The sequence below is a fragment of the Artemia franciscana genome, chromosome 12 (assembly GCF_032884065.1).
Source record: "Artemia franciscana chromosome 12, ASM3288406v1, whole genome shotgun sequence".
Taxonomy (NCBI): domain Eukaryota; kingdom Metazoa; phylum Arthropoda; class Branchiopoda; order Anostraca; family Artemiidae; genus Artemia; species Artemia franciscana.
Genome location: NC_088874.1, coordinates 42,367,693 through 42,439,781, shown reverse-complemented (window position 1 = coordinate 42,439,781; position 72,089 = coordinate 42,367,693). Strand labels below are relative to the sequence as shown.

Genomic DNA, 72,089 nt, shown 5'->3' with positions numbered 1-72,089 from the left:
TAATGTCACTCCTTACTTTCAGTCATTTTTTTTATTTCATTTATAAGAAACCTTTGGTTTTCTAAGAATTCTCGAAGAAAGCTTTCAACTAATTTGGTACGAATTAATCAACTGAGGTATTTTAAATAGCCTATCCCTAGGAAAAAAAGTGGAAAAAACAATAAATTTTAAAATGCACTCCGTCAATGTTGCATATACATGGGCATTTTGTACTTAAGAATGATAGTGGTCTTTTGCTCGTTTTCTCTTCTCCCTTGGTCGGTAACCAAGCTTTGCTAGACGCAGCCAAATATGTTACTATTTGTCAGCTGAAGCATCTCACCAAAGGAAGCTGTCAATCAAAACTTTTGACAAGACTTGATAATTGGTGCTATTTTAAGTTTTGACAACCGACGGTCTCTAGAGAATTAAAAGACAGAAGGCTAACCTAACTTCAATTTTGAAGCTCGATGTTTTCAAGTTTACTTAATCACGGCCTTAAAAAAATGTTTGTGAAAGTAGGCGATCAAGAATAATTGATATTTTTCTCATCACTCGTTGACAGTGTCTAGGCATTATTGTTTTTCTGCGTTAGCTTTTCTTCTAAACGAATTTATAGGGTTTCATCAATTTTGCCTGATCAGTATATTGACCTCCAGTGCTTAATCCAGTTCCCAATGATCAGTTCTGAAGATTCCTGTCGTTAAAACCAGTTATGTAATTTTTTTTTCTTTGTAAAATTCCCCGTTAAGCAGGAAAAAATGAGACAAATATTCTCAAAAATGAACCCTAAGTAGAGATAGAGCGTTTTCTTATGATGATATTGTTCATTTCTGAAATGGATGGTCTTGGATGTTTCTCCTTATCTCAATTTAGGGCGTTTTGCCGAAATGCGGTCAAAATGCTGTTTTTACACGTGCTTTAATAATTTTTAACTTAACCCATTAGCGCCCAACGTTCCCATCTGGGAAAACCTTGCTTTAAATTTTTTATGACTAACACGGTAGCAGCTAGAGCATATTTTTAGCGTTCCTTAAACTAACATAAGAATAAGAGAAGTTCTCAATTTTTTTCGGACCGGGATTTGGTTTAGTTTGGTTCTCCGGATTTTTTTTTTTTTAATATGGGAAAAAGTAAGTTTTTGAAAGCTTTCTTTCTAATGGAATACCAGGGAGCGCAAGTGGTTGCAACCTCTTGTTGTAGCATTTTGTTGTTCCTTAATCACCACTCTTTGAATCTATGAAACAACTGTACAAAACTGTATAAAACTAAATTTAACACCACTATTTGTGTCCGGATTTTTAAAAGGGTGCATGCTGTTAAAAATCGTTGAAAAAGTTTCTCCAGCATACAAATAGCAGGCCAAGCTATAAATTTTTAAAGAAAATCCGAATAGATTTAAACTATTACTTTCTTTTTCCCTGAAAAAGACTATCTAACAGCTTGTGGTAACAAATTGTAAGAAAGGAGCAGTTTGGCTCAATAGTAACCAAAACCCTAAAAACGGAATTTTGATACTAATAGATATGATAGGATCTTCTATGCTAATTTAAAATATATGAGTTTCATCAAAAGTTACGAGCCTGAGAAAATGGGCCATAAAAGGGAACACCCATTAAAAGTCATTGAATCTTAATGAAAATAACACAATCACTTCACAGAAATGAGTAGATTTATTCTACTGATTATCGATTACTGCCTCATCAGTAGTAATTCTACTGATTACGATCGCTGTATATATGATAGAAATATCTGGACTTTTGTGCCTGTTTTTTTGGTCTTTGTTTTTCACTGTCTAAATAAATGGATATATCCCCCCTTGAAAATTTATTTGTTCATCATAGAACGGCAGTGTGGTGTGAGAGGAGAACACCTAATCTAAGTCAAAAATAGTCCAAGAAGCTTTTGAATGTAAGACTAAAAAACTTTTCATATAATCTCAGTTAAAATATTTAAACAAAAAAAAGAAACTTGAATAATTAACCGTTATTTTTGTTTGTGACCCGTTTGAGACCATGCTTCTATTTGTGACTCATATACAAATACACACCAGAAAATATCTCCATTTATTTTACCTTGATCCTCATTTTCAGGGAAGTTTTCCAAATACATTTAGATTCAAAAAGCTGATTTCATCTCCATCTCTATCTTTATTTCCAGTCGATTAACGTCCTTTTTCTTTTCTAGGTCTAAAATTGAGAGCTGAGCAGTAAGTTTTTGTGAAACTAAATTTGTGAGGTCTGTACACTGTTGCCGTCTTTTTGTGTGATAGCATTTATTTTCACAGAAAAAGGCGTTGCAGCAGACGTGGCCCCTTATAATTATAAAGCGTAAATAAAAACCAAGGGTTCTCAACCTTAAGTAAAGTTAATTTTCAGTAAAACTATTGCTTATTCTCTTTTTTCTCCCCTTGTCATGTTTTAAAAGAAATGGAACCCTTAACATTTTCAAATCTATTATATTTTTTGCTCATCCCTTGCTAAACGAAATTACGGCTCATCTAAGCTCCTCTACCCCATTGTGTGGTCTCTCCTTCTAAGCCAAGGAACCGCTTCCTGAGTCAAGAAACAAAAAAGAGAATCACAGATATTTTATTTTTCTTAATCTTAATAAAAATTGTTAGCTTGTTGAAGTGAAACTTTCTTATTTTGTTTGTATGCTTACAGATTATCGAGTACTTGCCACTTGCGCCATCCGGCTAGCAAAACATCCTACCATAGTTTACCTTTTTATTTGTGCGCGGAAGTTGGTTTTTCATGGTGAGAATGATATTGACTTATGCAGTTTTTTTCGCTCTATTTTTGAGTACCAGAATCACTCCTGTTGAAGCCGTCGCTGTGCCAAAAAATGACTTAATAAAGTTGCGTTTCCATTCTACCTTTTTGGCGCCATCTATCTTGACTACGCTAACTGCATTGCACTTACTGCGAGGAGTCACAGGTGGCGCATCATCCACCAATGGAAACAATCCGACAGGAAAGGAAAAATGAAAGGAGAAGGCGTACGGGGTGTGCTATTTCGGTACTAGTGACAAGCCGTGACTATTTTTCTTCGCCAAAACAAGTGTTTGAGCGAAACCTGGTGAAAATCAAGATATCCAGAGCACCTAAAATACCGAGTCTGAAGAGATTTGACGAAACTCCCGTGTGCCCCATCCAGGATAGCCTGCCCGTTCTTAAGCCCGAACGTCCTTTAGCTAAAAGTAAGTTGCCAAATATACTTGTGTGTAACGCTAGATCTTTGAACAACAAAACTGATGCACTTGAAGTTATTGCCAGGCAGAACAACGCCTCAATAATAATAATAAGCGAATGTTGGGACACTTCTGACGAATCGGCGCGCATCAAAGGTTACGCAATCTACTTTAATACGCGTCACGATCGTGGCTTGAATCGTCGAGGGAGGAGGCGTTGGACTTTATATTCGTAATGACCTATCCTCAAGGCTGTTAAGTGAGCCTTTTGACTCCGACCACGAAATACTATGGACCGAATGCAAACCTGCACGTTTGTCAAAAAGATTTTCATGTTTAATTGTTGCTTCGGTCTATTATCCTGAAAGTGCTAAAAGACAGGAAAAACAGGATTGAACACATTCAGTTTTTCGTAGACAAAATGCGCCGCAAGCATGTCTCTCCTGGCCTTGTTATTGCCGGAGACTTCAATCAAACTAATAGGCAATGGGTTTCAAATATTTTAGATTTGCGACAAGCCGTTACAATACCTACCCATCAAAGTGGCAGCATACTTGACTTGATTTTTACAAACTTGACAGACTTTTATTACGCACCGAGATCCCTAGGACCCCTTCTGAATTCTGATCACTTTATCATCTTCTGGGAAGCCAGTTCGGCAATTCCGAAGCCAAAACGAGTCAAATATACGGTGCGACCACTTACTGAGGACTCGATATCTACATTTGGTCGCTGGATCGGTAATTATCAGTTTGAGGACATTTGCTCTGAACAGGATATTAATATTAAAGTCAATAAGCTGAATACTCTGCTTCAGGAGCAATTTCAGACTTGTTTTCCCGTAAAAGTCATAACTGTGAGTGACACTGATAAACCGTGGATAACCAATGATCTAAAGAATTTAATAAAAACCCGTTGTCGCCTTCATATCGCTGGTGATACCGTAGCTTCAGCCAAGTTGCGTAATCATATTGTTAAGCTGAACAAGCGTGCCAAGAGGCAGTATGTGAGGGATAAAATTACTCCCTTACTCACAATAGACCCCCACAAATGGCATTCCTCAGTAAAAAGACTTACCGGTAAGACAACACTCAGAGATCTAAGGCTCCTCAAAGAGGACGGTACCTTAACCTCAGCTAATGAAGTCAATTCTTTTTTTGCTGACATTTGTGCCTCATTTCCATCAATCACCAAATCAGAAATTGAAACTATCATTGCTGGTGCAGAAATTGAGGACGTATGTGAGGTCTCTGAATTCACTGTTTATAAGGAACTCCTAAGACTGAAAGCGAACTGTGCGTCCTACCCAGGTGAGCTTCCAGTAAAGCTGTTACGTGAATTCGCCATTTTTCTTGCTAAGCCACTCTCTTCTTTAATCAACCAATGTTTCCTTCAGCAAGTATTCCCTAGTGCTTGGAAAAGAGCATATGTCCGTGTTATTCCAAAAGTAAGGTGTCCAAAATCTTGTGATCAACTCCGGCCTATATCAATAACTCCGAACCTTTCTAAAGTTGCAGAAACGTTTATTTACCGCAAACCTATGTCACAGGTCTCTGCACATCTAGACCCGTATCAGTATGGATGCTTAAGAGGCAGCAGCACAACTGTTTATTTAGTACGGATGTACCATCTCATTGTCGAGTGGCTCGACCGAGGAAGTGCTATAGTCGACCTTCTCCTCGTAGACTACCGAAAGGCTTTTGATCTTATTCGCCATTCCGTTGCTATCACAAATCTACGCACCATGGGTGCGCAAAAACATATTCTCCTTTTAGTGATCAATTTTTCACAAGCCCGCTAGCAGTGCCTTTACAGGCTTTTCCCAGGAGATACCGACTCCGAATGAGTCGAGCCTACATGCGGAGCCCCACAAGGTACTAAGCTCGCTAGTCTACTGTTTTTGGCAGTGATAAATTTCATCGTTTCCGGCTATGAAGAAAGATTTAAGTATGTAGACGACTTGTCAGTCCTACTGAAGTACATTGTTGAGAAGTCTGAGGCCGTCCCCCAATTCTGTAACGAAATAATCAACAACTTCAAAGATGAATGTACTGCGAACAGCCTCCAAATCAACGAAGGAAAGACTAAAATCCTTCGCTTTAATCCCCTGAACAGAGATTTTGTGTGCCCTACTCCTCCTTATCCTTGTGAATCTTTGGCAGTAGTGCTTGGTGTCAAGTTTAGCATCGACTGGTCTTTCAGCCTCCATGTCGATACAATTATCAAAAAGACAAATAGTGCGATGCGGACACTTATACTAATGCGTCGATTTGGTTTTTCAGTGACACAACTAAGGATAACCTATCTTACTTACATTCGACCAATTTTAGAGTATGCATGTCCCGTATGGGGCCCACAAGTCAATAACGCTATTTACCTAAGTGACCAGCTTGAGTCAATACAAAAAAGAGCAGTCAAAGTAATATTGTGCGATGCTTTTACCGAATATAAGTTAGCATTATCCACTTTACAAATTCCCTCTCTTCAAGAGCGTCGTCTCAGTTTGATCCTTGAATTTGGCCAATATCTTCTCAGAAGTGATAAATACAGATCGATACTACCACCAGTTTAGTGAAACATCGAAGTACTAGGTTGAAGAAATTTGACAGATTAGCAGCACCTCCTTCACGCACAAATCGTTTTTCCAACTCATTCATCCCTTTCTTTGTATCAAAGTATAACAATTGTTGATTTTAAACTATTTGTCTTCTGATTTTTTTTTGTCGTTTGATTTAATCCTTTTTTCTTTTTTGTAAGCACAAGCGCCATTTAGTTTTATGACTACGAGAGATTGTGCAAATAAAACCTATTCTATTCTATTAAAGAAAGGAATTATTTAAAGAACCCTGATAAAATGGTTAAGTCAATTGGAAAGGTGATCTTGCTCAAAATCATAGTCCTGGAATGTTTTTTTTTTTTTTATAGAAAAAGAAATTCCGTATCTTTGCGCTAAATTATACAATCAATCAGTGATTTTATTAATACTAATTACGAAATGATAAAATAGAACAATACTTCAAACATAATTATTGAAGCAATCAATTGGTGAAGTGGATTTATGCTCCGGAAGTGAGTTCAAAGCTGGAAAACCGGTCACTTCTAATTGGAATATTTGTGGAAATCTAAGAATATTCTAAAGCGTACTCTTGGATATTGCTAAAAAGAGACCATTAAAACAGGGTGTTGTTAAAAGTTTGGCATCAAAGAGTAAGGCCATTTAATGACTAAAAATAGGGTCAAACAAATATGTATTATAACATTAGTTAGGCATACCAAATTGTAAAAAAGATGTAAAAATCATTTTTTGGAATTTGAAGTAAGTCGGTAACTTGGTTGTAAGCCATCAGTCAGCAATGACGCATGTTCAAAGTTGACTGACGAAGCTGAAAACTTAGACTGTGAGAGAGGGGAGAGGGGTGTAATTATTACAGTATTAATTTTAGCATTATCAATGGCTGTAAAATTTTCTTTGTAATTTATATGAATTTTTTATTAATTTCTATAAGCCTTTTTTTATTAACATTTGTAAAAATTAGTTTCGGAATGGGTGATAGTAACACAGAAGAGGACCCAATAAATTATATATAAGCGATTTAGAGCAATAGTTATAAGAGTGTCCTTGGGAGGGGGTATATTTTCATATTTAATCTGTATTTTTATTTGTAGTAGGCAACAAAAAAGAATTTTTAACATCTTGGAACTTCAACATTTCATGGTCCCAAAGACCCTCTCTCCCTGCATGCATACATACCTTATTTAAAACACATCACCTTGAGACAATCAATTACACCACATCGAGTATACTAAAAGATTAGGTACACTTTAAATTAGCAAGGTCATCAAAACAGAAATACTTTTTTGCCCGTTCAACCCATCTTAGCTGGCTAACAACAAGGATTTTCTTGTATTTTCTTTTGGTCGTTTCATGTTGTGAAGTTTTTAGTACAATAAATTTTTGTCTTATGTACCCACATTTAGCCAAATAAATGAATAAGCGAAGCTAATTAGTCAAATTTTACAAAACTCCCCAAAGATGACAACCAACAATTATAAAATTGTCAGGCAAGGCCGTATCCAAGGTGGAGGGGCTACGGTTTTTGTGCACTGTACTCGTAGTTCACAAAAGATTTTTTTTTTCACAAGGGGAAACCCTTTCTTTCCCTTGGAAAGCTGAAAATCACCAATGCCGTCTAAACTGTGGTGATTGACCATTTGTCTTATTTTGGATACATTAAATGTTAAAGAGAGTTAAGGAAGTGGTACAATGTCAGGAATGATATTGCCTAATCAAATTTGAAAAGCCTACTTTGACCTGCCTAGATTTTTCACGCCTTCTTAGCGAAGATTTGATTTTGACATGAAATACTACTACTGCTAACATGTCACTGCAGCACCAAACCGCTTGAGGCCAACCCAGACACGAAATTTATTCAAAACTTCCCTTTTTACACCCTCCCAGGTATTAATCTATACTTACACCCCCATTTCCTTTAAATCTTTACTTACGATATCCTCCCATCCCAATCGGGTACGACCTGTTTTTCGTTTGGCACTAGACGGTTCGCCGACAAGTACTTAAAACTTGTTGACTTGAAATAATTTTAAAAAACAATGTCGATTAGAAATTACTTCAAGAGAAATTTCAGCTTTTATCCTCTAACACTACTAATAAGGTCTGCCAATTATCCAGCTGGTTTTGATGGGTTTTTTTATTCTTTTAACGATGTCGAAAGACGCTACAATGTTAGTGACGCTAGGGAATTTTCACCATGTTAAATTACCTAAGATCTAACTAATGAGTTTCCCAGCTCTTTGGTATGTGTTACGCCCCGCATTTTTTTTAAACTTAAAGGAATCTATGCAATTTGTTTTAGTCAGGTTTCGGAAGTTAGAGACTTCAAAATTAATGTCATTGTTCCCCTTGAAAGGCAGCCATTTTCATTAGTAATCCAAGACTTAAATTTGAAAAGGCCATCATTGTAAATTGGGTGGCAAGAGAACTCGGAAGTGTGACATTCATTTGTGACCAGGATATCATCCCAAACCTTTTCCAGATAGATTGTTCCTCAAGAACGTAATAGTACCCCCCTGAAGCTCAACCTGTCAATAACAGGGTAAAGAACAATGTTTTCCCCAACTATGTGGTTGGCCCAATAAGCTGAGCTCTCATCATCAGAAACCAGTATCTACAAGATTCATCCTTTTTGCTTGCAAGAGTGATTTAAGGCAATCAAGTTAGTATGTAATATGACAAATTAGTTATTTACCCTCAGGGGAAGAGTTAATATGTAGCTCGTCAAGCTACCCTTTTCCCCCAAAGTTTTCTGATCAAAATTTTGAGATCGTTGTTTTATTCAACATAGTTGAAAGATCCAATAACTATGCCTGGTATATATGCATTGTAGCAACCCCACTCAAGTTCTTGATCTGAGTAGAACTGATTTCTCTGACCATAAACGAAATTTATTAAGTTTACCATATGTAGTGATATAGAATAATGGCTGACCATGGAAGTTAAAATGAAGATTTGGGATTTGCCAAGGACTGAAGAAGAGGGAATTAAACTTTTTCAGGATAAACGGATGTTGCCCAAACAAAACAGTGTTGTCAATGGAAACAACATGACTTTAAGCTTTTTTAACAAAAAGCCTTTTTGGAAGTGAACAACTAGGCCATGGGGAATTTTTCAGGAAGAGTGAGCCAGATTTAATGGCCTTATTTGAAAAACGATCACTAAATAGATACAAAAGATCAAGTTTTTTTAATAGGAAGGAAGGAGCAACATTAAAACTCAGATCAAACAGAAATTGCTCCGAATATGAATGGACTGCCTTCCTTCTCAATACTTTGCTGTGTACGCTAAAGTTTGACTGTTCTTCCACTTTTTTTTAGGAACTGATACTGAAACACAAGGGCTGTTTAATTAGAATAGGAAGTTTTTTTAATTTGCTAAAACTTTAGCGTAAAGAGCAATGTATTGAGGAAGGGGGCAACCTCTTATAATGCGGAATAATTTCTGTTCGTTTTGAGTTTTAATGTTGCTCCTTACTTTCCGTGATCTTTTTTTTTTATTCAGTTTCTTATGACGAATATCTAAGGCAAACCCAAGAAAAACATACTTTCAAATTTAATTGCCAACGACAACATTTCTTTGAAGCGTTATTAACCGAAATGGTGGAGGGATATCACGTACTATGGCAATTAGTGAGCCATTTCTAGGAAAGCCGAAGGGTAAATAAAACTGCATGCTTTGCTTAAAAGAAAATCTACTCCAGCATGAGTTTTTATATACAAAAACAAAAACTCGTGAATTTGTACTTGTATATGTTTTTATTGTGTATTGTGTTGATGTACCTTGCGGTCCTTATCATCAACTTTCTATTTAAGCTAGGTTAAAACCCTGGTAACGTTTACTTCAAAATTACCGACAAATTCCTTTTTAATTTAGTTGTTTATATATCCATAGTATCCAGCGACCCCCTTGGTGCCCCCTTATCCGGCTTGTTAATCAGAAGTTTTAGTGTTCTTTTCAAGACAGAGTGATCGAAGGGTGGATATGCCCCAAACCTCGTATTTTCACGAAATGCATCTGATAAAAACTATGAGAATGGCCATTTGTTGTCGTACAAATTCGATTGGAAATTGAAAGGGCTAGTGCTCTTTTTATTGGTCAAAGGGATAGGAGGGCAACAACAAACCCCCCCTCCCTGTACGCCCATCAATTCCCAAAACGTATCACATCAAAATTTTGATATAGCTATTTTGTTCAACGTATCTGAAAGGTCAGGAAACTATGTCTTTGACAACCCCCATACCTTCTCAAGACTAGAGCATAATTTGCACTTTGCTGAAAAAAAATGAATGTGGATTGTCAGTTTAGTATACATATACTGATATATATTCCTTAAAGTTTTACTAATTTTTGTTTATTAAAGTTGAAAAAGTAAAAACATTTTAAACATTTTTTGTCGTACAATTTTGTAGGATGGCTGTTGAGTCTTCAAAGGGAAACTGAACGCAAAACAGATATTTTTGTTTAAAAAAAGATAAGACAAATTTGCTCTAAAATAAGATTAATGACTGATCATTATATTACTAGTAATATCAATACTACTACTCTGATTACTATTACAACTATACCTAAGGGTATGAAGGTTAAATTTTCAAGAAATTTTGAGAGGGAAAGCTAAATTGAATCAGAACTGGCCCTCTGTATATAGGTTGTCAAAAGGGTGTAACTGATATATCTTAAGAACAGTTAGGTGTGTGAAGTTGAAACTAAAAGGGCTTGTTGTGATGAATTTTTAACTAACCAAAAGAAAATATTTGCATCCTAATGCTTCTGCTTCTACTCATTCTGTTATTACTGTTGCTATTATTACTACCACTTTAACTGCTACTGCCACTAAAACTTAGGCTGCTAGAATTAATTCTACAGCTACCACTACTACTGCTATTAAAACTAAGGATATTAAAGCGATAGTTTTGGAATATATAGAAGCTGTATGGAACTAAATCGAAACACACTATGCCCACACATGTTGTCAAACGGATGCATCGGAAAGGCTTCAGGAATGGTTGATGGAACTTTTCCAAAAGTTTCTCCAACATACAAATAGCTACCCATACAATGGATTCTTATAGAACAAAAAACTGAAAAGATACAAACTATATATTTTTTTTCTATGAAAAGATTATGTCAATAAAAACTAGACCTACGTTGCCCGGGCAACGTGAAGTGTTGCGGCAACCTTTGTCCGGCTTCGCCGTCTTAAGTGTTGCGAGAGCAACACTTTGGTTTTGTTTCTTCGCTACCAATCAGTAATCACATGTAAAATTCTAGTTTAGTTATTTCTTGCTATCTTGGAAAGGGGTTAGGTTGGAAGGTAAAATTCTAGTTAATTGACTTCTTGCTATCTCAGAAAGGGTTTAGGTTAAGAAAATGAAACTTTCAGGGACGAATCTTCCAATTAAAGTATATCCTTGGAAAGTATTTTGAAGCAACTACCTCCACTCCTCTCTCTAGAGGGCCCTGACTTTTGATGACCTTTAAAAATATGTGTGCTATAAAATTGAAACCCTTCAAAATAGATCTTCTGCTTAATTGAAGTACAACAAAATTATTTTCAGCTTCATGACTTAGCTCAATTCTTTTTTGTAAGGTTTTAAAGATATGCAATTAAATTTCCTAAATTTTGAAAAAAAGAACATTGATATGGCTCAGAATTCTACTCAAATAACAGAATTGCATTTTCAGAACTTAAGGCAGAGAAAAAGCAACTAGTAGCTGAAAATTAAGGTAAAATGTTGTTTTGTCAAAATTTCAATTGGTATAGACCAGTCATGTTGGCAAATTTCAGGGCCCTCTAGAGGGAGAAGGAGTTGAGGTGGGTACTTTAGAATACCTTCCCAGGACATAATTTAGCCTGCAGACCTATCTATGAAAGTTTCATTTTCCTAACCTAAACCTTTTCCAAGATAGCAAGAAGTCAATTAACTAGAGTTTTACCAAATGAAACTTTCAGGGATGGGTTTACAGGCCAAATTTTGTCCCAGGAAAGTATTTTGAAGCAGGCTACCTAACTCCACTCTTTCCCTCTAGAGGGTCCTAACCTTTGATGACCTTTAAAAATATAGCCTATGTGTTATAAAAGTGAAACCTCGCAAAATAGATCTTCTGCTTGAATGAAGTACAACAAAATTGTTTTCAGCTTCACATTGCTCAATCCCATTTATAAGGGTTTAAAGATATGCTAATACATTTCCTAAATTTTGAAAAAAATATTGATATGGCTCAGAATTCTACTGAAATAGCAGAAATTGCATTTTCAGAACTAAAGGCAGAGAAAAAGCAACTGGTAGTTGAAAATTTAGGTACAAAATTTCAATAGGTATTGACCCATCATTTAGGCAAATTTCAGTGTCTCTAGAGGGGGAAGGAGTAGATGTGGGTACTTTAAAATACCTTCCTTGGATATGCTTTAGCCTGTAGACCCATACTGCAGATCAATACAGCAGAGGAGCCAATAAATTATATTTAAATGTTTTTGAGTAATTAATATTTACTTTTCCTAGGGGGGACTGCAAACCATGTTATTGGAATGACTATAAATATGTTATAACCCAGTTCTAAAGAAGGTTTTTGGTCACATCCTACTTCCTCTTGTTTTGCCTTATGCTGCTTCTACAGAATTGCATATCATGTATCAGGGTAGGAGTCAATAACTATTTTGTCTTTTAGAGACAGGTCTCTAATGTCTTGCATCCTTTGTATTCATATGAATAGGATAATCATTTCTCAGTCTTCCCCTTTTTGTCAGGAAAATGGTTTGTGTTAGTGTTAAAATGTGTGCTGAAGAAGAGACATGCAGTATAACTTATAAAAATGGTTTTCAAAAATGGAAAGAAATGTATGATACTATTAGGCCTAAAAGGGAATAGAAATAAACTACTTTATGTTATATATTACAAGTAAAATGTTGTTTTACAAATCAGAGGTGTATTACTTATTATTAAAAGATGCATTATAATAACTCAACCTTAATATCAACATGACTAGTTCTTTTTAATATTGCTTCTCAGATTCTACCTCTCTAGGGTTGAAATTTGTTCCGTCACCTAGTTAATAGGCAAATTAAATGTGTAATCTGTTTAATTTAATTTGCTGGAAAGAGGGGGTGAGGAACAGAAAGAAGATTTATTTTTAGCTTTAGCCAATCTATATTAATCCATTGTCTTCCCCTACCTTAACAGTTTTAGCAAGTGAGCTGTGGAAGTACTAGTCACTGCCTTGGATTTGTTTTACATCTTTAAATTTCCTTGTCATAAAGTAAATATTTGATTATAAGCTGCTTCTGGCTGGCACAGCTATTATAATTTTACCCTTATGTGAAGATTTATAAACAAAATTTATTTCCATCTCTTTCAAAGATGCTGTCCATGCTATTGTTTCTATTTCATTAATTGAGCAATAATTGTGTACATAAAATTTTCTATAATTTTCGTTTCTAAGAATTAGCTACAATATTTTTATGAAATATTAGATATGTTTGTGCATCTGATACAGTGTTTTTTCTATGCATGACTGTATTTTGTTTTCCTGAAAACTGGCATTTCTTGTTTAAATGCTCCAGTCTGTGGAGGAGCACTTTGTTGGCTAGGGCTATTCTGGTCCCCCTGGCCCCGGGGAACTGTCTTAACCCAGAAGTTTTGTTTTTCTGATGTGCAAAGTAGTTTTAACAAAATGATTATCTCAAAATGTTTGTCAGATGGGTTTTTGAAAAAAGGGCACAAGGAGGGTAGATCTGATATATTTGGGGGAAAACAGCATGGTTAGGATGGCTAGTTGCCCTCCAATCACTTTTGACTCTTACTAGTGGCACTAGAACTCAATTTTCAATCAAATGAGCCCCCTGTGAATTTTATATAACAATCCCTTTTGTATGAAGTACCTCTGGGAGAAAAAATTGCAACCATATGACCTTTACCATAGGCAATGCTATAGCACTACCTCTCAAATACTCCTCCCAGTGGATTAGCATTGTTTATCTGGCAGACAAAGAATATGTCCAAGGTAATGGCATCCTCATTGCCTCACCACAGAGACAATTTTTTTGTTATGTGCAACTACAGATCTTGTCATTGCTGACATAATCTTGCCAGATGTTCCAGCAAAGACAGTTATTTTCAAACAGGGTTTCTCCTGTTCTACAATTAGCTTTATGCATTCTATTGATCAACTGAAAACAGAAACAAAAAATTAGCTTAGTAACAGTTGGGGCTTCAAGTTCTGTGAGTATACTGTTGATTTTCAGATTGGTTAAAATCTGTAATACTGCCTTTGCTTTGGCTATTCTGATGCATAGTTTTTTTTTAGTCACAATGGGAAGCTACTGTACTGCCTAATTACTTGAAGTTTGTCATGTTTGTGCCTTTATCTCTTAATTGGATTCCCATGGGTGAATTTTCTTATTTATATAGTTTTAGACTTTGGAATGTAGATATGTAATCCAGATTGTTCTGCTTTCTTCCAGAGTTTGTTCAGAAAATTCTGACCTTTGGTGGGGGGGGGGGTATGTGCAAACATAATTGACAAAATTGACATCCTGGAGAAGCTTTCCTGCAATTCAGATTTGATTTTAATTCCCCTGACTTAGATGTTGTCTTTGACTAGGCTGAAGAGAATAGGTGACAATTCACAGTCTTGCTTTTTGTCAGTCATCACTTTGAGATATTGTGTGTTGCCGTCAGAAGTTTTTAACACAGCACTTTGTCTTTTATTACATGGTAACTATTAGACAGGCTTGTTTTTTTGGGAATAATGACATTAATGTTTTGAAAAATATTGACAATCCTTTTATTTAGTATGATGATTGAACATTATTTTGAAATATATGACTATGTTTACATGTATGTAAACATATTACACAGCACTTTGTCTCTTATTACATGGTAACTATTAGACAGACTTGTTTTTTGGGAATAATGACATTAATGTTTTGAAAAATATAGACAATCCTTTTATTTAGTATGATGATTGAACATTATTTTGAAATATATGACTATGTTGGACAAAGTATCAGTAAGGGGCATTCTGTGTCAGTTCAACAAAGTGACCCTGCATTATCATCTTCAATTTTGATGAAATTTGGCATAGTGATGGCCCATATGAGAAACTCCCAGAACCAAAATTTTAGGTTTTTTGTTTGACCGGTGTCCATATGGTGCGGGTGTATTTGTTGGTACAGTTGATAGATGGTCAAACTGTTGCAGACCATAACTGAGATTATAAAAAATACTTAAAATTATCATCGCAGGCCATATCAGTCTACTGTAATTTTTGCCTTCCCCTTCCACTTGTTTGAAGAAGGGTGAAAACAATATAGGTATGGTGCGGGTGTATTTGTTGGCATAGTTGAAAGATGGTTAAACTGTTGCAGACCATAACTGAGATTACAAAAAATACTAAAATTATTATTGCAGGCCTTATCTGTCTACTGTAATTTTCTCCTTTTCCTCCTGCTTGTTTGAAGAAGGTTCAAAAGAAGATAGATGTGGTGCGGGTTCATTTGTCGGCACAGTTGAGAGATGGTCAAACTGTTGCAGACCATAACTAAGTTAATTAAGAAAACAAATATTTTTTTCTTTTAAAGTAATAGCTAACTTTCTGTTTATTATAGGTTTTTGCCGAAGAATTTAGGGCTCCTTCGCGTCTTTTGGTTCAAGCACTCTGTCTACAACGTCAATATATGAAAATTGCCAATCAGTCTTTAGATTGTGCTAAAGACAAGAAACTTGCTCAGAAGATAAGTGGAGCTAAACAAAAGCCAACCAAATCGGAACTAGGTTAGTTTGTTGTTGTTGATTTTTTTTTCATATTTAATTATTTATCTATTTCACATAATGACTCTTTGCTTTAGATTTCATGCCAAAGAGTTTTATTCTATGGTTACTCCTTCTGCACCTTACTTTTATATGGTCGTTTTTTGGAATTCTATTTTGACAAGAATTTAGTTTTGGACTAGGTTCTAAACAGAAATGTAGTACAAGCGCAACTAATTACATTTCAGTCCAAAGGCGAATTAAACAGATGTTGTACGTTTGTAAATGTGTTTTCTTTCTGAATTAACTTAATGTTTTGAACTGTGATATCACAAATAAAAATTGTGTATGCCTTTTGACATCAAACTGGTATGCATATCAACAGGATTTTGATTTGAGGAGGGGAGGGGTGATTGCGCAATTTTGAAAAAATACTAAAATTTTTACTAAAAAGTAAGAAATCGCAAGGGGATTTTTTTAGAATTTTGACAGTTTAAGGGACATTATTAGGACCCTCAAATACGAGCCTTTATTTCGGTCGGCCATATTTTACATGAAATTTTATTTCAAATGGTTTTGTTCATTGTCATTTCTACTTTGTTGCTTTTTACCGCAGGTTTTGATGCTTTTTAGTATTTATCAACTAATTTTGACCAATCTGAGTTCTCAGTAAATCAAAATTTTTTGTTTTTAATACAACTTCCGAACTGAAATGTGAAAACACAACTACTTAGCGATGTTTTAATTGTATTCAGCTTTCTTATTTTCACTTTATTGCAGCCAGCTTGCAAATAATAATTATTAGTTGAAAAATATAGAGGTAAAAATATTTTTATTTTGATCTCCCTGAACTTTAACGGTTTAATACCTGCACCATTTTAAAGACAATTAGCCGGGTAAAGACGAGGAAGCGAGAAAATATCTTTTAGAGCATAATTTTGAGCACGTTGCTGAGGAATCAGAACAGACTAATTATATTTTAGAAGGGGGGTTCTGACACATATATAGTCAGGCAGTTTATGTTTGGATTCCATCCTAAATCTGCATCCAAGAGCAGTCGAATTATTTCTACTATTTTCGTCTTGGTAGAATGGAAGTATTTGAAGCTTATCTATTAGTATTTAGGGAGGAAAAAGTTTTGGACGAGCTTTTATTCTCACTAACAGTCAATTTCATTTGTCTTAGTTTAGATATTAAAGCACATAGATGGCAGCATTGTCACATTTGAGTGGCGAAGTCATATTCCAGATACAAGCTTTGGAATAATTAAGAGCCGTTTATGACTGAGCAAATTGTTGATGGATCGTGGTTCCCCCACTGCGATATACATGGACTTTACCAGATGCGACTTCATGGAATCAGAATTATCATGTTCTCAATAGGAAGCAGCATAGGCACTGTCTAAGAGGATATTCAAACTTTTCGTGGGGCTAATTCGTACTCTGATCACCAGTTAGTTATTGGAGGTTTTAAATTAAAGCTAAAGGCTGTCACCAAGCGTTGAAAGACTAAAGGTTTTTGACATTCAGAAGCTCTGCGATAAATATGTGAGGCAAGTGTATTGCGTTGCCCTTTCTAGTAAATTAATTAAAAAAGAGGTTTTCTAAAGAAAAGTAAAGGCCTCAATAAAGTTAAGATTAGAACAAATAGAAACCTACAATAATTCAAACTCAAAACGACCAAAGATTACTATTAAAGAATACGTGAAACCCAAAACGAACAGCTATTAAATAAATAATCATTACAAAACATACAACAGGTACTAATAAATATGAATAGATAAATATTAAAACGAATAAAGCTTAAGTTGAATATGCCAATCAAGCTTAAAACGAACAAGAATACTTGGCTATTGAAGCTTAAATGAACCCGAAACGAACAGAAATTAAATAAACAATCATAGCAAACAAACATACAATAGGTACTAATATAAATGAGTAAATAAATCTTAAAACGAGTGAAACTTAAATTGAATATGCAAATCAAGCTTGAAACGAACAAAAAATCTACAAACAAGAGTTTGGGTTTTGCCTCCTTCTCTCAGTGTAAAATTCTAAAACCTACTGCATCTCTGGCACTTTACTGAAAACTCTGTGTCTCTTGAAAAATCTTGAAAATTACAAATAAATCAAACTGAATATTTGATATATAATGTTGAAAGATCGTCAGTTCAAGTTTTTTTTTATTATAATTTTCATTTTCAATGCTCCAATAACTGGAAAAGAAAATATTTGTTATATAAATTGTTTTCATTGAAGCACCAATGGCTAAGTAGGCTTTAGTCTTTTACAGTTATGGATGGGGGCAGTATCCAAGCCCTTGTTTTTAGTGAAGCTACATTTGTCTCGAACAGTCTTGGAAAGAACTAATAAAATCAAAATGAATATTTGAAATATAATGATATTAATTACTGAAAGCTCATCAGTTCAAAATTTAATTTTTCTTTAATTTTTATGTTTATTTTTATTTTTATGTTTTAATAAGCCCATTTCTTGTTTCATGTTTATGTTCTAATAAGCCCATAAAAAAATACCTGTAACATAATCCGTTTTTATTAAAGCGCCAATGACGCATTAGGTTCCCAGGTTCCCATCTCCAAATTTGGACCAGATACCCTTTGAGAAAGTGGGGCGTGGGCTAGTTGCCTATTGATCACTTTAACTCTTAAAAAAGAGCTATAAGTTTTAATTTCCGATCGAATGAGTCTCCTCCAAAGTTATTACGACCAGCCCTACCATTAAAACCTCATATTGTAATAATGGGCAACTTAAATAAGTTATAATCCCTAGGAGGGCTAGGGAGAAACTCTCAACCCCTAAGTTATAATAATTTGAATTTTGGACTATTTTGAACAAATTGGCTATTTCAAGTTTTTAACAAGGTGCATTTGGGGTAAAAAGGCACAATGCTTGTTACTTTTTGATCACTTTTGACACTCACAAATTTACGACTTACATAAGTTACAGTTCTTGTCCCGGGTGCAATGGAGGATTTCTTAACCCCTAAGCTATAGTAATTTGAATTTTGGACCATTTCGAACAAAATGGATATCTCAAAATTTTTTTCGGATGCATTTGGGGGAAAATGCGAGAGGGGGGTGGGAGGTAGATGCCCCCTGATCGCTTTTGATGACTCTTAAAAAGGTAACTAGAACTGTCAATTTACAATCAAATGAGCCATCTCTGAAGTTTATACAACCACCCCTTACATAAAACCTTATATGCCCCCGATTGCCTTCTGATCACTTTGATTCTTAAAAAGGGCACTAGAAATTCCGATTTACAATCGAATGAGCCCCCTCTGAAGTTTATATGACCATCCCTTCCATAAAAATCTGATATGCCCCCAGAGCACATTTTACAGCACTTGCCTCCGGATCCTCTGCATCTTTTTTATCCACTGGAGCAGTGATGTAGCAAGGTCTGGTGACACCCGGGGAGGAATTTCATCTTGTCAACCCCCCCTCCCAACAAACATTTAAACATTGTTGAGTCATATTTGTTTATGGTGGAAATATACACTTAAACAAAGTGTTTAAATTAAGGAGTGAAAGGGAAAGTAAATTGTGTGCTGTGTAATATTGGTATGTAGCCATTTTAATGTAAATAACTTACATAAATTTAACCAAACACAACATTTTTATACATATTAACAATATTATTACAATATCAAACAACACCATTTTAATTCGCGGCTTACGTGGAAATACAAGATGAGTTATAGCTCTTGTATTTTACCATAGGCTTATCCATGTTTTTTGTGCTTTGACTTCAAAGACCCAGGTGATTGAGTGATATATATATATATATATATATATATATATATATATATATATGTTTATATATATTTTCTATCTTAACAAAATGTACTGTATTTAAAACCCATGTTTTCATTCAGAAGCTCTCTTTCTAACTTTGTTTTCTGATAACTTAGAAATAGCCTCATCATCTTTTTTGCTACACTGTTTTCAATAGAAAGCATGGCTAAGCTCGATAGTCGAGCTTGGTTGATAGTAGATCTGAAATAAATTTTAATAAACTTGACTTTAGAAAAACTCGAAGAAGCAAGAGTGACACATAATGTCAGGTAAAACCTTAATGCTAAAGTTAGAGTCTAGAAGCTCATATTTAGCTATAAACTGCAGTAGTCTCGAAGAAATCCACTCCAGAGCCACTTCTCCAGGAAAGTTTGCCGCTTGTGAAAACTTGCTCAGACGTAGGATTTCATTTAACATGCCTCCTAAAAATGTTTCTTCGTAATTTTCAACTAAACATCCCACTAATTTTAGCACTTCAGTTTCTGAACTCTTTAGCAAGTTTCTAGTCTTCAAGATAGCAAACCAATTCCTTCCATGCCTTGGCAACGCGTGTTGATTTCTTGTCGAAACGTGTCAATGAACTCTAACATCGATATTTTTTTTTAGTTCTTCCAAAGTTAGAGGCTCGTCTGCAGCTTTTTCTCCGGGCATCGGTTTCTTTCTTCTAATAGTTCTTTATTTGACTAGGAGAATGTCCATCTCATCACAAATAACTTTTGCAAATTCTATTACCTTTCCCTCGAGACCATCTGTGTTATCATTCAAAAAGGCCTTTAAACTGCTCAATTTGATAGGGGACTTTTCGAAACTTTTTTCAAAAATTTATAGGTATTTTTGGGTGTGGTGGACATCTTCAAGGACAATATTCCATAAACATAAAAAGTACAAAAATGAGAAATCCCACATCGAAGTCAACAAAGTTTGAGCTGCTCCTAATGTGGCGAGTGTTTCTGAAGAGTCACAAAGTTTTTCAATGGTATCGACAATCTTCTAAAAGCATTTAAACGCTGGCTTAACAGCTTCATAGTTAGCACCACACCTGGTTTCTGGAAGTTGTTTGACTGTAACTTCAACATTTGCCAAGAGGATATTCCATCTGTGTGTTAAGCATGAGAAAAGAAGCATTCAACCTTTCCCAAGTACTAAAATACCTCACACAGCAAGGAACTGTAGCAAAGAGTGCACTCCGCAAAGATTTAGTAAATAGTTGGCACAAGGTACAAACAATGCTTTAGGATTAAGCTCATAAATTCTAGCTTGTACTCCTGAATTTACTCCAGCCATTGTTGGAGCGTTGTCGTAGCCCTGCCCTCGGCACATTGCTATATTTAGACCATCTTTTTCAATTGAATTTAAAGTATCCTATGTAATGTCCACGGCTCTTTTTCCTGTAAGCTGATAATAGCCTAAAATATACTCCTTTATTCCAACTTTCTTGTTCTCAACGTGCACGTAACGAATTACATCACTCATTTGATCAATGTGAGAGGCATTAAGTGTGCTGTCAAACATTGTACTAAAATATTTTGCCCTTTTAATATCAGTTGAATCTTTTCCTTTACCATACCACCAAGAAGTAAGATGAACTCATTTTGAGTAGTAGGGTACAAATAGCTTGTCAATACCTTTTTGACTGCTTTGAAAGTTCTAGTTTGGTCAAGTGCTCTCTGAGTACAGGATCATACATTGATAATAGTTCAATCAGCTCTAAGAAATGCCCTGTTTTCTGATACTACGTTTTCCCTGTGTCCACAAAATGGAACATTTTGACTAGCTAAAAACCAAGAGGAATCTAACAGTCCCTTGAAAACGTCTCTCCATTTTCGTTTTTCTGTTTCAGCAGCTGCTTGGTTTGCTGTATCAGTTTTTTATTGGCATTTAAGTTCAGCTGTATAGTTTTCCACTTCTTATTAGCAACTGTCATTTTGATCAGAGGCTTCATTATTCTGAACTTTTGGATTAAGTTTCCACCAAGCTTCAAAACCAGTTACAAATTTAGATGTGTTTGGATTATTCAAACTTTCGTTTTTAGCAAATAGTGTGCAACAAAAGCAGTGTAAGGTGTGGGTTTTCGTCGAATATGTCAACCAGGCTCTCCTAATCTTCTCACCGTTTGGTTGGTTTGTGTAAAACAAATCAGGACTAAATTGTTTGTTTCTACCCTTCGTTCTATCTTCTAACTTTCTAGTAAGTGAAACAAAAAGTCAATTTTCGTTCTGAAACGTTTCACTCCTTTTTTTAACTTAGTCAATTCTTGGTTTATCCGGAACAGCTATAGGCCAGTCAGATATGTCTGAGTACAATACGTCACTGCTACACACTTTTTCATTTTCAACACTTTCTGTCTCAGCATCGTTGTCGTCTGCGTTTTCTTCGCCTGAATCTACATCTACGTTTGTTTTTTCTCCCCCTTCGTATTCTCTCCCTTTTTTTCCTCCATCCTTAAAAGCAATGTCAGTTATTTTGTCAATCCCAACTCCACCTTCGGCCTCGGATATAGATGATACAGCGGTAGCAGTATATGCTTCTCTACAATGTAAAGCTTCAATATTAATTGTTGATGTAGGTTGTAAAAATCATAGCATCGAGCTGGCCAGAGACAGATCCTCCAAGATTCTTGACTTTTGCTTTTTCCTCTGCTGAGCTCCGCTCGGACGATCAAGTTGAAATATTGTAATTAATTTGATTTAATATCGATTAAGTTGATATATGAAATATTGTGTCATATTCTCATAGACACACTTAACTTCTCATGAGAGACGTTAGGATAGATACATGCATCTCCTGAGAAGAGATATTTTATAAGAAATACATCACCTGGTAAAAAAAAAAAAAAGAGTATCAAAAACGAAAACAGCTCTTTTTTGTTTTGTAGCTATTATTTTTTAGATTTTGGTTCCTGTTGGGTCGATTTACTTAAAGTTCATTGCATTGAACTGTTTGATCAATCATCAAACACAGATATGAGGTAGCAAAGTAAGAAAGAAATACCAACCGTCAGTAAAAAAAAAAAAAAGTCTGAAAATAAGATAAAACTTTCCAAGAAAGCAATCGGGAAATAATAACCGAATCTTTGCTTTCGGCTAAATATACAATTTTTTATGAATTATTTTTTGGGGTCGATTCCGTTTTAATAAACTATTCCCTGAATTTGAATATAATCTATTGCTTAATTTTGTCTTATTAAGAGGGGCAGAGGGGAGAGGCTGCAATTCTTACGGTAAGAAGATTATATTGAAGAAAAATCTGAATGGCAAATCCAATTCTATTACAATTTTTTTTTATGTTGTTTTTAACTAAAGATTAGCCTTCATACAGGGTTAATAATTGCTCAAGCATTAGAAGTTGTGGAGGTAAGCCTAGATATTTATAAAATTTTCAGTGCCCAAATTTGAACATAATATCTACTTTGCAAAATTTCATTTATTAACATAACAACTTTCCTTAACCGTAAAAAGATCCTAGGCTGCAATTGAACCACTCAATCAAGCATGGATGCGAACCAAAAATATTGCAGGGGAGAGGGCATCAAAATAGCAATGTTGAGGGGAGGATGAGAAGGAGAATACATTTGAAAATAAAAGGTTATTTGCAATATAAAATTCTCAAGCAAAAAAGAAAAGTACTTAAATTTTACATACCAAATAAAGCAAAAATTCAACAGATTTTTAAATGGTGAAGATTCCTGGCAAAAAGATCAATTCCTTTAATCGGTGCTTATGTTTTATACCGCCAGCACTCAAGAAGTGGATTAATCCTAATGAAAAACACCAAAACATGATGAAAATATAATACTTTAGAAATATATTTGGGCAATATATTTGCACTGTATGGTTTTGTGGGTGGTGGTAACCTGACCTCAACTAACATAACTCCCAGCCCCCCCCGCTAAATAATGTGCAAATATATACTCCAGGCTTAACTTACTGCGCCTGCCCTCGGGCCCTGGGGGGTTGTGTCGACACCGGAGTTTTTGTTATATGATCTTTGAACTATTTTTAACAAAATGGCTATCTCAAAAATGTATCTGATGCATTTGGGGAAAAAGAGCGTGGGGGGGGGGGCTAGTTGCTCTCCGATCTATTTTGACTCTTAACCCTGGGGGTTGTGTCGACACCAGAGTTTTTGTTATCTGACATTTGAACTGTTTTTAACAAAATGGCTGCCTCAAAAGTTTTATCAGATGGGTTTGGGGAAAAAAGGACCTGGGGAGATAGCTGCCCTCCGATCACTTTTGACTCTTAAAATGTGAACTAGATCTTTCAATTTCCAATTAAAAGAGCCCTCTCTGAAGTTTATACGTGCATCCCTTCCATAAGAACTATTTACGCTCCCAGGGCATAACTTTAAACGTCTACCCCCGGGTCCCTGGGGTTTGTGTCGACACCGGATTCTATGCTATCTGACCTTTGAACTATTTTCAACAAAATGGCTATCTCAAAACTTTTATCTGAGGGAAAAAGGGCATTGGGGGCCTTTACCCTCCGATCACTGTTAACTCTTAAATTAACTTGCGACGACCCCTTCCATATGAAGGGCCTCTTGGAAAAAAAAAGGCTAACAACACGGTTTTTGGCCAGGCCGATAGTGTGCTAATCTGATTTTCAGTTTAAGAATATTAATTGAAGAATGCAGCGAGTGGTAGACTGAAGTGCTCCTTTCGTTTAGTAGTAGTAGTAGTAATAGTAGTAGTAGAACAATTTTATTGAAAATAATCTTCTTTTTTTTTACAACAGCACAACAAAAGCGGAGCTTGCGAAAATGTGCTAAAATAAAAAAAAAATAAAAAGAGTAAGAATATGGAACATGAGACCATTTACCGAAACCAACATAAAAACAAACAACGAAACACTACAATATAAGACCCCATAACAACACATAAAAAATACAAGAAATACAGAAAAATAACCCACTGAAAATATCGACTTAAAGAATTTTGATTCTGTACACAGGGAATCCCAATGGAAAATACTTAGACATTACGGCATCCTCATCAAAATTGCTAGAATTATGGTTGCCTTAACAGACGAACCGATGATGAGAACCAGACGGAATGGTTCCAGGTCCATTTTGGTGTACTACAAAGCTGTATCCTTTGTATTTTGTTCTTCACGATTCTCCTTGGTTACATGCATCAGTTATGTCACTTTGTTTTTGAGCGATTCAGTTAAATCAGAGCCTTACTATCTTTGATGGTGATTTTGTTGATGACATTGTGCTCCTGTCTCATAAGAGAAGTCTTACTGCAGAACATCACAGAAGCATTAATCAAAGCCAGACGAGCGGGATTGCCAATCAGTACCCAAAAGACCAAAGTCATGCACAATAAAGTATATAAAATGCCGTGCTCGACACTTGTCTTCAGCTTGTCTATTGACGCGCGATGGTCGAGATCTTAAAAGGGAATCCGGGTCCGAGGCTATGTTGTCACTTTTCGTAGCACTTATAGTAGCTTTCTTTTATAGTGCAGGTTACCATTAACATTAAAGTGCATATCCCCCTTCCACTCCCGGGCCCATCAGAGGAGACTACATCTCGCAGTTGAACTACGCACTATTCCAACTCTCGTCATTCAGTTGCATTTGATTTGAAAACTGTAAAAAGGGGGTTTAACCCCTGATATATTGGGGAGTAGTTAATGTAACTGCTCCCCATTATGAAGCATGTGAAAAAAACTGTAAAAAGGGGGGTTTAACCCCTGATATATTGGGGAGTAGTTAATGTAACTGCTCCCCATTATAATGATATATTTTACTTAATTAGTTTAGGGAAAAACACTAATCCTGTTGTAAGTTTTTTCTTCTTATAGTCCTATATTTTGAAGACAGCCCTTGAACATAGGGCCAAAATATTCATTGTAATTTGTTTCCCACTATCTTGAGAAATTAGGTGTTTGTTTAGGGCTAAGCAGAAAGCAGGTCATTCATGGTTGCAGTGGAATGATGTTGTAAAAAAAGATTTATGCCAAATTCCTGGGAGGGTGTAAAGCAGAGGGATTTGAATAGACATGGATGGAGGAGGATTATGTGTAGCCTTGATTGCCTCAGGGGGCTTGGTGCCGCAGTGAGTTATTAGTAGTAGTATTGAATTTTAATACAATTGCTACTTATAATTTTGTACCATGTTGGTTCCACCCCTGTTTCTGTGTGTCTCACTGTCTGGAGTTTGATTATCCATGGCTGTTTGGACTTTCAATGGCTTAACAGTTAATGACTAAGATCATGTCTAAAAAAGGACAAGAAAGTATTCCTGTATTTAAGACATGAGTGATTTATGGTGGTTTTAGGCTTAGAAAATTATTCAACTCTTTTTCAACTCACACAGTTTGTGAATATACTGTTCAAAATTTCTATTGTTTTTAATTTCAAAAACTGTGCCCTAAATCATTTTCATAATTTACCAATCATAAAAATACATTTGGAAGTTTAAAGAAGCTCAATTGAATTAACTAATAATGGGACTACCCAGTTGCATTGCACTCCTGGGCAATTTAGTTTTTACAAAAAATTTGACTTTATTATGGCTTGACCATAATCATAAAGAAAATACAAATACTTATTATGTAAATTTGCTTAAGATTAGTTTAAATCAATGGTTCAATGTCTATAGTCTTGGTTAACAGAATAAAAAAGAAAAGTTGAGCAATAAAGAAAATCAAACAAAATAATAGCCAGTAAAAATGGGAGTAATTACAAATATTTCAGTAGAGATCTACACTTGGCCATGAGAATATTGTAACAGAATATTGTTAATAAAAAATTAAATCTAAATATACCTACAGTGGGCAAACTGTTCCATTTAGATTTATACTAATCTTTGGGATTTATCATTTTGGAGTCATATTCCTTGCCATATCACAATGCAGGAGTGCCAATCCATGGAATCATGGAGGGGAGGGTAAGGATTTACTGGTACTAGATCTGCTATCCAGCACCTGAGAATTAGGACCTATAAGACCAGGCAATAACCAGTTTTTTGCTGTTTAAATACAGAGACAGTTAGCTTCAGTTCAGTCAAAAATTAAATTGTAGTTATATTCTAATGAATATTTAGTTGGTATTTTGTTAGGCTTTGTTACATTTTGCGTACAGAATTACTTTGGTAATTAGAATTTGTAGTGCTCTTTTTAAGAGTCAAAGGGTAGCCACCCTCAACCCCCCCCACACCACACACAATGTGTTTCCTCAACGGTCATCTAATAGAAGTTTTATAGTAATTTTATTCAAAATAGTCCAAAGATCATCTAACAAGGCTTTTGAGGCTGGTACAAACAACCAGAGTCTGGGAGAGAGGTTTGTATGTCATGCCCTAGGGTATTTAAGGTTTTTATGGATGGGGTGTTTGTTTAACTTTGGAACAAGGCTTATTTGGTTGAAAATTGAAGTTTTAGTTCCCTTTTACAAGTCAAAGTGATGGAGAGTAACTAGTCCCCCTCCCCTGACAATTCCTCTTTTCACTGAACGCATCTGACGGAAATTGTGAACATCTATGGAATGGAATTTATGGGATTTTATTGTATAAACTTAAGATGAGGCTTATTAGATTTGAAATTGGAAGTTATAGTGTCCTTTTTAGAGTCTTAATTGTTTTGAAAGCAACCAGTCCCCCCCCCTTTCCATCAATTTCCAAGCCCATTATTTCCCCAAACATGACCAATCAAAATTTTGATATAGAATTTTTTTCATTGTAGTTGAACGGTCTGAAAATTAAGGCTCTGAGGAAGACACCCCCCCCCCCCCACTGGTCTCAGGGCAAGGGTTATAAGTTATGCCCTTGGGGCATATACAATTTTTTTTAGAAATGCTAGTTGTATATGCATTGGGTCTGTAATCAGATGTTCTATTGGCCCTTTTAAGAGTTAAAGTGATCAGAAGTCTTAATTGTTTTGAAAGCAACCAGTCCCTCCCCCCCTTTCCATCAATTTCCAAGCCCATTATTTCCCCAAACATGACCAATCAAAATTTTGATATAGAATTTTTTTCATTGTAGTTGAAGGGTCTGAAAATTAAGGCTCTGAGGAAGACACCCCCCCCCCCACTGGTCTCCCCCCACTATAAGTTATGCCCTTGGGGCATATACAATTTTTTTAGAAATGCTAGTTGTATATGCATTGGGTTTGTAATCAGAAGTTCTATTGGCCCTTTTAAGAGTTAAAGTGATCAGTGTGCAGCTACCACCCCCCTCCCCTCCCCTATCACAGCCATTTCGTGTTTTCCCAAGATGGATCCAATAGAAACTTGAGACACTCCTTTTATTCAAAATAGTCAGCAAATCATATAACAAGGCTTTGGGGTTGATACAAACTACCAGAGCCTGGGCAAGGGTTGTAAGTTCTGTCCATAGGGCATCTAAGACTTTTATGGAAGGAATGACTGTATATTGCTCTATTGTTATTTGTTCTTTTTTTCCCCCAAAGAGGCCATAGAACAGGTCCCTACAATATCTGCAAAAGCTTTTTGGGGAAAACAATTTTACCATTTTATTTTGTGGAAATAAAACCTAATGGCTAGGAAAATACAACTACTTTACTCTTTTGGCTTAGTACTGGCTATAAATGTATAATTTCTCTAACTATCGATTTTCAATCAGTGTTTAGTGCTACATTCCTTACTTTTCAATTAAACCAAATTGAGTTTTTCTCTGCCTTACTTATATGAGCTGGGTATGTATAAGTTGTAATATGTTAATTTGAGAAAACTGATAAATACCAGTTTCTTCCTTTAGCTCATTTAAGGTTTAATTTCGTCAAATCTAATTTTGTCTTTGACCCTTCTCTGGCTCCAAATACTGTTTTCCATAGTATTTCGTACAGAATGGATTCCAAATAAATGGCAAGCAGGCATCATTCTGCCTCTCTGGAAACGGAAAGGCAGTTGCAGAATCTGCTCCAACTATTGTGGTATCACACTCCTCTCTGTGCCCGGGAAGCTCTTCATTATGAACCTCCTGGACCGCTGTACCACTTTCCTCAGAAACCATCAAAGAATCCAACAGGCTGGCTTCATGCCAGGAAGGTCCACCATGGAGCAAATATTCACACTGAGGCAGCTGATAGAAAAGACTCAAGAATTTAACAAAAAGCATATGATGCCTTTGTGGATTTCAAGGCTGCTTTCAATTCTGTTGACTGGTTATCACTCTGGCTCATATTGAAAACAACAGGATTACCAGCAAAGTACTGCAACCTTTTTGAGTGGCTCCACAAAGGGACTGAGAGCTGCAGGCAAGTCAGTGGCAGACACAGCTCATCTTTTGAAAGCAATACTAGAGTCCGTCAGGGCTGTTCTACTGCTGCAGCTATTTAATTGTGTCATCGACTACATTATGACTAGGACCATAAACCTGCCTCCAGTTTGGTTTGCATTACGACGATAGAGTACTTTCAGATGCTGACTATGCCAATGACCTTGCTCTTGTCTCTGATTCACCGTCGAAGCTCACAGAAGCCCTACAGATCCTTGCTGATGAAGCCTTAAAGATAGGGCTGTTGATTAATTGGCAGAAGCCAAAAGTGATGTTTGTTGAACCCCGTAACTCACCGCGTCTCCCACGAGTCCTAATGGTCGGTGACAAACCAGCTGAGATTGTTGATGAATTTACTTACCTTGGCTCTATCCTCTCAAATGACGGATCAATCCTCAAAGATCTAATGAACCGAATTGCCAAAGCCTCAGCAGTAGTGGGAAGACTAAGTGCCCTTTGGAGGAAACCTTATATCAGCCATAGGACCAAGATGCGCATATACAATGCTTCAGTGGGACCTGTGCTTCTTTACGTAGCCAAAACCTGGCCAGGTACTCAGTCCGTTCTTAGCACCGTAAATATAGCCCAAACAAAACATCTTCGCTGCATTGAAGGACTATGCTAGCACAATTTTGTTAGCAACTAGAACCTCCTGTTGCTAACTGCTCAAACACCCTTCTCAGTCCAACTCGTCCAACGAGCACTACGCTGGTATGGACATCTCCTTCGCATGCCCCCAACACTCCCACACTAATGGTTTTTGACTTATCCCATGCTGCATGGTGGGAAACGCCCAAGAGGTCGTCCCTCAACCAGATGGAAGGACACGAGAGGTGTCTTCTTAGCCATGGCAAATATTCAGGAGGACGTCCACATCCTTGCAAGAGACCGATCTAAATGGAGGCACCATGTAGCATCACTTTCGACGCCGGAAGCATTTCAGCAGGAGCATTAAGTCAAGTTAAGTCAAGTAATTTTGTCATGAAGGTTGTGTATTGACATCATTTTCATCTGTTTTCTAGAAAGGAAAAATACTATCTTTTTCTAAAATTTAAAATATTGCCATTTGTATTTTTCAAATACTGAAGAACAAAAAAGATGTTTTTCTGCTGTTTTACTAAAATTTATCAACAGCCTAAAATTTTCTATTGATTTTTAATTGTAGAAACGTAATTAAGTAATATTCGAAATCAAGAATTAATCAACTTAATATGAAATCCAGAGGTCCTATTATTACCCATAATCAAGGCCGTATCCAGGGTGAGGTTAGGGGTTTTGACCCCCCCCCCGAAATGTTATCCTGACTCTTAGAGACGTAACAAAAGTGAATTTAGATAAATTTCTTATGCGTTTTGAGTTTTTTTTTGTAACCCCTCCCCCCGAAAGAAAATCATTCTCTATTACCCGCTTCAAAAAAAAATCCTTCAATACGTCCGAAGGATTCGTATCGTATTGATGTTTTCAAGCTATGAGGCGAATTCAAGAGGCTAGTTTATATTTTAAACACTATCTAGACACCATCTTTCCACATTTGTTTTCAAAATGATGACGTACAATAGATATCTAATTAAGCATGTTCAACTCACGTGAAACATCCCAAAATATTTATTTTTCCACTGGAATACATTCTTAAAGAGTATTGTTTCCACTCTTAAAAAAATCATCGTAAAGCACTATTTTGCATTTTCCAAAACATGGTAGTTTTGCAAATTTTGCAAATATAAGATTGTATCACGAGTTGGCTAATTTGATATTCAAAGAAGCAGTCATTTTGGTTTTTATTTCGATTTTTTCTTCACTTCCATCAGAAAAATTTGATTATTATAAATTACTTTTTGCTGTTTTTATATTATGAAATGAAAAAAAACTGATGAAAAGACATAAATCAAGCTTAAGTGATGGACACAAAAAAATTCAACGTCAGTTTTAGTATAATAGTCGGCGAAGCCGGACAAAGGTTGCCGCAACACTTCACGCTGCCCCGGCAAAGTAGGTCTATTTTATTTGTTTTTATTACTTACAAGCATGTACAGTATTTGGGTGAATTGCTTGTGGTTTGATGCTAAATGCATAACTTAGAATTTTTTTTAAAGTTTGCTTTTTAAAGATAACACTCTTTTGCATGGCCCATCCTGAGCTGATTGTTATAACTAAAGAAAAGTTGTATCATCCAATTCTCGCCATGTATATATTTCTAGCCATGATTTCGTTTCCATACTAATAATGGCCATAACTTATTGCAATGTCAGAAGGTATTAGCCATAGTTTAATTCATAATAGCCATAATTTATTACGGCTAATAGTCATCATACGAGTAGCCTTGGTTTATTGCAATATGGGGGGGAGTAGTTATAATTTTGTTTAAATTAGTCACAAATTATGCAATATAGCTAATATTGCAGCACTGGAGATAGGGTATCCGTAATTCTGTTTGTATTAGCCATAATTTATTGGAAATAATAGCCATGATCATAGTAGCCATAATTTTGCAGTTGTGGTAATAAAAACCATGTTTTTGTGCAATTTAGGAAGGAAGCAGTTGCAATTTTTTCATAATAGCCGTAATTTATTGCAAAATACTAGGGGAGTAGCCATAGTTTTGCTCATAGTAGCCACATTTTGTTGTAACTAATTGCCATGATAAAAGCAGTCGTAATTTGCAGCCACAATAACCAACTTTTACTAGCTTTAAGGTGCCTCCCTTAAAGCTGGTAATTTTGAAGCCATTTTCCAGCTTTAAGAGGCCTCCCCCAGGCCACTTAGAAAGTCCCCAGGTGGCAATAGGGGGACGCCCTACAGATATGTAGTGTATCTCCATAGAAGGCATGGACCAAGGGGGACCTTGCCCCTGACCGGGACCATAAATACAGGTGGAGGAGGAAGAAGATATTTCAAATTTACACTCAACAGGGTCCACCGGTGCGTCCAAACGTCCCTTGAGTTACAAATATTTTCCCAGTAATGGGTTAAATTTCTTGGTGACGCAGAACATGATCTATAGGAGGACAACTATGACAGGGCGTAAGATCCATATCTATGGGTAACGGCCCCTGCTTTAACGTTATAGTCGGTGCCCAAACACTGCCCCCCTCCTGATGGACACATATATAGTCCCAATTATATATTTGTTTGTTGTTCTTTCAGTGATTAGTTCATTGTTAAATCGGTTACGCTATGTAGACTCTAGATATCCAGTTGATCATGAGTGGTAGTTCTGGATATTGTGTATAATATTGGGATTAAAAATACAATTTTAAATGAATTAAAATGTAAATAATAATAGAAAGAAACATGATGATCTAATTAATGTCAATATTCTGCATTTTTAAATTAAAAATTCTATTTTATTAGTGTTTTTTTTTTTTTTTTTTAGTTCGATTGCCTATGTGTCCTAACGATACATATGGAAACATCAGTACTGTGGTAAATTTTCACAAATGCAACTTTGGCTTTTATTTTAGTACTTCAAAATGGGAAATAAGCAATTTTGTGTTTGTCTCTTTTACTTTTAAATTTTGTTTACTTTTAATATTGATTTTTTTCGAATAAATCGCTTTTAAAAGAATACCTTGAAGTATCGGAGTTTCTTTTCCGTCATAAACTTATTTACTTCTTTGGCTAAACTATTTATAATTGATTTGTCGGTATTGCCATAACTTGCTGAGCTTGGATGTTGCCATCTGAAAAAAAAATGACAGAAAATGAAAAGCTGACCTAAAGAAATCTTAGAAAAATAATTTAACTTTTTTGTTTTGCACCGGAGATGGAGATGTTGATTTTTAATGAAACTGGCATCCTTAGAAAACGATAATATGTTTTTCCCATCAAATGGAACAGAATTATTTTTAAAGTCTAGAAAATTGCAGTCCCTGAAAATATTGGAGCATACCTGGTTGGAAAATGTAAAAAATCTTTGCAAAAGAAGTAATAAAGAAGCAATGTGACAGCTGTAGGGGTTCCCTGTGGTGCTACCCACTTTGATTGAAAATTTGCCGACACAGAGGATGTATTTCTTATGCTTTAGGTACATTGAATAGACAGTGCTTTTGCTGAAAAATTAGTTAAAAATTGTAATTCCTCTTTATTTTACCCTTTCGTTAACTTTCCAAATTGTCAGCATGTCTAAGGTTCCTTATAAAATTTTACAGACATTTTGAGCAAATATAATTTTTCTAATGTGTCTGCTTATTGAAGTCCCCCGTGATGCTGAGAAAATTGACTAGTTGGCCCTTTAGCTTTGAGACGGTCAGCGTTGAGACGGTTTTTGTTGTTGTATTTGTTGTTTTTTTTTGTGTTGTTTGTCTGTTTCTTTATGTGATTTAACTTTGACTTTCTTTCTTTTTCTTTCTTTTTTTCGTTGATAAAGACTTCTGTACGGGAAGTCGGAATATTTGGATTTTTTAATTATTTAAACTATTGTCGTTGTTTTTGTGTTGCGAGAGCAACACTTTGGTTTTGTCCCGTTCTTTTTGTTCTTGTTTTTGTTTTTTCCTATGCCGCTGATCTCAGCTTATTCCTGGAAACTGGCAAGGGAAACTGCGTTTTTACGGAAAGTGTGGACCTCAGGCCAGATTGATGAATATGACATTACATTTTGGAAAGCTCTGTAGAACTCCTGGCTGGGGTTAAAAAGCATGGTTTTTGCTTGTCCGCGAGCCAGAGCCTATGGTGTAAGAAGTGAAATGGAGTTATATAGAATATGTCAGAGAGGAGTATCTGAAGTTGTGCAGCCAAGCTTTCGTTTCATCAAACCGTGTTTCTGCTTTTGAGTGGAAAGCTCCGTTCTAGCAGGCAAGGAGGCAGGCACCACTTTCAAATTGAAGATGGACTAAAATCTATAAGTGTTAAATATATGCGGCAGTTACCCGGCCCCACAGCTAATATATTTTCTTTGAGTGATAAACAGAAAAAAAATTACACATGGAATTTACACTTACACACGGAATTTTTCCTGAGCTTTTAAAAAAAGCAAATGTTATAGCATTACCTAAAGCCGGTAATTCAACTGATTATTCAGATTATAGAGGTATTTCTTTGCTTTCAGTTTACAGTAAAATTTTGGAAATAATTGCATAGTCAACTACAAAAATATTTATTTGATAATAAGATATTACACACTTCTCAATATGGATTTATAAAGGGAAAGTCAACTGAACCGGCAATTCATGAACGTTTCCTGAATATAAATGACTCATTAGATGGTGATCAACATGCTTTGGCTATTTTCCTTGATGTCGCTAAAGTATTTGACATATAAATCATTCTTTGCTTCTTATGAAACTTATGTCTTATGGATTTTCATCACAAACTGTTAATTTTTTTGCATCTTATCTTTCTGGGAGATGACTAGAATATATCGATAAATCCCGTGATCTTCGTTCAGATACTTTCCAGATTAATTATGGAATACCTCAGGGCTCTGTCCTTGGGCCTGTTTTATTTCTTCTTTTTTTAAATGATTTACCGGTTGTTTTGCCTCTGTAAAATTATTATGTTTGCTGATGATGTAGTAATTTTTTCCTCTCACCGGGACTTAGCAGTTCTTTTCCATAACCTTGAATGCAGGTTACAATGTGCGTCTTTTTAGTACTCAAGGAATTTACTAGCTCTTAATGAGAAAAAATGCCAATACATGTTGTTTTCGCGAACTGGTTCGGTCATTTCAGATGGATTCTCTCTTTTGTTGAATGGTCTTGAATTAAAAAGGGTTGATCCGTTGAAATACCTTGGTGTTATTTTAGATGAAAATTTGTCGTTTCATAAACATGTGAAGACCCTATCGTTAAAAATTTCCCGAAATATTGGTATTCTATCACGTCTTCGTTATTTTGTTCCTAAAAATATTCTAAAAACAATTTATTTTTCTTTTGTCCACCCATATTTTCTTTATTGTATTTCTGTTTGGGCTATTGTATTTCTACTTTTCCATCTGTATTTAAATCTCTCCAAATACTCCAGAATAAAGCAATGAGAATTCTTTTTAATGTTGAGCATGGATCTTCAGTTAGACACTTCTATGGGAATTCGGGAATATATTCTTTGGATCAACTTCATTCAATTTCTATTTCTAATATTTCTCATGATTATATATACAATAGTTTACCTTCAAATTTCTCTGGTATTTTTCAACTAATTATTTTCATAGTTTTTGAAATAGTATTGTTAGAATAGTATATTAGTTAGAATAGAATAGTATAGTTTTGAACTAATTATTTTCATAGTTTTTGAAATTCCTATTCGCATATACGTTTTCTCATAATAACGTGACCTAACAAACTTCTAAATTCGTGTGTTTATATTACGTATATGAGGGAATTCACCCCCTCGTCAGTACCTTGCTCTTTACACTAAAGCTAAAATTTTGTCCCCATTCCTTAAGAATGACCCCTGAATAACAAAGGCTGTAGAATAAATAGTTGAAATTAATAAAATTACTTTAGAGTAAAGAGCGAGGTATTAGGAGGAAGTGAACCCCTCATATGCGTCATAATTTCTGTTCGTTTTAAGTTTTAAAGCTGCTCCTTACTTTAAGTTGAAAAAAACTTTTTCATATTTATTTTTCCATTGTTCTTTAAAAAAATGCAAAAAAATTCTGCACCCTCTTCATCGAAATTTTTTCCCCCATGACAAATTCTTCCATGGAAAGTCCCCCTGCGTAACCCCTCCCCTCAAACCACCCCCCCCCACCAAAAATCCCCCTGAAAGCGTATGTACACTTCCCAATAACCATTACTATATGTAAACACTGGTCAAAGTTTGTAACTTGCAACCCCTCCCACGGGGACTACGGGGGAGTAAGTCGTCCTCAAAGACGACTTACTAATTAACTAATTTTAATTTAGTTAAAAATTGTAAAAGACTAATTAAGTTTTTGCTATGCTGAATAAAATGGCTATATCTGAATTTTGATCCGGGGACTTTGCAGAAGGATATTACAGACTTAATCGTAAAATTAGATATTTGAATCTCAATTTACGAATGCCCAAATTTGCAGAAGGATATTACAGACTTAATCGTAAAATTAGATATTTGAATCTCAATTTACGAATGCCCAACAATTTGATAAATTAAAAAACAATGAAAAACCGTCCTTTAGTGCGAAATTCCAACAGCTCGTTAGGAGCGCCTCTTCTTCTTAATTTATTTTTTCAAGATTCATCGTGTATTCACCTGAAGAAGGCTTAAACGGCCATTGACATGGGGTTTATTTTTGACTCATCCTCAAATTTTTTTTTATATTAATAGAAAATATTTTCTGAAAACAATACTTTACAGGTTCCACTGCAGCTGCAACTGAACCCTCGGCCATCTGACCGCAGGAACGAATGAACCCCTGTATTTTTTCACATTCACGCAACCGAGCCCCTATACAATTGAATCCTCGTGCAACTGAACCCCTCCTTAGCTAAACCCTCTTCAAGCTCAACCCCTCGTTTAAATGGACTTTCACGCAGCTGAACTCTTGTGCAACTCCACTTCCGTTTAATTGAGCCCTCGTGTAACTGAACGCGGTAAAACTTAATCCTTGAGGAACTCAACACTCACTCAACTCTACGTCTGTGTAACTCTACCAAATTTAGCTCAATCCTAAATCAGCTCAAACTCCACATAATTAAATCCTTGTGTAACTCATCCCTCATTCAGCTCAACTGCCATTTAACCCAAACCTGTCTGAGTCAACCCCCATTCAAATCGACCACATTCAGCCCAACTCTCGTCAAATCAGTAATATATCAAGGCTGAGTGACCTCCGTCTAATTTTGGACTAATATTGAGTGGAAAATGAAAACTACTATTCTTGTGTTTACTTTCATGGACAGGGAAGAGGGAGGAAGTCAATTTCTAGAACAGTTTTCTTTCTGATTCATTGAAAAGAGAATTCAAATGTAAGTTAAGAGGTACTTCATTGCCAAAGCGAACCCACCATAGGAAGGATGACGTTACCCAAACAATCTGTAATTTTATTCAAATTTTGGCCTGTGATTCAAAAGCTTCGCTGATTTCAGCCCTACCGGGAGTTGCATATTAATGCGTCTAAGTGAGTCTATTCATGCTCGATATTATTTAGGTGAAAATTTTATGCCCAGAAGTGCTTATCACTGTTCTTTAAAACGCCACTACACTTCAGCATAACTAATAAAGGATTATGGGCGCTGCATTCCTGTCAGAAGGGTATATTTTCTTTTAGTTTTTAAGTTTTCGATTCCGCTTTGATCCCATTTGTTCAACCATCTTCCTAGAATTCAAATTTTTTTTTAATTCCCTATTTCAAAATAATTTTTTATTCCAAAATAAATTAACTGCTTTTGCAAGAAGAGTAAAATTAAAGATCAAAAGCTGTATTTCAATCTCGCACTCACAAATATAATACCTGTATTCTGAACTTAAGTCGGTGAAAAGAAATTTTAACTTTGTTGAGTAACGAGTCATACTCTGACATGAAAAGCTGACGATCAATGTGAATCCCGTCTTGAACATAAAACCACTTTTCTTCTTGTGGGGTTTTGCTTTCGACTTTGCACTCAATTGTCTAGTAAGAACGGCGGACATTATCAGCCCTACTCCTTTTAATATTTGCTCGTCTTGACTTTGAGTAGTATATCAAATGTAATTTTTAGATCGTTTTGGGTTTCATTTATTTGTTAATGGTGATTTGTGGTAGTTTTACACATGGAAGATAAGAAAAACTAGCTTGTAAAATTTGAAAACGCTTTCGTCTGCAAAAACTTAAACAATAAGAATTTGTTGGTTCTCATAGCCAACTTTGCGTTCTAAAGAGAAGAACTTTCCTAAAATTTTTGTGGTCATATGTTTTTAGCTGAAGTTTGATGAATTTTCGTCCATATTTTGTTGATAATGTCTTAAACCAGATCGACCTGCCTTAACGTAAACAAAGAAAACGATCAAAAATGGGGTTTTTAAACGGCCAAATGAAAATTCTGAAGAAAACACTGAAAGCGAATGTTTCAAGAGAACGACCGTTTCTTTTTTTCAGCGCGAACAAAATAATATGATCAAGGAAAAAGCAAAAACCAAAAAACGAACGCGGAAAGTACAACAAAACTAATGAAGAAAACCGCCAAAAAATTAAATAAAAGACCAAAAATTATAAGAATTGAAATCTAATACCTAGCAACAATAAAGTGAATGATTCGCTAATATATGCGATTTGCACAAAATCCTAAAATTAATTCACTCAAAAAAAACGAATCAGCAATTGAATAAATTTGAGAACTAGGTCACCTGATTTCAGGTACCCGCCAACAATCGTCTAATGATTACTGTAAGTTTGGCACTATTGTGATCGTTTAGAGTGTTTGTTAACCCAACGACCACCTGCCATTCCTTTGCTAACTTATTGCCGCTGGGAATCCCCGTGTTGAAGGAAATTGAATCAAATGCTTATAAAATTTGATATTTCGTACCTTATGGAGTAATGGCTAACCCAAAGGCTAAGTTGGCTGAAGCTGGGGTTCGACTTTGACATTCAAAAACTTTGGACTTGTATTCACAGTTTTACCCTCAGATCTTATCTCTAACATTACATAGAATTGTAAAAGAAAAATTTTTATTGAAATATTCTGTGCTACAAATTTTTTTTACAAGTTAGATATGATTTTTGCCCCTAAAAAAATTCAGGGTTGAAAGTCAGAGTCTGTCTTTTAAAAATAACAGTTGAAAACTCGATAAAATTGGAACCTATATTCATAATTTACCGATTCCACAGCCATGATAGTTTTATGTGATGTGTAAAAAATATCAAAATAAGTTCCTTGCTTTACTATTCTAGAGCCCACTTATCAACGCATTCAACTTTCAATTTGCCATGCAAAAACCGACATCCGGAGGCTCAACCATTTCTAGTCCTCTTCTTCAAGTTTTATTTTCTATTATTCTCTAAAATAATGACCAACTATTTTGTATCACTTAAGAAGGGAAACTTTAAAACCGCTCAAAAAATTTGCCATGGTTCGGTGGAGAATAGAGATGAGTATAGGTGGTTGATTCACCAGCAAGGGGTAAATAAAATCTAGGCTAGCTATTCTCCTTAATTAAGAAGGAGAAAGTACAATGACAGTTTTTTTTAGCATAATAATAGGTTAATTGAAAAGATTTCTTAAAAATGACTAGTGGTGGTTGTAGTCTTCCTTGCATCCGGGTCAGAATTATGATCTTAACCCGATGACCCATTCTAATTGCTCCTTTACAGTAATGATCTGGTCTTTGTTTATTTATTTATTTTATCACTTCTTTGCATGTCTTTTATCTCTAATCGATTATCGTCCTTTTTCTTTTCTAGGCTAAGCAGTAGCTGAGCAGTAAATTTTGCAGTAAAAACTGTGTAAGCCTGTACACTGTTGCCGTCTTTTTGTGTGATAGCCTTAATTTTCACAGAGAAAGGCGTTGCGACAGACAAGGCTTCTTATAATGTTAAAGTTAAAATAAAAATCAAGGGCTTTCAACCTTGAATTCGTTTCACTCTCTGTAAAATTCTTGTTTGTGCCTTTTTTCTTCTTTTTCACATTTTAAAAGAAATAAAGCCCTTAACATTTTTGAACTAATTATATTTTTTGCTCATCCTTTGCTAAGCGAATTTACTGCTCATCCCAGCTCTTCTGCTCTTCGTGAAGTCTACTCAACCAAGAAATTGCATCCTGAGTCAAGAAAATAAATTGAAAAATTTAAAATATACTGATTTTGCTGATTTAAAATATATATGTTTCATCATTTATGTATTTATTATTGTTTTAAAAAGTAGAGTTGTTACAAGGAGTCAAACTTTAGCGTAAAGAGCGGGGTGTTGAGGAGGGAACCACCCTTTTAATATACGGAATAATTTCTGTTCATTTTAAGTTTTAATGTTGCTCCTTACTTGCAGTTAAAAAAAACTTTTTTTTTGTAATTACTTAAGGAACCCTGATTAAAAGGTTGATTCAGCAAAGGTTGAAGCTCATGTAGTAATTAACGTGTATATGCCTACAAATTATAACAAGAACAATCTGATTGACGATTTGCGTCTGTGTGCAAGCTTTTAGTCAGGTTTCTTAAAAAAGTGGCCTAAGAAGGATAACTTCATATACTGAGCTAATTTCCTCAACTTTAACTTAAATCATGTTGTTGCTTCGTTTGTCAGTCACAAGATCAAAGTTTTTAAAGAATGATTCTACTCGGACCTCCTTCCTAGGAGAATAAAGACTGTTCTTTATTACTACAGTTCCAGCAAGCAGTACAGGTAAATCAATCCTCTGAAGATTTTTATAGCTATCTATAAAATCTATTGCACTGTCCATGATTTGGCACTTTTTCAGTATAAGGTGGTGTTGTTGAGGTAACAGATATTTTAAATAATTCTCTATGTCTGACTATGAAAAAGAACCCAGCAACAAAAACTACCCCAACCAACGCTTAAAATCAATTGTGTAAGATTGTTATCGCAACTACTACGATTGGTCATGACTTTCAAATCAGATAGGCAGCTGAATATAATACGGGATAATAAGATGGCCACCGTAAATGTATGACGAGAAAATCTTTTTCAAGAAAACCGAAAAGTTTTACTACCATTTTTAATTGACCAATAAAATTGGTGGGCAACTAGGCAACCTCCCTGCCAAATTTTGTTTTCAAAAATGTCGCGATAAATTTTTTGAGATAGCCATTTTCTTCATCCTAGTTGAAAGGCCCAAAAACTATGCCCTTGAGTATAACATGACCCACCCCCTCCACAGCACCTGGGTAAAGGTGTTTAAGTTATAAAATGTATCTATTGTTTACCAATAGTAGTTGCTATTAAGATGCATGTATAAATTTTCAGGGGGGAGGGGGATTTTCTGCTGGGGGTTTTTCCACGGGGGAATTTTCTATGGGATTGAAGTTTTTAGGGAGTGAACTTGTCAAGGGAAATTATAGACTGTAGAAATTTGCAAGAATTCTCATACAAAATTCTTTTTATATGTATTGCTTTCTTTTTCCCGTCTCAATCCTAAGCGTGGAGTGGTTAAGAGTAATTGTTTAGGGTAGATTTTAGCCGGGATTGAATTATATAGAAGATATTTCTATGGTAAGGGGGGTTCCGTCCGTGGAGGTGGAATCAGATTTCCTGGAATTATTTAAAAATAACCAAAGCTCAATAAAAAAAAATTGTTTTTTTTTATTGAAAGTAAGGAGCAACATTAAAACTTAAATCAAGCAGTAATAATTTCTAATATGTTGGGGGTTGCCCTTTCCTCAGGACCTCCATCTATACGCTAAAATTTGAATTGTGTCCCTATTCTTTAAGAATGATTCTTGAAACACAAAAACATTAATTAGAACAAAATGGCTTTTTTAAAAGTACTGAAAAACTTTAGCGTAAAGACCGAGGTTTTAAGGAGGGGGCAACCCCCTTCATTTACGCAATAATTTCTGTTAGTTTTAAGTTTTAATGCTGTTCCTTACTTTCAGTTTTTGTGAAGAAAAAATTGAATTTATTTAATTTTTACCATAAAATACACTTCATTTTAAACAAATCGTACTTAAAAATAAGTTTATTGTCCCTTAATTTATGGACCTGGCTATTTCTTAATGGCTAAGGACGGCTAAAAATCTTTATTTTTTACCTTAAATATACTTTACTGTAAATAAATCATACTTACAAATAAGTTTATAGGCCTTCAACTAATGGGCCTGGCTATCTCGTATTAGCTAAGGACTGCTAAAAAATTGTTATTTCTACCAGAAAAAACACTTCAATTATACAATTGTACTTACAAATATGTTTATAGACCCGTAATTTAGGGGTCTTTCTGTATAGTAATAGGCAAGGACATCTAAGTTTTTTTATTTCTTTCATAAAATATACTTTCTTCTGAATGAATCAAATATACAAATAGGTTTATAAGCCCTTAATTATGTTACCTGGCTATCTCATAATAGCTAAGAACAGTTAAAAATCGTAATTTTTACCATAAATTACACTTCATCTTAAACAAATAGCATATACAAATAAGTTTATTTGCCATTAATTTAGGGGTCTGGCTATTTCATAATGGCCAAGTACTGCTAAAAAAAACTTCATTTTTAACATAAAATACAATTCATTTTTAACAAATCGTACTTACAAATAACTTTATCGGCGGTTAATTTAGAGGGTCAGGGTGTCTCGTAATGACTAATGAATGCTAAATGTTTTATTTCTAGTAGTTGCTATTAAGATGCATGTATAAATTTTCAGGGGGGAGGGGGAATTTTCTGCTGGGGGTTTTTCCACGGGGGAATTTTCTATGGGGTTGAAGTTTCCAGGGAGTGAACTTGTCAAGGGAAATTATAGACTGTGGAAATTTGCCAGAATTCTCATACAAAATTCTTTTTATATGTTTTGCTTTCTTTTTCCCGTCTCAATCCTAAGCGTGGAGTGGTTAAGAGTAATTGTTTGGGGTAGATTTTAACCGGGATTGAATTATATAGAAGATATTTCTATGATAAGAGGGGTTCGGTCTGTGGAGGTGGGATCAGATTTCCTGGAATTATTTAAAAATAACCAAAGCTAAGTTTTTTTTCTATTGAAAGTAAGGAGCAACATTAAAACTTAAAACAAGCAGTAATAATTTCTAATATGTTGGAGGTTGCCCTCTCCTCAGGACCTCCATCTGTACGCTAAAATTGGAATTGTGTCACAATTCTTTAAGAATGATTCCTGAAACACAAAAACACTAATTAGAACAAAATGGCTTTTTTAAAAGTACTGAAAAACTTTAGCGTAAAGACCGAGGTTTTGAGGAGGGGGCAACCCCCTTCATTTACGCAATAATTTCTGTTAGTTTTAAGTTTTAATGCTGTTCCTTACTTTCAGTTTTTGTGAAGAAAAAAATTGTATTTATTTAATTTTTACCATAAAATGCACTTCATTTTAAACAGATTGTACTTAAAAATAAGTTTATTGGCCCTTAATTTATGGACCTGGCTATTTCTTAATGGCTAAGGACGGCTAAAAATCTATTTTTTACCTGAAATATACTTTACTGTAAATAAATCATTACAAATAAGTTTATAGGCCTTTAACTAATGGGCCTGGCTATCTCGTATTAGCTAAGGACTGCTAAAAATTGTTATTTTTACCAGAAAAAACACTTCAATTATACAATTGTACTTACAAATAAGTTTATAGACCCGTAATTTAGGGGTCTTTCTATATAGTGATAGCCAAGGACATCTAAGTTTTTTTTATTTCTTTCATAAAATATACTTTCTTCTGAATGAATCAAATATACAAATAGGTTTATAAGCCCTTAATTATGGGTCCTGGCTTACTCATAATAGCTAAGAACAGTTAAAAATCATAATTTCTACCGTAAATTACACTTCATCTTAAACAAATAATATTTACAAATAAGTTTATTTGCCATTAATTTAGGGGTCTGGCTATTTCATAATGGCCAAGTACTGGTAAAAAAAACTTCATTTTTAACATAAAATACAATTCATTTTTAACAAATCGTACTTACAAATAACTTTATCGGCGGTTAATTTAGAGGGTCAGGGTGTCTCGTAATGACTAATGAATACTAAATGTTTTATTTCTACCATATAATACATTATAAACAAAACGTACCTAAAAATAGATTTCTAAGCCCTTAAGTTAGGGTTCTGACCATCTCACAATGGCTAAGAACTGCTAAAAACCGTTATTTCCACCATAAAATACACTTATTATCACTTATACACTTATTTACCAATTTTGCTTAGGCTACCAAGTTTTTGTTTCACGCTAATTTTACAACACTTGCCGGTTTTGTGTAAAATATTGCAAATGAAAAATCAAAATCATTGCACATGATATAGATCAATTACTGTTTCTAGTGCTCTCAGTAAAGTCTTAGAGCTAGTTCTCCACCCAGAAAGTAAGGGGAATTGTAGATAGGATTACCGTCATTTTCGATTCAACTGAAACCTCAGTTACGGCGTTTGCACATACACTTAAAAAAGCTATTGGCAAAGCTCACAGGTTGGGGTTCTTCTTATTTGTTTTTAGCGTGGAAATTTCAGCTGCATTCAATTCAGTTTTGCAGTCTCGGGTGATCCTGAATTTACCTGAGTATCGTGTGATGCTCACATCTTAGCCCTTTTTTTCTGTTACTCGGCCAGTTTTGTGAAAGTTAGACTGCCAGGGCATCACCTGAGCAGACTCACTAGACTTGTCGGAGGCTTTTGGCAAGAATGTGTTCTAAGCTCTGTCCTGTTTAATAACCTAACATCCGGAGTAACAAGAAATTACTGGTGGAGAATTTAGTATCAAACTATGCGACCTCAGCCTACTTTCGTACACTGACGACCTGCTGATGTTAAGTTGTAATCTTGCCTCTCTAAAAAAAGAACATGGCTGCCTGATAATGGCTGCCTGAAGAACATGGCTGCCTGAATGCTGAATGTTTTATTTCTACCATATAATACATTCTAAACAAAACGTACCTAAAAATATGTTTCTAAGCCCTTAAATTAAGGTTCTGGTCATCTCATAATGGCTAAGAACTGCTAAAAACCGTTATTCCCGCCATAAAATACACTTCATTTAAAAATCATAGAATCGGCTGAATAGTAACCAAAACTCGAAATAACGGTTATATAAAAACGGATTTTGATACAAAAATATATATAAAAAGAAACAAATTTTTATGCTGGTTTCAAATATAAAAAATTTCATTAAGTTTAGTCTTATCCATCAAAGGTTACGAGCCTTAGAATATTTTCTTGATTGTCGAAAAAAGAATGAAACAGACCCTAAAAATCGATTGATCTTAATAAAAACTAGACCTACGTTGCCCGGGCAACGTGAAGTGTTGCAGCAACCTTTGTCCGGCTTTGCCGACTCAAGTGTTTCGAGAGCTACACTTTGGTTTTGTTTCTTCGCTATCGATCAGTAATCACATGATCAAAGGCTATTCCTCAGCGTTGAAAAAACAACAACAATAGTATCGAAAGAAGGGACTAAATTGACTTGGCAGCCAGTTGAACTTTATCCTTTTCAATCGTAGACATCGTGACTGATGAAAACTTGGAACAATATCTTATATAATCTATTTGGTATTATAAAGCTATCCGTAACTTTTCAGGATTAAAATACCATAGGTGACACTAATTATTACGAATTTACCTCATTATTTTACGTTATCGTTTGTACCCGTTGCGTAAACACTTAATTCTGTCAGAATTAAAGAGATTGAATACAATGTGCACAAATTTCTAGCCCAAAGTGAACAGATTCTTACTTACAAGTCCCTCTCCCATAATAGGCATCAAGTTCACCGGTAACAAATAAATGGGTACACCAGCTAGTATAGTTGCAAACCCCTCATCGCTGAAGTTGACTGTAGCCTAACACAGATTATTACCTACAAGTCCCCTACATGTCTTACCACTGGAACCAAATTGGTTTTACCATCCAATACACTGGAAGCAAATAATAGATACACCAACTAGCAAAAGTTGCTAACCCCTATTTGCCGAAGGTGATTATTACCTAACAGCCGCCTGTTGGTGACGAGTCCTCTATATGTCTCACAATTTGTATCGACCTAGATTTCGTTTCAGTGTGTACCTTACTACTGAAGTTGTCAACCCCTTGAAACTTTCAAACTGGTGTACCTCATGAAGGAATTTTTGTACCAAAAAATGAATATCATATACTTTGATCAGCTCATCAAGAGCTATCGATTGCCGTCGAAAAAATATTCGATCTGTCTTAGTTCAAAAGTTGATTTTTTTTTGCCGTAGGCCAACTTTCTAACGTCAACTCAACTTAGACTTAACTTTCAACTTATCTCAACTTAGAAAGGAGATAAGGATAAACTCCAATTTCTTTAGCAATGAGAGAACTTTTAAAGTTTATTAGGCACATCTGATAACATTTCTCTACGTCAATCCCAAGTCCAAAAAACCGAATGATAAACTCAGCTGAAATCACGACCAGAAATGGGTAGAAACAATCGATGGCAGCACTTTCGGACCCGTGGGAAAATGCCACATTTTAGCTTCTGTAAATTTTTCTATTTATAACTCAAAGAAGATATATTGGCTGTGGGGCCGGGTTACTGCCGCATATATTTAACACTTATAGATTTTAGTCAATCTTCAATTTGAAAGTGGTGCCTGCCTGCTTGCCTGCTAGAACGGAGCTTTTCACTTGAAAGCAGAAACATGCTTTGATGAATCGAAAGCTTGGCTGCACAACTTCAGATATTCCTCTCTGACATAGACTATATAACTCCACTTTACTTCGCACACCATAAGCTCTGGCTCGTGGAGAAGCAAAAACCATCCCTTTTGGCCCCAGGCAAGAGTTCTGCAGAGCTTCCCAAAATGCAATGTCGTATTCATCATTCCGGCCTGAGGTCCACACTTTCTGTAAAAACCGCACAGGTTAGACTCTTACCAGTTTCCAGGAATAAGCTGAGATCGGCGGCATAGGAAAAAAAAAGAAAACCGGGACAGAACCAAAGTGTTGCTCTCGCAACACAGTCACACTGTCTGATTCAGCGTATCAGACACCCTTAATGCATAGGTTTCAAGCTCCTGTTTTCAAAAATGTGGAACTTTGTATTTTTGGCAGAAGAAAATCACGGATGCGTGTTTAGTTTTTTTTTTTTTTTTTTTTGGTTTGTTTGTTTTCCCCTGAGGTAATCGTATTCACCCAGTGGTCCTAAAATATTGGAAGAGGGCTCATTCGAGCGAAAGTTAAACGTTCTAGTACCCTATTCAAGTGAGCAAATGAATTGAAGGGCGACTAGCCCATCTCCCCGCTACTTTTTTCCCAAAATCGGCCTATAAAAATTTTGAGATAGTCATTTTGTTCATCGTTGTTGAAAGACCTAATAGCTGATTCTTTTGGTATAAAATGAACATCTCCTCCGTACAGCCCCATGGGAAGGTATTTAAGTCATAATATTTACCTATTGTTTACGCATAGTATTTGTTATTAAGATACATGCATACATTTTCAGGTGGAGAGGGGACGAATTGTCTGCTGGGGGTTTTTCCACAGGGGAATATGCCATAAGAAGGTAAGTTTCCAGGGAGTGAACTTGTCAAGAGAATTTGCCAGAATTCTTATACAAAATTCTTTTTATGTGTCTTGCTTTCTCTTTTCCGTCTCAATTTTACGCGACGAGTGGTTAAAAGTAACTGTCCGGGGTAAATTTTCACTGGGATTGAATTATCTAGAGGATACTTCCATGGTAAGGGGGTTCCTCCGTGGAGGTGGGGTCATATTTTCTGAAAATATTTTAAAAAATGATCGAAAATATAGTAAAAAGACAAGTTTATTTCAACTGACAGTAACAAGTAACATTAAAAATTAAACAAATCGAAATTCTTCTATATATGAAGGAGGTTGCCACCTCAAAACCTCTCTTTACCCTTAAGTTTGAATTTTTTCGCAATTCTTTAAGAATGACTCCTGAAATACTGGGGTCGTTTAATTAGAGCAGCAAGAGGACTTTTTCAAGGAACTAAAACACTTTAGCGTAAAGAGTAAGGTGTCGAGGAGGGGACAATCCCCTTCATATACCTATTAATTTCTGTTCGTTTAACTTTTTTAATGTTGCTCCTTACTTTCAGTTGAAATAACTCGTTTTTTTCATTCGATTTTTACCGTAAAATGCACTTCATTTTAAACAAATAGTTTGGCTATCCCATAAAAAATCGTAAATTAAAGTTTAGATTAAGAAAAAGCCTAGTTTTTAGATCATAATTATGATGCGTTTTATTCATTGTTTAAGCCTTTTTTATTTTTTGATTTCCCTTTAAAACTATTAGTTTATTTTAAGAAATGTCTTGGTTTTTTAAAAGTAAATAATGGTGAGATAATAACTTCAGACTCCCCTGTTACTCAGGGGGAGTCTTTGAAAAACATTGTCTGTTTTTCAAACAGAAAAAAATGATTTTTCAAAATAGGGTAGGTGTCATAGGACAACTATTGCCCCAAGGCTAACTAAATTAGCAGCAAACAAGTTTCATCTTCCTCAATGATTTTGCATATTTGAACTGTTTTGCATTATTTTTCTATTCTAAGCTCGACAGCTAGTTTAAAGATTTTGTCGAAAAACAAATCTCATTGTAGATAATTTTGTCACTTTGTTATACTTTATAATAAAAATTGTTTTAGTAATAGCATCAGTTTTTCTAATTTCTTCCTTTCTTTAGTATGATTTACGAAAAAGTTAGATTTATTATTTTTTACTCTTTTCTGTTTATTTGCTATTAATTTTTTGAAAATAAATAATCCGCAGGGGGGCCCTGAGTTATATTTTTTCATGAAAAGGGGCGGTTGAAGAAGTAAATTTGGGAAGGACTATGTTAGTTAAAGAACAAACGCGGCACAGATGGGTCTATTTTTTTGGAGAAATACCTCCATCATCCTTGATCAAGGTTAAGGCAAAACGAAAAGACTACTTTTAAAAAATAAGTATTTTGATGAAACTTGTATGATGTTGATTTTTTTTTAGCTAGATAGCGTTGCTTATTGCTCTCATTTTCTCTTACCATTTCCTCTTTTGGTCACAGAGAAATTCTCTCAGACGTCAATTCTGAGGTTTTATTCATGTAATATGGTATAGGAAAATAAAATTATGTAATGAGGTATATAATTTTTCATTTTCCAGAACTGAATGTTCTTATTTCTTCTTCGACTTCTTATTTTTCCTATTTCTGTTTCTTCTATTCCTTATTTCTATTTCCTATTTGAGAAATAAGGGTTATTCCTTATTTCAACAAGGGAAATACTTTTCAACAAGGAATCATGGGGCAGCAATTTTTTGGGATGGATAGTAGCTGTTTTTGCCCTATGCACTGGATGGGGTCAAAGGATCGATAGGTTTTAAATGTTGGGATCGATCAGGGAGTGGTGTCTTCTCTTGTTGCTTGAGTTTTTTTTATTATTGTATAAACTTAATGAGGTGAATTCTTTTGTTTATTTGTTTTAAATTTTGTGTTATTTAGCCCCCCTACTATGGGCCATGGAGCCTATAGTTCTATTGTAAATATTTGTTGTAATAAAGAAAGGAACTGAACTGAATTACAAATATTATCTTTTGTACTTATTACAAAATTTAACATAAAATAACAGTGAAATTTTGCCCTTAATAGATTTAAAATATTATTTTTTTAGGGGCATATTATAATATTATTTCATTTTGCTTTGTTGTCAAAGTTTGGTAGTTTGATAAAGTGGCTTTATCAACCAAAATATTTTCAGGTCTGTGAGAAAAGGGTAGAGCATAGTTGTCCACCCCCTCCCTATATTTTATATAATAAATTTTGCCCCACCTGGGTTTTTGATAATAAATTTTACCCCCCCCCCTTCTATTTGCATGATTTGACACCCTAGCTACTCACAAGAAATTTTTGTCTTTTGTTAAGTTATGTTGCTGCTCCTTGCTTTCAGTTGAAAATACTTTTTTTAATTTGATCATCAAATAAAATCCTAATGTACCCAGAGTTTGCGGACATCCTGTATAATAAGATAAACAAAGTGAGATTTCAGAGAACTATGACGCGAGTATTGGGTAGCACAGGGAACTAAAAGATTTTATAGCATAAAAACCAAACTTTGTAAAACAACTTTAAAATCTTTGTGATATATAACGCAACTCATGCGTGATGGACAAAAGCTCGACATGTTTAGATCCCGGCCAATTTAAGCAAGGTATATGAAAAGACCTTAAAGCATGCTATTTTGTTTAGTACCGCATAACGTGTCTATTGTTTGGATTTGTATAATACTCTGATGTAATGTAAACGGAAATTTGACCAGGAAAATAAAATTCTTAGAAAGACTTGGCTTGCGAAGGACTAATACTAGAAGACCATCTATTTAAGTTTTACATAAAAAAGAGAGACAGTAGTAACGATTTTAATCATTCATAATTTGACATTTCTTTTTGAAAAATTTAAAATAACGTTGAAAATTCTTTTATAAAGAAGAAAGACAACTGGGATTGTCAATAGTGGTTTCTTAATGTCTTTTAACGGGCATACTTTCAACTTTATAATGTTTGCAGTGATTATTGTTATATTATTACTTTCTTCTAGAACATTTAAATAATTTTTTCCCCATTTTGCTTCCAAGGGACATGCCTCTTTCCCTACCTCTTGATTTGCTCAATGTTGGTTTCATTTTTCCAAGTAGCCCTTTATATTTCTTGCTAGCTTTCGATGATTTCTTGTGATTTTCCCTACTTCTTGATTTTTTCCTACCTAGTTTCATTCTTTCAAGTTGCTCTTTACCTTTCCTGTCATCGTTCGATGATTTTTTACCCTTTTCCCATCATTTTCGTTTTATCCTTCTTTGTTTTATTTTTTGAAGCAGCCCTTTACCTGTTTTGTCATCTTTTGATGAATTCTCACCACTTTCCCTGCTTCTTGAGTTGCTTCTACTTTTTTTCATTCTTTGAAGCAGCCCTTTACCTGCTTTGTCATCTATTGATGAATTCTCACCACTTTCCCTGCTTCTTGAGTTGCTCCTACTTAGTTTATTTTTTCTAGTAGACCTGTAACTTTGTTGTCATCTTGCGATGGTTTTTGCGTCTTGCTACTTTTTCTAGCTTTATCTTTCTTTTTTAAATAGTCAATTAAGTTACTCTGTTTTATAGAATTCATTTTTTTTGATTTACTATCTTTAGATGGCTTCTTATCATTTGGCTGTTTACTTTTAACATTTTCAGACGAATTCGATGCTGTATATATTTTTTTTTTTTTTGGTTTTATTACCTTTCTGGGTTTTATTTCTCCTTTTAGTTTTGTTTCTCTCTTTAGAGTTTCTCTCTTTAGAATTTCTCTCTCTGGCTTTTTTTTTATTTTTTGATTTCTCTGATGATGATCTTATCATCCTTTTTTTTGTACCTTCATCTGCTTTGACTTCCTTGGACTTTTTATCCTTCTGACTCTTGGATTTGTTGTGGTCTTCTATATTTTCATCTTTTTTTTCTTTTTTCTTTGTATTTGTTTTTTTTTCATCTTTATCTCTGTCTTTTCTTATTATTGACAGTTTATCAAAATAATTCACCAATGAATTCACTCTTTGAAGCAGCCCTTTACCTGCTTTGTCATCTATTGATGAATTCTCACCACTTTCCCTGCTTCTTGAGTTGCTCCTACTTAGTTTATTTTTTCTAGTAGACCTGTAACTTTGTTGTCATCTTGCGATGGTTTTTGCGTCTTGCTACTTTTTCTAGCTTTATCTTTCTTTTTTAAATAGTCAATTAAGTTACTCTGTTTTATAGAATTCATTTTTTTTGGTTTACTATCTTTAGATGGCTTCTTATCATTTGGCTGTTTACTTTTAACATTTTCAGACGAATTCGATGCTGTATATATTTTTTTTTTTTTGGTTTTATTACCTTTCTGGGTTTTATTTCTCCTTTTAGTTTTGTTTCTCTCTTTAGAGTTTCTCTCTTTAGAATTTCTCTCTCTGGCTTTTTTTTTATTTTTTGATTTCTCTGATGATGATCTTATCATCCTTTTTTTTGTACCTTCATCTGCTTTGACTTCCTTGGACTTTTTATCCTTCTGACTCTTGGATTTGTTGTGGTCTTCTATATTTTCATCTTTTTTTCTTTTTTCTTTGTATTTGTTTTTTTTTTCATCTTTATCTCTGTCTTTTCTTATTATTGACAGTTTATCAAAATAATTCACCAATGAATTCACACCTTGCTTTTGGAAATTTCCATTTTCTCCTGTGGACCTTGCCTTTCCTCATCTCTCTCTCGCTCGTAGCATGGTCTAAGAGAAAATAATGGCTCAGAAACTCGTATATAGCTAGGAAATTGCAATAAAAAGGATGAAGATCCTTGAACCTTACAAAAAATTGGAAAGTTTTGACCCTGTCCAAGCAGCATAGATTTTTGTTCACGCCACAGAGATTCCATGTTTTTACGTGCATCTTCAAGATCCAGGAGAGACAAACAATCATGCTTTAGCTTCTCCTACATGTCCATCATAGCGCGGACTGCCTTAGCACCTTTTTGCCACTCGTCTTTTCGTTCTTCTGTGGGGGATAGTTGACCATACGCATAACTAAACGAGAGACACCAGTCATTGGCTAATAAGGTCAGTTTTATCCGAAACTTATCAACTGCATATACTGACTTTCGAAGGTAAAGCTTACAATTATTTTCGTATTCATTTATTAGAAATAGGAAAATTTTCTCGTTTCTACTGTTTTGATGTTCACCCAAGTACAACTTATTCCCTTTTTTCAAAGTTTCTGAGGCCTCAAATGCTGTATCAATAAATAAACGTGGGAAAATACCATCTCTTATGTATTCATAGATATCTCCCATAATATCCGTGAAGTCAACTAACGACGTCCATTCAGGTCTTCCCTCTTCTTCGGGGAGAACATTTTTGTATATATGTAGGGCTACTAGACACCATTGTACTAATGATATGCGTAGCAGAAATGTCAAAAAGAAATGTCAAATTATGAATGATTAAAATCGTTACTACTGTCTCTGTTTTTTTATGTAAAACTTAAATAGATGGTCTTCTAGTATTATTCCTTCGCAAGCCAAGTCTTTCTAAGAATTTTATTTTCCTGGTCAAATTTCCTGGTCAAAATTCCGTTGAAAAACAGTATTTTCAACTGAAAGCAAGGAGCAGCAACATAACTTAACAAAAGACAGAAATTATTCCATATATATATATATATAGACTAGCTGTTGGGGTGGCGCTTCGCGCCACCCCAACACCTAGTTGGTAGGGGCGCTTCGCGCCCCCCCCCCCAAGCCCCCCCGCGCGAAAGTCGTTACGCGCCATATTAGTTACGCAGCAACTGAGAGTGCTCAGTTGAGTACAGTTTTTCTGTCTTAAGTCTACTTACAATTTTTCTAAATTCATATATATAAAAACTTATGGTTTTAGAACAAGTCCAAATCATGTTGCATATAAACATACGCTCATAGGATTTCATGTGTGACATTAATTTTCACTCTCAAGTTCTTTAATTCGTAAAATTATGCAGTTTTTAAATAAATAGGTGATTCCAAACTATTTCGTAGACAAATACTCATAAATATTTGTGCATTTATACACTTAAAAAATTTTGATTGCACGTAGATTACTCAGTTTCTCCACATTTTGAAATAGGCAGTTATGATCATAACTATATGATATAGTTATGATCATAGTTATGATCTATATGAAAATAGAGAAGGCCACAACAAATCCAAGAGTCAGAAGGATAAAAAGTCCAAGGAAGTCAAAGCAGATGAAGGTACAAAAAAAAAAGGATGATAAGATCATCATCAGAGAAATCAGAAGATAAAAAAAAAGCCAGAGAGAGAAATTCTAAAGAGAGAAACTCTAAAGAGAGAAACAAAACTAAAAGGAGAAATAAAACCCAGAAAGGTCTGGGAGAAATAAAACCCATCGAATTCGTCTGAAAATGTTAAAAGTAAACAGCCAAATGATAAGAAGCCCTCTAAAGATAGTAAACCAAAAAAAATGAATTCTATAAAACAAAGTAACTCAATTGACTATTTAAAAAAAAGATAAAGCTAGAAAAAGTAGTAAGACGGAAAAACCATCGCAAGATGACAACAAAGTTACAGGTCTACTAGAAAAAATAAAACTAAGTAGGAGCAACTCAAGAAGCAGGGAAAGTGGTGAGAATTCATCAATAGATGACAAAGCAGGTAAAGGGCTGCTTCAAAAAATAAAAAAAAGTAGGAGCAACTCAAGAAGCAGGGAAAGTGGCGAGAATTCATCAAAAGATGACAAAACAGGTAAAGGGCTGCTTCAAAAAATAAAACAAAGAAGGATAAAATGAAAATGATGGGAAAAGGGTAAGAAGTCATCGAACGATGACAGGAAAGGTAGAGGGCAACTTGAAAGAATGAAACTAGGTAGGAAAAAATCAAGAAGTAGGGAAAATCACAAGAAATCATCGAAAGCTAGCAAGAAATATAAAGGGCTGCTTGGAAAAATGAAACCAACATTGAGCAAATCAAGAAGTAGGGAAAGAGGCATGTGCCTTGGAAGCAAAATGGGGAAAAAATTATTTAAATCTTCTAGAAGAAAGTAATAATATAACAATAATCACTGCAAACATTATAAAGTTGAAAGTATACCCGTTAAAAGACATTAAGAAACCACTATTGACAATCCCAGTTGTCTTTCTTCTTTATAAAACAATTTTCAACGTTATTTTAAATTTTTCAAAAAGAAATGTCAAATTATGAATGATTAAAATCGTTACTACTGTCTCTGTTTTTTTTATGTAAAACTTAAATAGATGGTCTTCTAGTATTATTCCTTCGCAAGCCAAGTCTTTCTAAGAATTTTATTTTCCTGGTCAAATTTCCTGGTCAAATTTCCGTTGAAAAACAGTATTTTCAACTGAAAGCAAGGAGCAGCAACATAACTTAACAAAAGACAGAAATTATTCCATATATATATATATATAGACTAGCTGTTGGGGTGGCGCTTCGCGCCACCCCAACACCTAGTTGGTGGGGGCGCTTCGCGCCCCCCCAAGCCCCCCGCGTGAAAGTCGTTACGCGCCATATTAGTTACGTGCCATTGTAGTTGTGACCCTATGTCCCACCTGTGAATATATATATATATATATATATATATATATATATATATATATATATATATATATATATATATATATATATATATATATATATATATATATATATATATATATATATATATACATATATATATATGTTTTTAACTACGTAAAACTTGCGAATATACAACATTCTTTGCTGTCCCATCGTCTGTGCATATTGCATATAAATAGATTGTCAGGTTTACCGACTCTTGAACATGCAACGCATAATGGTCCATGGGAAAACAATCCGTATTCAGATCTATACCTCATGATTCTATTGATTGCCCTTGAGCTTTGTTGATGGTGATTGCTAATCGACCATTTCCTTTGTTGCCGTCGTCATTTATATATCTCCCTGTGCCCCCCGGCGTCCCCGTTGTAGTTGTGTCCCTGTGTCCGGGTCGTCATTTATATTCCCTGTGTCCCCGTCGTCATTTGTGTCCCGGTGTCCCTGTCTGTGATTTCTATTTGAGTGTCCCGGGCGTCATTTATATTCGTCAGGATATTGTAGGGCATCGTAGCATCGATGAGTTTAAGCAATTCTTGTCAACTGATTGTTTCGCCTATAAAGAATATTATCTCGAGGTAAGAACTGATCACCGACCACAACGAAATTATTATTTTTGTGGAAAAGATGATATATATAAATATATATATATATTTTCTTTTTAGTTTTTTTGTAGTTTTTACCTTTTTTAGTTTTTTTCTTCTTTTGTATTAATGCTAAAGCCAAGGTTCAAACCTGGAGCCTCTCGGACCTAGAACCTGAAACATAACGCTTTACCAACTCAGCTACTTCGGCGTGAATACATTCGTTTTGAGCAGCTTCCTCGGGTGTTGCCATTGTAGGTTCTTCAGTCATTTTACAATTAGAAATTTCTCTTTCAACGGTCTTCTTACAATTAAAAATTTGTCTTTGAACGATATTCTTAAATACCTGTGTCCTGGTCGTCATTTATATTGCCTGTGTCCCGGTCGTCATTTGTGTCCCGGTATCCCAGTCTGTAATTTCTCCTTGAGTGTCCCGGTCGTTATTTATATTCCCTCTGTCCCGGTCGTCATTTGTGTCCCGGTCTGTAATTTCTCTTTGAGTGTTTTTTCTTTTTAGTATTTTTTAGTTTTTTACATTTTTTCTTTTTTCAGTTTTCTTTTTCTTCTTTATTTTTCAGCTTCACTATGAAATACATATCGCCGAACCTTTGTTTTTTTTTAACTAAAATCTGGTAGGCATTGATGACCTTATCCAAGTCAAGATCCCAAACCCAATCATCATTACTATCATTTTCAGTTTTTATATGTTTTGACTCTCGCTGTCAAGGTGGATCTTCATTTAACTGCGCGGTTTTGCGTTCTTTAGCCTCAAGCCTGTTTCCTTGCTGTTCTTTTGATTCCTCGGCACGCTTTCTTTTCTGACTTTCTCTATCAGCAGCAAGTTTTTGGCATAGACTCTTTGAGCATCTTCATCGGCTTTTGCCATTGTAAGTTCATCAGTCATTTTAAACTTAAACATTAATAGATTTCTACGTGAACATATATGTCTTAAATATCTTTAATGACGTCACCGTCATAGAAAAAATGACGACAACTAACTTCATGACGCCAGTCGACACAGAAACATGACGTCACCTGATCCACAGACAGACAACTTATTTTTATATATATAGATAGATATAATTCTAAAATTGTCAGGTAATTTTCTATTTTGAAATAAAAACTAAAAATTATTGCTCAGACAACATAAATATTTTTGATATTTACATAATAGCTTTAGTGGTTCTGGACTGAAAACTAAATATGCTAATAAAATTGGGAATTGCAATCTTTTAGGTTGAAAAGGCAGATCCATTGGAATCATGAGAATGCGTGGAATAAGAAAAGCCTCACCCTCAAAAGGCCCTGTCAAGATTGTTGCCTCTATTACGTTATAACAGACATTACACGTCATTTGTGTCCCGGTGTCCCGGTCTGTAGTTTCGTTAGTCGACAAACATGACGTCAGACGACAAACAACTTCATGACGACATACAGCTCAATCCTTATAATGACGTCAGTCGACAAACATGACGTCAGTCGACACACAAACATGACGTCAGTCGACAGACCGACAAACAACTTATTTTTATATAGATATATATATATATATATATATATATATATATATATATATATATATATATATATATATATATATATATATATATATATAAATAAGTTGTATGTATGTGTGAGGACTGGCGTCAATATAGTGATTGAGCATTATGACGCCATGTATGTATTTTGTATGTTTGTATATGACTTCATTATAAGTTGACGTCATTATAAGTATGTAAGGCTTTGTATATAACGTTATTATAATTATACTAGCTGTCGGGGTGGCGCTTCGCGCCACCCCAACACCTAGTTGGTGGGGGCGCTTCGCACCACCCCCTCCAAGCCACCCCGCGCGCGTAAGTCGTTACGCGCCATTGTAGTTGTGTCCCTGTGTCCCACCTGTGAATATAGATAGATCTATATATATATATATATATATTATATATTAACGCCTAAGTCGTTACGCGCCATATTAGTTATGCGCCATTGTAGTTGTGTCCCTGTGTCCCACCTGTGAATATAGATAGATTTATATATGTGTTTCAAACTACGTAAAAATTGCGAATAAACAACATTCTTGGCTTTCCCATTGTCTGTGCATATACAAAGCCGTATGTACTAATAATGACGTCATATGCAAACGCTCTTTTTACAAACAAACAAACATGCATCCACACAACTCGTTTTTATATAGATAGATAGATAGATAGATACAATACAAATTAACTGCGCAAAACTTGCGAATATACAACATTCTTCGCTGTCCAATTGTCGCTGCATATAAATACATTGTCAGGTTTACCGACCCTCGAACATACAACGTACAATTGTCCATGGGAAAAACAATCAGTATTAAGATCTATACCACATTTTTCTAATGATTGACCTTGAGCTTTGTTAATGGTGATTGCAAATACTAATCGAATTGGGAATTGCAATCTTTTAAATTGAAAAAGCAGATCCGTTGGATTCATGGGAATGCGAGGAATAAGAACAGGCTCACCCTCATAAGGCCCTGTCAAGATTGTGGCCTCTATTAGGTTTTCCATTGTTTTTTTTTACGGCAAGTCGCGTGCCATTGCAAAGCTTTGGTGGGTTGATATTTCTTAAAAGTATTATTGGTACGCCTATTTTTAGTTGTAGCACGTGTGGTGGAAACCCTGAAGGATCTATGGAATTTAAAAATTCAGATGGATAATTAACCGCTTCATTTGGTTCCAAAACTGTGTCGACTGACTTGTAAAGGACTGCCTGGTCTCGAATCTTGGTCAAAACAATATTGTTGATTTCGTGGACGTCTATATTTTTGGGTGCGAGAATCGCTCTTTCACTTAGCCATTTATTATTTTTATAATTTTTTAGAATATCCGGAAATACTTTTTCAATCAATTCATTTTTGGACGTCACTAAATTACAGAAATCAGCAGGTAGTTGTATACGTCCTGAAAGTGAGTCTACTGTTTGACCAGAATCATCGTTTTGCAATCGGACACGCATATTTGTAGTTAATTTTAATATTTTTACGTGTGCCCATAAATTAGAATTTTTTAGGCAAGCATTCATTTCGTCTGCAGGAGTTAAACTACGTAAAAATTGCGAATATACAACATTCTTGGCTTTCCCATTGTCTCTGCATATACAAAGCCGTATGTACTAATAATGACATCATATGCAAACGCTCTTTTTACAAACAAACAAACATGCATACACACAACTCGTTTTTATATAGATAGATAGATAGATAGATACAATACAAATTAACTGCGTAAAACTTGCGAATATACAACATTCTTCGCTGTCCAATTGTCGCTGCATATAAATAGATTGTCAGGTTTACCGACCCTCGAACATGCAACGTACAATTGTCCATGGGAAAAACAATCAGTATTAAGATCTATACCACATTTTTCTAATGATTGACCTTGAGCTTTGTTAATGGTGATTGCAAATGCTAATCGAATTGGGAATTGCAATCTTTTAAATTGAAAAGGCAGATCCGTTGGAATCATGGGAATGCGAGGAATAAGAACAGCCTCACCCTCAAAAGGCCCTGTCAAGATTGTGGCCTCTATTAGGTTTTCCATTGTTTTTTTTTTACGGCAAGTCGAGTGTCATTGCAAAGCTTTGGTGGGTTTATATTTCTTAAAAGTATTATTGGTACGCCTATTTTTAGTTGTAGCACGTGTGGTGGAAACCCTGAAAGATCTATGGAATTTAAAAATTCAGATGGATAATTAACCGCTTCATTTGGTTCCAAAACTGTGTCGACTGACTTGTAAAGTACTGCCTGGTCTCGAATCTTGGTCAAAACAATATTGTTGATTTCGTGGACGTCTATATTTTTGGGTGCGAGAATCGCTCTTTCACTTAGCCATTTATTATTTTTATAATTTTTTAGAATATTCGGAAATACTTTTTCAATCAATTCATTTTTGGACGTCACTAAATTACAGAAATCAGCAGGTAGTTGTACAAGTCCTGAAATTGAGTCTACTGGGAGCTTTCCGTTTCCAATTGTCAGCAATTGATCTGAAAATGTTTGACCAGAGTCATCGTTTTGCAATCGGACACGCATATTTGTAGTTAATTTTAATATTTTTACGTATGCCCATAAATTAGAATTTTTCAGGCAAGCATTCATTCGTCTTCAATGGCTCTGGTGGTGCAGCCAATAGAGGAAGTTTAACTTTTCCTGAGGCGCAACACATTCCCATTGTTTCACCATTGAATTTCAAGGCCTTGCAATAGGGACAAATTTTAGACATTGTCCCGATTTGAACACATCTACTCAAGCTATAATCATCGACTGGGTTGTACCTGAATGCCAGGCGATAACTTTCAGGTTGCTCTGATTCCTCGGCACGCTTTCTTTTCTTACTTTCTCTATCAGTAGCAAGCCTGATTTCTTGCTGTTCTTGTAATTCCTCGGCACGCCTTCTTTTTTCACTTTCTCTTTTAGCAGCAAGTCTGCTTCCGCGTTGCTCTGGTAGTTCCTCGGCACGCTTTCTGTTCTTTTTTTCTCTATCAGCCTGAAGCCTGTTTCCTTGCTGTTCTTTTGATTCCTCGGCACGCTTTCTGTTCTTTCTTTCTCTATCAGCCTCAAGCCTGTTTCCTTGCTGTTCTTTTGATTCCTCGGCACGCTTTCTGTTCTTTCTTTCTCTATCAGCCTCAAGCCTGTTTCCTTGCTGTTCTTTTGATTCCTCGGCACGCTTTCTTTTCTGACTTTCTCTATCAGCAGCAAGTTTTTTGGCATAGACTCTTTGAGCATCTTCATCGGCTTTTGCCATGGTAAGTTCATTAGTCATTGTAAACTTAAACATTAATAGATTTCTACGTGAACATATGTCTTAAATATCTTGAATGACGTCACCGTCAAAGCAAAAATGACGACAACTAATTTCATGACGTCAGTCAACACAGAAACATGACGTCACCTGATCCACAGACAGACACACAGACAGACAACTTATTTTCATATATATATATATATATATATATATATATATATATATATATATATATATATATATATATATATATATATATATATATATATATATATATATATATATATATGTTTTTAACTACGTAAAACTTGCGAATATACAACATTTTTCGTTGTCCCATTGTCTGTACATATAAATAGATTGTCAGGTTTACCGACTTTTGAACATGCAACATATAATTGTCCATGGGAAAAACAATCCGTATTCAGATCTATACCTCACTATTCTAATGATTGCCCTTGAGCTTTGTTGATGGTGATTGCTAATCAAACATTCCCTGTGTCCCCATCGTCATTTATATATCCCCCTGTGCCCCCCGGCGTCCCCGTTGTAGTTGTGTCCCTTAGTCCCGGTCGTCATTTATAGTCGACAAACATGACGTCAGTCGACACACAAACATCACGTCAGTCGACGCACACGTCCCAGTCGTCATTTGTGTCCCGGTTTCCCAGTCTGTAATTTCTCTTTGAGTGTCCCGGTCGTCACTTATATTCCCTTTTTTTAATTTTTATTTTTTTAGTTTTCTTTTTCTCTATTTTATTTTTCAGTTTTTTTCCTTTTTTAGTTTTTTTCTTTTTCAGTTTTTAGTTTTTTATTAGTTTTTATTTTTTTTTTCTTTTTAGTTTTTTTGCTGTTTTTACCCTTTTTTATTTTTTTTAGTTTTTTACATTTTTTTTAGTTTTTTTTTAGTTTTTTAGATTTTTTAGGTTTTTTAGTATTTTTTACCTGTTTTTTAGTTTTTTTTTCTTTTTTAGTTTTCTTCTTCTTTTGTATTAATGCTAAAGCCAAGGTTCGAACCTGGAACCTCTCGGACCTAGAACCTGGAACATAACGCTTTACCAACTCAGCTACTTCGGCTTGAATACATTTACCTTTTTTTTTTCGTTTTCTTTTTCTCCTTTATTTGTCAGTTTTTGTCCTTTTTGTAGTTTTTTTTTCTTTTCAGTTTTTAGTTATTTTAGTTTTTTATTATTTTTTTAGTTTTTTTCTTTTTAGTTTTTTGTTGGGACACAGGGAATATAAATGACGACCGGGACACAGGGACAAAACTACAACGGGGACGCCGGGGGAACAGGCGGGATATATAAATGACGACCGGGACACAGGCATTGTTCGAATAGAAATTACAGACCGAGACACCGGGACACAAATGACGACCGGGACACCGGGACACCGGGAATATAAATGACGACCGGGACACTCAAAGAGACAACGCAGATGAAGGTATAAAAAAAGAAAGGAACAGAAAATTATCATCAGAGAAATCAGAAGATAAAAGAAAAAGCCAGAGAGAAATTTTAAAGAGGAGAAACTCTAAAGAGAGAAAAGCTAAAGATAGAAATTCTAAAGAGAGAAACAAAACTAAAAAGAGAAATAATACCCAGAAAGGTGGTAAAACAGAAAAAGAGAAAAATACAACGTCTTATTCGTCTGAGAATGTTAAAAGTAAACAGCCAAATGATAAGAAGCCATCTAAAGATATTAGACCAAACAAAATGAAATCTATAAAACAAACCAATTCAATTAACGATTTTAAAAAGAAAGATGAAGCTAGAAAAAGTAGCAAGACGGAGAAACCACCGAAAGATGACAAGAAAGGTAAAAATCTACTAGAAAGAATGAAACTAAGTAGAAGCAACTCAAAGAGCAGGGAAAGTGGCGAGAATTCATGAAAAGATGACAAAAAAAGTAAAAGGCTACTTGAAAGAATGAAACAAAGTAGGAGAAAATGAAGAGGTTGGGAAAAGGGTAAGAAATCATCAAACAATGACAGGAAAAGTAAAGGGCGACTTTAAAGAATGAAACTAGGTAGGAACCCATGTAAAACTTATATCCTTTTTTCAAAGTTTCTGAGGCCTCAAATGCTGTGTCAATAAAGAAACATAGAAAATTACCATCTCTTATACATTCATAGATGCCTCCCATAATATTTGTGAAGTCAACTAAAGACGTCCATTCGGGTCTTCCCTCTTCTTCGGGGAGAACTTTTTTGTATATATGAAAGGCTACAGGACGCCACTTTACTAATGATATGCGTAGCTTCAAATGAGAGTGCTCAGTTGAGTACAATTTCTCTGTCTTAAATCTACAGTTAGGGAATGTGGGAGGTTACTATGAAGCTGAGAAAAAGTCAACACAAGAAAGAATATTTGCACAAGAAAGAATATACAGTGACTTGAGATCAAGTAATTGGATAACTCTTGAACGGTTAGTTTCCTTAAGGAGGTTTCTAGCTTTATTTTAAACCTAAGAAAGTGGTTTTAACAGTGAAGGAAAGGCTGACATCCATACTATTGGACAGTAAGAAACGTAAGATCAGATTAAGGAGTGTAAAAGGATTTCTAAAATTGATTTGGAATCTGCATTTCTTCATTTTAATCAAGTCAATATGACGTTTGAAAGTTCTTATCAACAAAAATTCCCCAAAAACGAATTTATCGATCTTTATATCTATGCATTATCCCATTTGGCTGAAAAATATTTGATGACTGGGGATAAATCTGAGAAACATGCCAAAATATAAAAAACTAGACTTGGAATAATTTAGGGTAAGATAATTAGCAGTAAACCATAAAATTACTCTATCAAACAAATATTCCAAATTTAATCGAAGCTCGGATTCACAATTTTCCGAAGTGCCAAGTGTGCTATCATCAGCATAATAAACAAGAACATCAGAAGATGGTGAACCATAGCTGGCTCTATGGGCAAGGGAAGACTTAGGATGACAGAGTCTACAGTAATTAATAGGTTTCTGCTTTTTACCTGCGTAAAAAAGATAATTTACATAAATCAAAAATAGTGCTTTTTCATTTTTTTTTCTTCAAAAATCAATGAAAAGGTGATTTATGGATCCAAACTGTCACGAGGGTGTATCTGAAGTGTATCAGGACCAGCTAAGGGTATAGAGTTTAAAATTTTAGAGAATATTGAACTAAATTGAAAGATACTATGTTCATCTAGGTTGTCAAAGGGGACTATCTGAAATATATAAGAAGGCTGAGGATATTAAAATGAAGTTTTTAGATAATATTGGGTGGGATGCTGAACTAATACTAAAAATAAAACATTTAGCATTCATTAGTCATTACGAGACACCCTGACCCTCTAAATTGACCGCCGATAAAGTTATTTGTAAGTACGATTTGTTAAAAATGAATTGTATTTTATGTTAAAAATGAAGTTTTTTTTAGCAGTACTTGGCCATTATGAAATAGCCAGACCCCTAAATTAATGGCAAATAAACTTATTTGTAAATACTATTTGTTTAAGATGAAGTGTAATTTATGGTAGAAATTACGATTTTTAACTGTTCTTAGCTATTATGAGATAGCCAGGTAACATAATTAAGGGCTTATAAACCTATTTGTATATTTGATTCATTCAGAAGAAGGTATATTTTATGAAAGAAATAAAAAAACTTAGATGTCCTTGCCTATTACTATACAGAAAGACCCCTAAATTACGGGTCTATAAACATATTTGTAAGTACAATTGTATAATTGAAGTGTTTTTTCTGGTAGAAATAACAATTGTTTAGCAGTCTTTAGCTAATACGAGATAGCCAGGCCCATTAGTTGAAGGCCTATAAACTTATTTGTAAGTATGATTTATTTACAGTAAAGTATATTTAAGGTAAAAAATAAAGATTTTTAGCCGTCCTTAGCCATTAAGAAATAACCAGGTCCATAAATTAAGGGACAATAAACTTATTTTTAAGTACGATTTGTTTAAAATGAAGTGTATTTTATGGTAAAAATTAAATAAATTCAATTTTTTCTTCACAAAAACTGAAAGTAAGGAACAGCATTAAAACTTAAAACTAACAGAAATTATTGCGTAAATGAAGGGGGTTGCCCCCTCCTTAAAACCTTGGTCTTTACGCTAAAGTTTTTCAGTACTTTTAAAAAAGCCATTTTGTTCTAATTAATGTTTTTGTGTTTCAAGAATCATTCTTAAAGAATTGGGACACAATTCAAATTTTAGCGTACAGATGGAGGTCCTGAGGAGAGGGCAACCCCCAACATATTAGAAATTATTACTGCTTGATTTAAGTTTTAATGTTGCTCCTTACTTTCAATAGAAAAAAAAACAAATTTTTTTTATTGAGCTTTGGTTATTTTTAAATAATTCAAGGAAATCTGATCCCACCTCCACGGACGGAACCCCCCTTACCTTAGAAATATCTTCTATATAATTCAATCCCGGCTAAAATCTACCCCAAACAATTACTCTTAACCAGTCCACGCTTAGGATTGAGACGGGAAAAAGAAAGCAATACATATAAAAAGAATTTTGTATGAGAATTCTTGCAAATTTCTACAGTCTATAATTTCCCTTGACAAGTTCACTCCCTGGAAACTTCAACCCCATAGAAAATTACCCCGTGGAAAAACCCCCAGCAGAAAATCCCCCTCCCCCCTGAAAATTTATACATGCATCTTAATAGCAACTACTATTGGTAAACAATAGATACATTTTATAACTTAAACACCTTTACCCAGGTGCTGTGGAGGGGGTGGGTCATGTTATGCTCAAGGGTATAGTTTTTGGGCCTTTCAACTAGGATGAAGAAAATGGCTATCTCAAAAAATTTATCGCAGCATTTTTGAAAACAAAATTTGGCAGGGAGGCTGCCTAGTTGCCCACCAATTTTATTGGTCAATTAAAAATGGTAGTAAAACTTTTCGGTTTTCTTGAAAAAGATTTTCTCGTCATACATTTGCGGTGGCCATCTTATTACCCCGTATTATATTCAGCTGCCTATCTGATTTGAAAGTCATGACCAATCGTAGTAGTTGCGATAACAATCTTACACAATTGATTTTAAGCGTTGGTTGGGGTAGTTTTTGATGCTGGGTTCTTTTTCATAGTCAGACATAGAAAATTATTTAAAATATCTGTTACCTCAACAACACCACCTTATACTGAAAAAGTGCCAAATCATGGACAGTGCAATAGATTTTATAGATAGCTATAAAAATCTTCAGAGGATTGATTTACCTGTACTACTTGGTGGAACTGTAGTAATAAAGAACAGTCTTTATTCTCCTAGGAAGGAGGTCCGAGTAGAATCATTCTTTAAAAACTTTGATCTTGTGACTGACAAACGAAGCAACAACATGATTTAAGTTAAAGTTGAGGAAATTAGCTCAGTATATGAAGTTATCCTTCTTAGGCCACTTTTTTAAGAAACCTGACTAAAAGCTTGCACACAGACGCAAATCGTCAATCAGATTGTTCTTGTTATAATTTGTAGGTATATACACGTTAATTACTACATGAGCTTCAACCTTTGCTGAATCAACCTTTTAATCAGGGTTCCTTAAGTAATTACAAAAAAAAGTTTTTTTAACTGCAAGTAAGGAGCGACATTAAAACTTAAAATGAACAGAAATTATTCCGTATATTAAAAGGGTGGTTCCCTCCTCAACACCCCACTCTTTACGCTAAAGTTTGACTCCTTGTAACAACTCTACTTTTTAAAACAATAATAAATACATAAATGATGAAACATATATATTTTAAATCAGCAAAATCAGTATATTTTAAATTTTTCAATTTATTTTCTTGACTCAGGATGCAATTTCTTGGTTGAGTAGACTTCACGAAGAGCAGAAGAGCTGGGATGAGCAGTAAATTCGCTTAGCAAAGGATGAGCAAAAAATATAATTAGTTCAAAAATGTTAAGGTCTTTATTTCTTTTAAAATGTGAAAAAGAAGAAAAAAGGCACAAACAAGAATTTTACAGAGAATGAAACGAATTTAAGGTTGAAAGCCCTTGATTTTTATTTTAACTTTAACATTACAAGAAGCTTGGTCTGTTGCAACGCCTTTCTCTGTGGAAATTAAGGCTATCACACAAAAAGACGGCAACAGTGTACAGGCTTACACAGTTTTTACTGCAAAATTTACTGCTCAGCTACTGCTTAGCCTAGAAAAGAAAATGGACGATAATCGATTAGAGATAAAAGACATGCAAAGAAGTGATAAAATAAATAAATAAACAAAGACCAGATCATTACTGTAAAGGAGCAATTAGAATGGGTCATCGGGTTAAGATCATAATTCTGACCCGGATGCAAGGAAGACTACAACCGCCACTAGTCATTTTTAAGCAATCTTTTCAATTAACCTATTATTATGCTAAAAAAAACTGTCATTGTACTTTCTCCTTCTTAATTAAGCAGAATAGCTAGCCTAGATTTTATTTACCCCTTGCTGGTGAATCAACCACCTATACTCATCTCTGTTCTCCACCAAACCATGGCAAACTTTTTGAGCGGTTTTAAAGTTTCCCTTCTTAAGTGATACAAAATAGTTGGTCATTATTTTAGAGAATAATAGAAAATAAAACTTGAAGAAGAGGACTAGAAATAGTTGAGTCTCCGGATGTCGGTTTTTGCATGGCAAATGGAAAGTTGAATGCGTTGATAAGTGGGCTCTAGAATAGTAAAGCAAGGAACTTATTTTGATATTTTTTACACTTCAAATAAAACTACCATGGCTGTGGAATCAGTAAATTATGAATATAGGTTCCAATTTTATCGAGTTTTCAACTGTTATTTTAAAAAGACAGACTCTGACTTTCAACCCTGAATATTTTAGGGGCAAAAATCATATCTAACTTGTAAAAAAAATTTGTAGCACAGAATATTTCAATAAAATTTTTTCTTTTACAATTCTATGTAATGTTAGAGATAAGATCTGAGGGTAAAACTGTGAATACAAGTCCAAAGTTTTTGAATGTCAAAGTCGGACTCCAGCTTCAGCCAACTTAGCCTTTGGGTTAGCCATTACTCCATAAGGTACGAAATATCAAATTTTATAAGCATTTGATTCAATTTCCTTCAACACGGGGATTCCCAGCGGCAATAAGTGAGCAAAGGAATGGCAGGTGGTCGTTGGGTTAACAAACACTCTAAACGATCACAATAGTGCCAAACTTACAGTAATCATTAGACGATTGTTGGCGGGTACCTGAAATCAGGTGACCTAGTTCTCAAATTTATTCAATTGCTGATTCGTTTGTTTGAGTGAATTAATTTTAGGATTTTGTGCAAATCGCATATATTGGCGAATCATTCACTTTATTGTTGCTGGGTATTAGATTTCAATTCAAATAATTTTTGGTCTTCTATTTAATTTTTTGTTGGTTTTCTTCATTAGTTTTGTTGTACTTTCCGCGTTCGTTTTTTGGTTTTTGCTTTTTCTTGATCATATTATTTTGTTCGCGCTGAAAAAAAGAAGCGGTCGTTCTCTTGAAACATTCGCTTTCAGTGTTTTCTTCAGAATTTTCATTTGGCCGTTTAAAAAACCCCATTTTTGATCGTTTTCTTTGTTTACGTTAAGGCAGGTCGATCTGGTTTAAGATATTATCAACAAAATATGGACGAAAATTCATCAAACTTCAGCTAAAAACATATGACCACAAATATTTTAGGAAAGTTCATCTCTTTAGAACGCAAAGTTGGCTATGAGAACCAACAAATTCTTATTGTTTAAGTTTTTGCAGACGAAAGCGTTTTCAAATTTTACAAGCTAGTTTTTCTTATCTTCCATGTGTAAAACTACCACAAATCACCACTAACAAATAAATAAAACCCAAAACGATCTAAAAATTACATTAGATTTACTACTCAAAGTCAAGACGAGCAATTATTAAAAGGAGTAGGGCTGATAATGTCCGCCGTTCTTACTAGACAAATGACCCAGATCTACAGCCAGTTAGATGTCTTTATGAATCGTGAAAATTCAGATATGCCCTCCCTGGCCCCTAATATAGATGACCTTGAAAAGCCATCGTATGCAGTTATAGTGAAAATCCTCCTCATAACCTAGACAACCCCGGTCTTAGAAAGGAATTTTTTGAAGAAGGTGTGTAGGAATACTTGTGATAAAATTGTCGAGCTAAAGCCGAATAAAGTAAATTGGCATGTCCTCACTGCTTTAAAAGCTGATGCAGTAGTTGTGGTAAGGGAACTCGCGAGCAGTAGCCTGAACGTCGAGGCCAAGACTAAAAGCAGTGCCTACTTAGGAATCATCAGAGGTATCCCAGTTGACTTTTGAGAAGAGGATACACGATCGCTAAGTTCAAAATGCATTATTACCGAGCAAATTGGTCACTCCCGTTTGTTCTAGCTACAGTTCGAGTCAAAAAGTGATCTAATGAATATGGTTGTACATCCACAAGCGGTTGCTTTCGAGAAAATCCGGCTTTCAGAATTTTTGTTTCTTCCTCCAAGGTGTTACAAATGTCAAGCCTATGAGACAATTTTCGGCACGTGCAAGTTATAATGTTTTTGTTAAATTTACAGCGAAGGAGGACACTCTAGTTCTAAAGATGATCTCTGTTCTAGACCGACAAAATGTGCACTATGTAAGTCTACTGATCATCCCTGCTATAGCTACAAGTGTCCCATAGCTAAATCTCTGCTAAAACACATTTCGAAATAATGCTGCGACCAAATTTGATTCTATCATGGAAAATTAAAAAAAAAACAAGTATTTTTTGAATGCGAGTAAGGAGCGACATGAAAACTTAAAACGAAAAGAAATTATTCCGTATGCAAGAGGGCTGTACTCTCTTGCACACCTCACTCTTTACGGTAGTGTTGGACTCTTTCTCACAACTCTACTTTTAAAACAATAAAAACTTTAGCGTAAAAAGCGAGGTGTTGAGGAGGGGATAGCCCGTTTCATATACAAAATATTTTCTGTTCGTTTTAAGATTTAATGTCGCTCCTTATTTGCAGTTGAAAAAACATACGTATTTTTTTTATATTTAAATTCTGAACATTTTTGAATTGATGTAAGTTTCTATTTTTGGTCACCATACATGAAGAATTTTGTCCGAATTCTTTAAGAATGACCCTGAATCACAAAAGCCGTAGAAAAAATAGTTGAAATTACTGCAAATACTTTATCGTAGAGAGCTAGGTATTAAAGGAGACTATCCCCTTTCTATAAGTAATAATTTCTGTTCGTTTTAAGTTTTAATGCTGCTTCTTACTTCCAGTTGAAAACATTTTTTATTATTTATTTTCTCATTGTTTTTATAAATAATACTAGAAAATCCTGAACCCCTAACATGAAGATTCTCTTCCCTTATGATAAATTCCTCCATGGAAAAATCCTCCCACGTAACCTTTATCCCCCAGACCTACTCCCACCCGAAAACACGAAAAAGTCCCCCTGAAAACGTCTGTACACTTCCCCATAACCATTATATGTAAAAAATGGTCCAAATTAGGAACTTGCAGCTCCTTCCCGGGGTTGTGGGGGATTAAGTCGTCCCCAAAGACATAGATATTACGTATTTTTACTATGCTGAACAAAATCGCTATTTCAAAATTTTGAGCCAGTGACTTTGGGAGAAATTGAGCATGGGAGGGGACCTAGGCGCCCTCCAATTTTTTTGGTTACTTAAAAAGGCCATATATCTTTTAATTTCCGTTACAGTGAGCCCTCTTGCGACATTCTAGGACCACTGGGTCGATACGATCATCCCTGGAAAAAAACTACAAAAAAAACAAGAGCCAAAAGCTCATTTGGCACTTGTGACGAGGCAAGAAGAGCTAAGAGCCAAGAGCTCATATGGTATTAGCTCTAACACAATTCTAAGCATCAACAGATTGATTTCAAAGGAAAATCAGAGGCTTAATGACTATCCGATCACCCACTCGTAAGTTATAAATACCTCATTTTTTCTAATTTTTCCTCTCCCTTTAGTTTAGTCCCAGATGGTCGAATCTGGGAAAACGACTTTATCAAGTCAATTTGTGCAGCTCCCTGACACACCAACCAATTTTCATCGTCCTAGCACGCCCAGAAGAACCAAACTTGCCAAATCACCGAACCCCTCCCCCCAACTCCCTCAAAGAGAGCAAATCCAGTACGTTTACGTCAATCACGTATCAAGGACATAGGCTTATTGTATCAACCAAGCTTCATCCCGATTCCTCCACTACAAGCGTTTCCCAAGATTTCCCCCTCCAACTCCCCCCCAACGTCAACAGATCTGATCGGGATTTGAAATAAGGGCTCTGAGACATAAATTCCTACTAACTATCAAATTTCATTAGGATCTGGTCATCCTTTCGTAGGTTACAAATAACTCATTTTTCCGAATTACCCCCCCCCCCCCCCAACTCCACCAAAGAGAGCAGATCCGGTATGGTTATGTCAGTCACGTATCTTGGACAGGTTTTTATTCTTCCCATCCAGTTTCATCCTGATTTCTCCGCTTTGAGTATTTTCTAAGATTTCGGGTCCCCCCCCCCCAACTGCCCACCCAATAACCCTGGATCCGGTTGAGATTTAAAATAAGAGATCTGAGTTACGAGGTTCTTCTAAATATGAAGTTTCATGAAGATCCGATCACTCCTTCGAAAGTTAAAAATACGTCATTTTTTCTAATCTTTCAGTATTAACCCCCCCCCCCCATTAGAGCGGATCCATTCCAATTATGTCAATCACGTATCTAAGATTCCTGCTTATTTTTACCACCAAGTTTCATCCCGATCCCCCGATCTAAGCGTTTGCCATGATTTTAGCTCCCCCCCCCCAATGTCACCAGATCCGGTCAGGATTTAAAATAAGACCTTTGAGACACGATATCCTTCTAAGTGTCAAATTTTATTGAGATCGGATCATCCGATTTTTTAATTTTTCAGAATTAACCCCCCCCCCAACTACCCCAGAGAGCGGATCCGTTCCGGTTATGTCAATCATGTATCTAGGACTTGTGCTAATTTTTCCCACGAAGTATCATCCCGATCCCTCCATTCTAAGTGTTTTCCAAGATTTTAGGTTCCCCCCCCCCCAATGTGACCAGAACTAGTCGTGATTTAAAATAGCAGCTCTGAGACACGATATCCTTATAAAGATCAAATTTCATTAAGATCTGATCAACCGTTCGTAAGTTAAAAATACTTCATTTTTTTCTATTTTTTGAGAATTAACCACTCCCCGCCCAATTCCTCCCCCCAGATGGTCAAATCGGGAAAAAGACTATTTCTAATTTAATCTGGCCCAGTCCCTGATAAGCATGCCAAATTTCATCGTCCTAGCTTACCTGGAAGTGCCTAAAGTAGCAAAACCGGGACCAACAGACAGACTAGACCGACAGAATTTGCGATTGCTATATGCCACATGGTTAATACCAAGTGCCATAAAAAATAAATAAACATGCATCAGTGATGCGTGCATCAGGGCAAATTTTCTTAGGCTCGAAACTTGTCATGTGTAAGACTAAACTAGATAAAACTTATACACATTCAAAATCAGCATAAAAATATAATTCTTTTGATGTAACTATTGGTATCAAAATTCTGTTTTTTAGGGTTTTGGTTACTATTGAGGTAACTCCTCATTACAATTTGTTACCACGAACTGTTTGATGTAAATGGAAAAGTTTCTGATAAAATCCTGTTTTGACCAAGTTGCTCAAGGAATATGATATTATTTTCCTCCAAGAACATTTTTCGTCAGCAGACAAAAGGGAATTGATCAAAATCTCGTCGGATAGCTCTGTGTTTTTCTCTACGGCAAAAATAAGGCAGCGTGTGGACGCCCCTACGGCAGTCTCGCAATTATGACTCGTTTACCTTGTAAACTGATCAGAACAGGTGATCATATTCTTGCATTACCATATCTGAATATGTCAATAATGACTGTTCATCTTCCAACAAATTACTGCAACGAGAAATCCGACGCAAAGTTTATGGGGGCTCTCAAGAAAGTGTGTAAGTTGATCAAGAAAAACACAGAATCCGCAGTCATGCATTCAATATTAACAGGTAACTGATAAAAGGCTCCCCAGAAGCCAGCTCCTTTGGAGCTCCATTCCCCCTTCGCATTATTTAGTTGATATTCCCCCAGCTCTTCAACTTTGAACCTCAATCATGTTATTTTTTCCCTTACCATTAAAAAGCCGCTGTACTTCGTGAAGGCTACTATTCTGGCCACTTCCCTATTTGTGTGACAATTGAGTGCAAAGTCGAAAGCAAAACCCCACAAGAGGAAAAGTGGTTTTATGTTCAAGACGGGATTCACATTGATCGTCAGCTATTCATGTCAGAGTGTGACTTGTTACTCAACAAAGTTAAAATTCCTTTTCACCGACTTAAGTTCAGAATACAGGTATTATATTTGTGAGTGCGAGATCGAAATACAGCTTTTGATCTTTAATTTTACTCTTCTTGCAAAAGCAGTTAATTTATTTTGGAATAAAAAATTATTTTGAAATAGGGAATTAAAAAAAAATTTGAATTCTAGGAAGATGGTTGAACAAATGGGATCAAAGCGGAATCGAAAACTTAAAAACTAAAAGAAAATATACCC

At 35.2% G+C, this 72,089-nt stretch overlaps 1 protein-coding gene and 1 long non-coding RNA gene across 2 annotated transcripts; both read left to right on the top strand.

The window, feature by feature from the left end:
* The first annotated feature begins 3,593 nt into the window (after positions 1-3,593).
* LOC136033539 (uncharacterized) lies at positions 3,594-4,973 on the top strand. Its single transcript, XM_065714280.1, has one exon. It carries the CDS (start codon positions 3,594-3,596, stop codon positions 4,971-4,973), a length of 1,380 nt encoding a protein of 459 aa, XP_065570352.1.
* A 10,384-nt stretch (positions 4,974-15,357) lies between these two features.
* On the top strand, positions 15,358-39,289 carry LOC136034219 (uncharacterized). The gene is made up of 2 exons (XR_010619146.1): positions 15,358-15,517; positions 38,854-39,289. It is a non-coding gene; the product is annotated as an uncharacterized LOC136034219 (long non-coding RNA).
* The last annotated feature ends 32,800 nt before the right edge of the window (positions 39,290-72,089 follow it).

Bases quoted from the DNA above. Each gene is read 5' to 3' on its own strand.
- LOC136033539 (XM_065714280.1), top strand. From the start codon at position 3,594: ATGCGCCGCAAGCATGTCTCTCCTGGCCTTGTTATTGCCGGAGACTTC.